This window comes from Lytechinus pictus, chromosome 11, assembly GCF_037042905.1.
Source record: "Lytechinus pictus isolate F3 Inbred chromosome 11, Lp3.0, whole genome shotgun sequence".
NCBI lineage: Eukaryota > Metazoa > Echinodermata > Echinoidea > Temnopleuroida > Toxopneustidae > Lytechinus > Lytechinus pictus.
In genome coordinates this window covers 20,073,613-20,145,701 of record NC_087255.1, presented here as the reverse complement: position 1 = coordinate 20,145,701, position 72,089 = coordinate 20,073,613, and the positions used below count along the sequence as shown (strand labels likewise).

The window sequence follows — 72,089 nt, the reverse complement described above, 5'->3', positions numbered from 1 at the left end:
TGGCACAGTTTGATTGGCAGCTTGAGTAGGCCTGCAAACTTTTCTATTCACCTTAATGGAATTTCTGGTATAAAAAACTAAATAAATTGACCATCACGCTTTTATTACGCAAAAAAGGTTTTTCATTGCCATCAACTGGGGACAAGAAGATATAAAACGCGTCATTTTATGAATCAGATCTAGTTTTTATTGACCATTTGGTTTTATGGACCATGAACAATTAAAGCCAATATATTTTAACCATGCACTTCCATACACTGACAGGTTAAGGGGTGGGGAGCCGAGGAGTGTGTCATGCCATCTCAATTACTTTTCTAGTAAAATTTGAAGGAACAAATCTCGCTGGCATGTTTAAAGGTCAAGTCAACCCCAACAAAATGATTATTTTAATAAATAGAGAAAATCAAACTAGCATAACACCAAAAATTTCATCAAAATCGGATGTGAAATAAGAAAGTTATGGCATTTTAAAGTTTCGCTTATTTTTCACAAAACAGTGATATGCACAACTCAGTGACATGCAAATGAGTTAGTCGATGATATCCATCACTCACTATTTCTTTTGTTTTTTATTGTTTGAATTACACAATATTTCATTTTTTACAGATTTGACCATAGGGACCGACTTGACTGAATCATTTAGTTAAACAATGCTAATTCCACATTGTTATTTATATGAATTGTAAGAGCAATTACATTCATTTTATTTAGTTACTTTCTCTTTAAGGATATTCCTAGCATAGAATGATTAAGAATATTCCAGAATATCTCAGTAAGGCTCTATGGTAAGGCTTTGTTAGGCATGTCTATCTAATAGGCTGAATAATTTTTTGTTATTTCTGGAATGCACAAAGAGCGACAATAATAGACTGCAACACAAAGAGATTCCTAGTGGTAGTGGAAATGAACAACATATAGCTATATTGTTTTCATTGTTAATTTCACTGAGGTCATTCAAGAGTCTTCTAAAATAAGACTGCTCTAGAAAATGGCAGAATGTTCTTTTTGTAGACAATACTAGAAGCTTCCAGCATAGTGAATAATTTGTATATAAGCTGGCAGTTTCTTCAATCATCACATCACATCAGGTCAGAACTCAGAGTTTCACGCCAGCCTGGAATTTATGTCAGAGCATAGTTTATTTCCAACTGGAATATAACATTTATCTTCTGTGGAATTATCTGCACGCCATCAATGAACTGTTTGCAGTTACTTTGAGAGAGGAATTCTCAGTTCTTATCGAGATCGGAATGAACTGTTTGCATTACTTTGAGAGAGGAATCCTCAGTTCTCATCGAGATCATAAACCTGTTTTAATGAACGTACGCTTTCAACCCATGGAGTGCTGAAATTGACTGTTAATCATCGTCTTCACGGAAATTTCAACTCGTTACAGTGACTCTTGTTATTCATTGTGCATCAACTTCTGTTTCATCATCGCCATCATTGTGAACTTAAATTTAAGAAATCTTCGCCAACCGACTTGGATTTTATTGGATTTATATCATAATCTTGGATTGTACATCTGACACTCAAGAGATAGATGTAAGATCATTGTTTGGTTTCATTTTGTTTAAGTACATGATCTATTTCCTGTAATAAAAAAAGGAAATCAAATTTAAAACTTAATTTTTCATTGTTATTTGTTGCAGTATCGTAACATGTTCAGGGAGGAATTTATCACTGTTTCACTTGCACTAGCGTACCTACGGAGGGGGCAGAGGGGGCAGACTACCCCCCCCCCTGACGCGTCCTTTTTTGTGGTTGAAGACCTTTTTTTTTTTTGCTTGTCAAATTTTTTGGCGGACGAATTTGCCCCCCCTGTGGAAAATCCTAGGTACGCCACTGTTCACTTGACAATGAGGAGAAAATTAGAATATTTTATATTTCATAAAATACAAAAGAAATAGTGAGTGGATGACGTCATCAGTCTCCTCATTTGCATATTAACCAGGATGTGCAGATAATTGTTTGTGAAATTAAGCGAAACTTTAAAATGTCATAACTTTTTTATTGTACATCCGATTTTGATGAAATTTTCTGTGTTATGCTTGTTTGATATTTCTCTTTTTATTCAAATTTTTTTTTTTGTTGGAGTGGACTTGTCCTTTAACAAAAATTGGAAAAGGATGGAGGGTGGAGTAAAGGAAAGATAAAAAGAGGTTCTGGAAAAGTGATTCTGGAAAAACACATTCTTAATTGATGAATTTCTCATAAGACACAGCCATTGCCAAAAAAATTGTCGACAGGAATAGCCAGCGTTTGCAATACTTTCGCAAATTCCCTTAATTTAAAGAAACAGCATCATTGGTAAGAAACAAGAAAACAATATTCTCATTTTTATATGTTACTACTTATGAAGGAAAAAAAACTTGTAAGAATAATCCTACTTGGTTTAAGTTTCATGAATCATGTGATAATGCCCTTTTCAAAAGAAAAGGTGTCCTTTCCCCCCTGTAACACCCCCCTTTAAAATTCGCTCCGGCGCCCCTGATGACCCACTCCCTATCTCTGTTATTCACCTTTTTCTCAAATATCCCCATATGGTAGCAGCCAATTCGCCTATACAATTTTTCTAAAGGAACCTCTTGTTGTTGCATGGCTCGCTCGCTTTGCTATAGTTGACACTGCATTCATATTGTATTCAGACTCTTCCGGTTAGGAGTATCGAGTTTTTAACGTCGAAAATTGGATTGCCTTCTTAACATCAGACTTCTTATCATAATCCTATTCGTGGTATATATATTTTCCCTTCCTGTCAATCAAAAAAAATAATTGCTAGCCATTGCAGTTTCTATAACGATTAAATTAAAATGACGCGAAAATATGAAGTACCATGCAAAGTCCGTGATTTTCTACGAATTAGATAGAATATTCCGTTTAGTATTTAATGAACATAAACCCAAATCGAATAAAATTACTCCAGGTCACTCTCGGGGACGGGGGCGTCGCGAGGAGGGGGGGGGGGTAGGACTGGGGAAGATGCATGGGCATCGTCGCATAAAAGTTACTAAATATGGTAACTTTGCCATCCAATGGTATATAACTACAGGGACCTGAGAAGCGGGGGTGCTGGGGGTGCTGAAGCACCCCCAGAAATTATCCTGGGGGTGCTGCGTGTATTATTTTCCATAGGCAGCACCCCCACGAAATTAGGTTCCCCCTGTATTTTTTTAAATATGTTATAATGTACATAATTATCACATCAGACAATCGCAAATCATTATAGTCTTTCACATATTCCAATAACATCCCTCCTATATAACGCGACTCAATCAAGCTCCAGCGGGGCAGCCACTCCGATACAGACGTAGTCGCGCGCAATACGTGATACACACTGGGGTGGTTGAAACTTCCAGGTTTTATGTCGAATCAAGTGAGCGCGCGCCCGACCGCCCGTGTATTGTATACAATAATTACAAGTAATAGAAATCAAATTTCACAGTCTTTTTCGCCCTGCCCCATGGCCCTACGGGCTGGGAAGCGGGGGTGTTCGGGGTGAAGCAACCCCGAAATTTGGGGGTGCTGCGTGTGTTATTGTCCATATATATAGGCAGCGCACCTCCTGGAAATCTAGTGGTAGCTGATAAATGACAGAAATGTACTGAAAATGAACGACGTTTTGTAGATCCCCCCCCCCCCCACTTCAGAATTGTCTGACACATTACTTGAAATAGTGTTTAAATTCACCCTCTTTCAGATCGGAATATCAAATGTTTTCTGCTCGCGCTTCGCGCTCGCATTATTGATTTTTATCATAAAAAATGTATTTAGAATGCCCAGATACTATATAGGTCTAACTCTAAACACGCGCACGCATGTTTTATTCAGATACGCAGCTTCACCAGCTTGATTTGGGGGGGGGGGGTACTCCGGGCTGAAAATATTTATATCAAATACATTTTATCAAAATAAATGAATTTTATCAAAATCTGATAACGATTAGTTAAGTTATTTAATTCTAAAGTTTAGCAATATTTTATGAAAATGGTGATATGCATGTCGTCATGAATATTTAATAGGTAGGCTGATGCTGTCACATCCCCACTATCCTAGCTGTTCCTTGTGGAATCAAAATTGTTTCATTTTTTTCATACCAGAATGAATGATATGTCTCCCTTATAATGAAATAAGTTGCAGCAAAGAATATCTAATGGACTAAATCAGTTGTCAATTCAACTGTTTTTGGTTCTTGAAAGGAAAATATTGAATAAACCAAATTTTATGTAATAAAATACAAAAGAACAAGTGGGGAATAATGCTAATCTTCAAAATGCAATAACTGTGATTCCTTGTCTGATTTTGATCAAATCTTTATTCTTATGTTCGTCTGAGTTTTCTTTATCTGTTCAAACCATTTTATATTCAGTGTGGAGTTTCAGATCAGAATATCAAAAATTTTCTGCTCGCGCTTCGCGCTCACATTATTAATTTAAGAATATATCCAATTACCAATCATTTTCTTGATTAAACATGAATGGAATGTCCCGTTTTCAGGTCTGAAATCTCAATTTTGTTTCCGCTCGCATCAATTGTATAGTTATATACCTATCCTGTTCATGATTAGAAAAGTGCATAAGATGTCTCGTTTTTAGGTTTGAAATCTCATTTTTATTTCCGCTCGCGCTTCGCGCTTGCATCAATTGTATAGTTTTATACCTATACTCATCATGATTAGAAAAGAACTTAGAATCTCTCGTTTTTTTGGTCTGAAATCTCAATTTTGTTTCCGCTCGCGCTTCGCGCTCGCATCAATTGTAAATATACCTATCCTGCTCATAATTAAACAAGTGGAATGCCTCTGGCCGTCTCACCTGCATCACGCGATTCAATATAGCAGCAGTGCTGATTTTGAAAACTACTATAACTCACACAAGATGTTCAGTGATACTTGGTTACTCTTATTTCCACGTTTTATGAACTAGACCAATACACTTATAGAGATATGATGGCAATTCAACAAATACCCCCAACGTGGCCAAAGTTCTTTGACCTTACATGACCTTTGACCTTGATCATGTGACCTGAAACTCGCACAGGATGTTCAGTGATACTTGATTACTATTATGTCCAAGTTTTATGAACTAGACCAACACACTTTCAAATTTATGGCTGTAATTCAACAAATACCCCAATTTGGCCAAAGTTCATTGACCCTAAATGACCTTTGACCTTGATCATGTGACCTGAAACTTGCACAGGATGTTCAGTAATACTTGATTACTATTATGTCCAAGTTTCATGAATCAGATCCATAAACTTTCAAAGTTATGATGGTAATTCAACAGATACCCCCAATTCGGCCAAAGTTCATTGACCCTAAATGACCTTTGACCTTGGTCATGTGACGTGAAACTCATGCAGGATATCCAGTGATACTTGATTAACCTTATGTATAAGTTTCATGAACTAGGTCCATATATTTTCTAAGTTATGATGACATTTCAAAAACTTAACCTTAGGTTAAGATTTTGATGTTGATTCCCCCAACATGGTCTAAGTTCATTGACCCTAAATGACCTTTGACCTTGGTCATGTGACATGAAACTCAGGCAGGATGTTCAGTAATACTTGATTAACCTTATGGCCAAGTTTCATGAACTAGGTCCATATACTTTCTAAGTTATGCTGTCATTTCAAAAACTTAACCTCAGGTTAAGATTTGGTGTTGACGCCGCCGCCGCCGTCGCCGTCGCCGCCGCCGTCGCCGTCGGAAAAGCGGCGCCTATAGTCTCACTCTGCTATGCAGGTGAGACAAAAACGTGCTTAGAATGTCCAGTATTTAGGTCGGAATGTCTAATTTTTCAGCTCGCACTTCGCGCTCGCATTATTTGATTGTTGATATATGTATCGTCTTCATGGGTAACTGCAAAACAGTCCTTATAACACGTCCCTTTCGATCAGGCCAGAGCGTATATAAAAAAATATCTGCTCGCGCTCACAATTATTTGTTACATACGCATCTTGGACCACAAACATTGCTCAAAATGTTCAATTTTCAGGACAAAATACATGAAATTTCCACAAAAATAGCTCGCGCTTCGCACTCGAATTATCTAATCATATATTTATGTTCTTTTATAAGAAGAAAGCCAAGAAGTGACTGTCATATATATGTATATTTATATATATATATATATGTGTGTGTGTGTGTAATTATGTTAAACTCAATAGTGTCTGCCCCCCCCCCCCCACCTCTGAGGAGAGATTTCAGCACCCCCACTGAAAAAATCGTTCCCAGGTCCCTGTATAACTACCATGGTAACGCTGATCAATAGCTAATCAAAATCAATGATTCCACGCAAGTTACCATTGGATGGCACGGTTACCATAATGGTTACCATAATAACGTTTTATGCAGCCGGGCCCTAGATAATACTAAAATCTGTTTGAAAAAGGTTAGCGTGTTTGTGTGGGCGATGGGATAATCAATTATTGACGATGTAAACCGTCATGCAAGTAAGAAGGCCCAAGAAAGTGATCCGGACTAATTACGATGCTGAAAGATAATGCGTTGTTTGACAATACAGCATAACTCGATTTTTTACATGATAACATTTTCTAACTGAATGATTTTAAATGATCTGCTGGACAGTAGGCCCTTCTAGTTTAATAGGGTCTGCAATGATTCGAGTAGGGGTGAGAATCACTCCTCCATCCCATTAGTGCTGGCATGAGCATTCTGTGATAACTGTCAGTTTGTGGAGTGGCAATAATATCAAATTTAATTTCGTATATTTAATTAATGCATCCAGCATCTTATAGTTCGTTTTTCTTAGACCCAGCATTTAAACTTGAATGGGGGACACCAAAATAATGACCCAAAAGCAAGGGGGTTCCATATTGGGGAGTCCGCATTTACCTAAAATAAGGGGTTAAGAAGCGTATTTTGATCTTAACCTTATGGCGCCAAATCGATACTTAACACTGGGGCGCTATATTCATACTCTGTATAGGGGTGCCGGCCTCATTACTCGAAAGGGTTAATTAAACGCCGAATATTAGTTTTCATTATTTTGTCTAGTAAGATTTGCATCTTGTACATACGGATCTTGTTAATGGTTAAAATGATGTTTAAAATGTAAATTCTGCGTATAAAATGTAAAGTCAGCTGGCGCTTCGCGCTAACATTCGCGGGGATCACTTCCTATTCATGTTCTACGTACATGAATTTCTCCATACGATACTTCAAATAATTTTTTCTAGTCAGTATAATTTTGAAAACAATTCAGCTCGTGCTTCGCGCTTGCTTATTCCCGCATCATGCTCATGATTGCAAAAAACGTTCCATTTTACAATTGGCGGGTCACCGTGCTCGAAAGCTTATGAAGTCTGGTACTGATCTTGCTACGGCCCTCTCCATACACTTGTCAAATATAATTACGGAGGAGACCCGTACCACGTACACCACAAAGATTGATCACACTTGCATGATTTTTTTAAAATCATGATATAAATTATACTGAGCACGGGGCCGCGAAACGGTTTTCAAAGAGGGGGGGAGGGGGGCTGAGCCAAAAGTGGGGGGCTGACCATGCAAAAAAATCACAATTGTATGGTCATTTTTACGTTTTTGTGTATGGTTTTGGAAAAAAGTGGGGGCTGAAGCCCCCCCCCCCAGCCCCCCCCCCCCCCCCGCTTCCACGGCCCCTGCTGAGCACATGAGGGGCCCGGGTGGAGTGAGAGCCCGCTGCAGTACGTCGTACACAAAAAAAAAAATCTGATTTTACAGAAAAAAAAGAGAAGATTTTGCAGAAAGCAATAACAGAATAATTCTGTAAATTCATAAAACAGGAATTTTTCTGCAATTTAACAGAACAGGTCTGTTTAAAAAGGGGAAAAGGGTGTTTTATTAAAGGAAATTTGTAAGGTTCCATACACCAAATACCAATTTCGTGTAATTTTACATGATAATGTAAGATAACGCAATCTGGTAAGATTACAGGTGTTCTCGAGACCCTGCTGCAGGAACTTCTTTTATTTTAAGGATAAATTTTCTAACAGTGTACATGCAGGACCCCCCATCCATATGAATAAAATGATAGTAACAAAGGACAAAGATTCAAATTTGAAATTCGGAAATAAACAGAATTATATATAGCGCAGTAATACGGTTGTTTCTTTTATTTCAAAATAATGAAGATAAATTTATATGAGAGGAATAACATGACGTAGGCCTAATATAATTTCACAACGCACAATGTGATATTTAAAGAAAGCTATGGAGATAATTAATAGTAACAATAGTACAGGGGGGATGCAGCTTAATTTCGCCAATAGGGGGGAGGGCGACTAATTTTTATCATCCATACTTCCCCTATCAGCAGTTCAAAATAGATTTTCATTTGTTTCTAAAAGCAGTCCTAACAGTCACTATAGATTTACTAGTATTCTTTAACACAACATACTCTTCTTCTTCTTCCTGTAAAGTACAGACTGCCGTTGGCATATTATCGTACTAGTTGTGCCTGTCAAGTGCCCAGATGAATAGTGCGAATATATATAAATTAATCTCATAAGCCCTATTAAGGTAGTGCGAGCGCGAAGCGCGAGCTAAATTTTTTTGTAAATTTAATGTATTTTGTCCTGAAAATTGAACATTCTGGGCGCATGTTTATATCCTAAAGAAGATGCATACCGTAAAGTTTTAATATACATCATCTTGAATCTTGAATCTTGAATCTTGAAGAAGTACTCTCCCAAAAGCGTACACGCTGTCCTGGAGAGGGTTGTGCTGTGTCAGGTGCTGCCAGTGCTTCAGGTGATGTGGTGATCCTGTGGTGGTATTCTTGGTGCACTATATACAGTGTGCTAGGTGCAGTGTGCGGGTGGTGCGTGTGTGTCCCTCTTACAGCATCTTAAGGGGAGGGGGAGGCAACATTTGCTGAATGATAGGCAATGTTGCTCCCCGGAAGCCAGCTATAGAGGTCGAAGTTACAGCAGCGTTTGGGAGAGTATTCCAAATACGGATGGTTCTTGGGAACATACTGTACATGTAGCAGTTCACTCTACAAAAAGGCTGGGTGTACTTGAGCTGATGTCCAGTGTGTTGTGAACGTTGTGGACGAGAACTGCTGCTTAACTTAATCTGATGTGGCATGTTGATGTAAACATAATTGTGATGAATTTTGTAGAACATCTCACATTGGCTAAGAAGGCGTCTGTGTTGGAGAGTATCCCAGTGAAGAGTTGACAACATCGATGTTACACTGGATTCTCTGCTATAGTCATGAAGGACAAACCGAGCACCCTGACGCTGAATGTTCTCAATAATGTTTACATCTTTCTGTATGTGAGGATTCCATGCACATGAAGCATACTCAAGTTGAGGTCTGACAAGTTGCTTGTACGCAATGTCTCTCACTTTCAGGTCACATTTACCCAATGCTCGACGTATGATTCCAAGAGTACGAGCAGCTTTGGAGGATATCTTCTGTGCATGGGAGTTCCAACTCAGGTTGTCTGTGATGGTCACACCGAGGTATTTACAGGAGGTTGCCGTTGGAACAGGTTGGTCACTGATGGTAAAGTTGCAAGCCAAGGGTTGTCGTTTCAATGAGATACACATGTGGGCACACTTCTTGACATTGAAGGACATATCCCACAGTTTTGCCCAATCTGATAATGTTGAAAGATCTCGCTGGAGAATTGCGTGGTCAGCTCTTGTCTTGACCTTGCGATACAGCACACAGTCATCAGCAAAGAGTCTGATTGGTGATGAGATGCATTCACAGATGTCATTGATGTACAGCAGGAATAACACAGGCCCGAGTACTGAGCCTTGCGGCACGCCTGAGAGTACACTGGCTCGTGGTGAGGATGTTCCATCAACATGAACTGACTGAGATCTGCCTGATAGAAAAGCTTGGATCCATCCATGCATTTGACCAGTAATGCCATAATACTCCAATTTGTAGAGCAGCTTCCTGTGTGATACCTTATCAAAGGCCTTACTAAAGTCGAGAAAGAAGGCGTCTGTCTGACATTGCTGGTCGATGTTGTATGCCCAGTCATTGATGGCCTCAACAAGTTGCGTTTCGCATGACAGTCCCTTCCTAAATCCATGTTGGTTTGGGTTGATGATGTTATTCTTTTCCAAGTATTTTGACATGTGGCTCAATACAATGTGCTCTAGGATCTTGCAGCAGATGCATGTGAGTGACACCGGTCTATAATTGGCTGGGTTACTCTTGTCGCCAGACTTGTAGATGCTGCCCAGGTAACAAGCCAACGTTGGCTCCACGTTGGAAACTTGAAAGTCGTTGGACGTTGGGAAAACTTGATGGATTAACGTTGAATCGACGTTGGAAACTAGTTTGATGGAAAGATGATGGACAATCAACAATGACACGACGTTGGCAACGTTGGAAACTTGTTAGTTGGAGAGTTGTTGGACAGTCGACAATGTCACAACGTTGGAAACACGTTTGATTGGATAGTTGTTGAACAGCCAGCAATGGCACAACGTTGGCAACGTTGGAAACTAGTTCGCTGGAAAGTTGTTGAACAACCGACAATGGCACAACGTTGACAAAGTTGGAAACTAGTTTGTTGGAGATTTGTTGGACGGTCGACAATGGCACAACGTTGGAGACTAGTAAGTTGGAGAGTCGTTGGACAGTCGACAATGTCACAACGTTGGAGACACGTTTGATTGGATAGTTGTTGACAGCCAGCAAAGACACAACGTTGGCAACGTTGGAAATTAGTTCGCTGGAAAGTTGTTGAACAATCAACAATGACACGACGTTGGCAACGTTGGAAACTTGTTAGTTGGAGAGTTGTTGGACAGTCGACAATGGCACAACGATGGAAATTAGTAGGTTGGAGATTAGTTGGATAGTCGACGATGACACAAGGTTGGCAACGTTGGAAACTAGTTCGATGGAAAGTTGTTGAACAACCAACTATGGCACAACGTTGTCAAAGCTAGAAACTAGTTCGATGGAGATTTGTTGGATAGTCGACGATGGCACAACGTTGGAAACTGGTAGATTGGAGATTAGTTAGATAGTATACAATGACACAACGTTGATAAAGCTGGAAACTAGTTAGATGGAAAGTTGTTGAACAACTGACACTGGCACAACGTTGGAAACTGGTAGATTGGAGATCAGTAGGATAGTCGACGATGACACAACGTTGGCAACGTTGGAAAGTTGTTGAACAACAGACAATGGCACAACATTGGAAACTAGTGTGTTGGAGATGTGTTGGACAGCCAACAACGTCACAACGTTGGAAACGCGTGTTTGATTGGATAGGTGTTGAACAGCCAACAAAGGCACAGCGTTGACTACGTCGGAAACTAGTTCGATGGAGAGTTGCTGAACAACCGACAAAGGAACAACGTTGGAAACTATTTTCTTGGAGATTTGTTGGACAGTCGACAATGGCACAACGTTGACAAAGTTGGAAACTAGTTTGATGGAGAGTTGTTGAACAACGGACAATGGCACAACGTGGACAGCGTAATTGGAATAGTTTATTGGAGAGTTGTTGACAGTTAACATTGACACAATGTTGGAAACTATAGTTTGTTGGATATTTGTTTGACAGTCAACATAATTTCCCGGCATAATATACACAGTGTTGAGAACGTTAGAAACTGGTTCATTGGAGAATTGATAATTGATAAAGTTGGCGGAGTACAGCAAGTCTGCATATGCCGACTTAACCCAAGACAAGACAAGACTACTCGCATAATTTCCAATGGGGCCAAGGGGGGGGGGGTCGATCAAGTAAGTTTGCTTGTCTATCCATGTCACCCTTGGTATCCCCCAGCAATAAGGGGAAAAGAAATCGAGAGAGAAGGAAAATAATGGGAAGGGAAAGAGGAACTAAAACTAAGTCTAAGGGGAAAACTAAAATAAAGATGGGGTAGAATAGAGAGGCTGCATGCACCGGGAGATGCAAATGTGTCGATTAATATAGAAAATAAAGGAGAAAAACAAGGAAAAAATGTAGTTCAAGACCAGAATTTCCAGAAACGCCCTCGTCCTTTGCAGCTGGCAAGGCCTTTCACAGTAAGTACGAGATATAGGCCTACCGTCACATAACTAGAAGAAATTGAAGAAGGAAATACAAGCATCAAATGTGCCTATTTAAAAATACCATACTATTCTGATGCGCAGAATTAGTCGCGACGTCGGACTCCTTCTGTCATGTCTGTGAAGTCTGCTTCCTTCAATTTTGAACTTGAAGAATCTGGCAGAATTTGGACTGGATAGTGGATATAGATAATTAAATTCCAGAATATCTAGTGATCTGGAACAGTACTTATAAGCTGCATATTTAGGACCTACAACTTGAATCTACAGTGGAATTTTCTTTGCACTTGCAGATAATCGGTAACTGCAACCATTGATCCCCTCCGAAAGATCCCGGAGTCAGCTTCTGTGCGCGTACAGTCCGACGCTAGTTAGACCAAAAGCTTCGGTCTCTGTTATGTTGGTTGTTCAGCTGAACTCCGTTGGCTTCACTCACCAAATACAGAGACCGAAGTTCTAGCGCGATCTGTACAGGGGACTCAATGGCCATATGTTTATGTACTTAAGATCTGATAAAACGGGGAAGTGAATTTGCGCGACAGCCGAGGTAAGTCACTGTTTTTGTTCCTTTCAACTTGATTTTTCTCAGTTTTTTGGCAATTAATGCCAAGAGGGAATATTAATTTGCATTTTGGTCGCGTTAATTTTCAAAATTTTTATTAATTAAAGACAAAAATTGAAGAGCCCCGACGGGGGGATTTTGCATTGCAAGTCCCCTAATGGTGGCTGCACGCTAGCGAGCCGTCTGTGTACGAGGAGAAATAAAAAAATTAAAAAAGTTTAAAAACTCCTCGAAACAGACGGCTGCCAGCTGTCTAGACGCTAGTATATTCGTGTACTGTAAGTAGTAGTAAAGTAGTACTTAACACCAGTCACTGCACAGTATAACATACTAACTAACCTCGTAATTAGCTTGTGTGAGTGACTAATACTAACCTCGCAATACGTGTGAGTGGGACACTGGCGTAAATCCGTGTTGAGGGGTGGGGGGGATGACTGAAATATTTTGGCTTTTTTTTTTTATCATGTTTTTAGATGTGCAAGGAGTTGTAATTGATATGTCCACAGTGGCATACCGTGGGTCACGGCATTGTGGGGGCACCAGCAAAATTTTCGAATCACTGAGTGAGCGCGCGAAGCGCGCTCGGTTGCTAGTTATTCTGACCTAATAGAGACATTTTAAGGACAATATCATTGAACGGATATGTATCTCACCCGGGGGGGGGGGGGCCACTTCCATTGACGAGTGGATACCATGCGCGACCATGGGGTCTCGAAAAGCACCCTAAACACGTATTTTCCATATTCTGAAACTGATCAAATAATGCGAGCGCGAAGCGCGAGCTGAATTTTTTATATTCACACCTAAGAAGGGACATTATAATCAAATTTGTGTAATCATGATAGGTACCTGTCTCGCTAAACAATGCGAGCGCGAAGCGCGAGCTGAAATTTTCGTATATTTTGACCCCAAACAGCGAGATTTTAAGGAATATATTTTAGGAATCCATTAAGAGTATGCATATCTCACCATAGTCATCTAATGCAAGTGCCAAGCGCTTGCTGATTTTATTAGAATTACATCTGAACACATGAAACACTTTTTGTACTCGTTGCAATCATGATTATCATACGCATCTCACTAATCAAATATTGCGAGCGTGAAGCGCGAGCTGAAAATTTAGATAATTTAGATAATTAAGACCTGAAGTGGGGCATTCTAAGGTTTCTTTGTAGGAATTAACTAGGACCATACGTATTTCATTAACCAAATGATGCGAGCGCGAAGCGCGAGCTGAAAATTTTTGATATTCAGATCAGAAGAAGGGACATTTCAAGGACTGATTTTAGGAATTCATGAAGAGCAGACATATCTCACCAATCCACTAATGCGAACGTAATCACGGAAGGAAATGTTTTTATATATACGAAGACCTTAACATTGGGCAATCACCTTTTTAATCATGTAAAAGAAGCTCATGTCACTACATAAAACAATGATAACTCAAGTGCTAGGAAATATATTTAGTTTATATTGACTTGAAAACGGGATGTTTTAGTACAACAGGATTATATATCTCGTTGAACAGACAATGCGAGCACCAGGAACTATGAAGACGTAGGCCCTGGGCAAATTATGTTTCATGAAGTTATGATAAATATATTTCTTATGTAATGTAACATAACATAATTATAATACAACATTATAATGAATAATATTTTCTTCTTTCCCACTACGTTTCTCTTCCTTTCTCCCTCTTTTCTATTTTTCCCCATTTCCCCGTTTTTGTTTTGGTCAGCCGATGGGGGGGGGGGGGGAGCATGTGCCCCTCATGCCCCCCCCCCCCGTAGTTACGCCACTGTATGTCCATATGGCAAATACCCCTCCAATATTATTATCTTTTTACCCCATGATGGTTTAATTATTTATTAGAGATTACATTGAAAAAAAAATTGACATTCCATCTTAATCCCCTCCCAAAGACCCCAACATTGATGAATTGGAAGAAACAGGGATTTCTCTTCAATGTTATAATAAGGACATAAGTATTTCGTTTGGAAATGGTGAACTGGCTCTTTATTTGCATTTTATGATTCAATAATATTGTTTTATTTGTTAAGCGGTATTTTTGGAAGAATTTTCACCAATAAAACAATTATCTCTTGTGATTTTTTTTTTATTTCTTTCGTAAAAAGTGGGGGGATGTTTGTACAGGCCATCCCCCCTCCTCGAAAAGTGGGGGGGATATATCCCCCCCATCCCCCCCGGGATTTACGCCAGTGATACGTAGGCCCTGGGCAAATTATGTTTCATGAAGTTATGATAAAAATGTTTCTTATGTAATGTAACATAACATAATTATAATATAACATTATAATGAATAATATTTTCTTCTTTCCCACTATACGCTTCTCTTCCTTTCTCCCTCTTTTCTCCTTTTCCCCCTTTCCCCGTTTTTTTTTTGGTCAGCCGATGGGGGGGGGGGGGATGTGCCCCCCATGTCCCCCGTAGTTACGCCACTGTATGTCCATATGGCAAATACCCCTCCAATATTATTATCTTTTTTACCCCATGATGGTTTAATGGTTTTATTAGAGATAACATTCAACAAATTTTTGACATTCCATCTTAATCCCTTCCCAAAGACCCCAACATTGATGAATTGGAAGAAACGGGGGTTTCTCTTCAATGTTATAATAAGGACACAAGTATTTCGTTTGGAAATGGTGAACTGGCTATTTATTTGCATTTTATGATTCAATAATATTATTTTATTTGTTAAGCGGTATTTTTGGAAGAATTTTTACCAATAAAACAATTATTTCTTGTGATTTTTTTTCATTTCTTTCGTAAAAAGTGGGGGGGATGTTTGTACAGGCCATCCCCCCCTCCTCGAAAAGTGGGGGGGATATATCCCCCCCATCCCCCCCGGGATTTACGCCAGTGGAGTGGGATCGAGTATGCGATACCAATGGCAAGGCAACAGTCATTGGATGATTTTCAAATTTCAAGTACAGTGTTGAAATCTGGTGTTGGTGTAACCCAGGCACCCAAGGGTTCATTACATGCCGCCGCGCACAGAAAAATCAAGCCATAGAAGTCGTGTGTTGTGGACCCAAGAAGTGAGATCCCAGCACGTGCGACCCACTAGTAAGAAATCCACTGCCAAACGCGGTTCGTGGTGCTAGGTTAGTATACTAATACTAACCTCGCAATACGTGTGAGTGTAACCCAGGGAGCTCCGGCCCGCGCAGCGGGCCGGAGCCCAGGGGCTTACCGTGTAATTCACCATACCCACGGTAGTAGCGTGAAGTATGGTCTAAATAATTATCCGAATAAATAGTTAAAACAGAAATTAAGCACTTACCACGATTATATGGATGAAGGTCTAACGAGTGGCAGCTTCCTGACATCGAGGCACAGACTGGAACCTAAAAAAACGAAAAGTTCTGTCGCGGTAGCTCTCCTCTTTCAGAATTCAAAACAAAATGGCCGATTGAGACCGAGACTAATAGCACTAGTGCATATAGACTTTGTCAAATTCGCGCATGCGCCCTACACCCTCGGTACCGGTCTCGGAACGGCCATTTTGCTATGAATTCTGAAAGAAGCTTAGGAGAGCTACCGCGACATAACTTTTCGTTTTTTGAGGTTCCAGTCTGTGCCTCGATGTCAGGAAGCTGCCACTCGTTAGACCTTCATCCATGGCCACTTGAGCTCTTAGCCAATCACTTGGAAGAATTCCCTCATCATAGGATTGTTGGAAGAGATGAGTAAGGACTGGGCTAATCTCATCTGCATAGTCTCTTAACATTCTAGCAGGTATTTCATCTGGACCACTGGCTTTGTTGGTGTTAAGTTCTTTCAGTTGTTTATTCACTCCTCGTAAGCTGATGAAGAGATCTTCAATTGGTGTGTACGGTGAGGGACCCTTGTCTGGTAGTGCCGATGAAGTATTATCATGTGTAAAAACTGAAGAGAACTGAGCATTTAGAGCATTAGCTTTCTCCTCATTGGATACATAGGAAACATTTCCCACTTTTAAAGTTGGGATTCCTACCGACTCTCTCCGCTGAGCTTTGACGTACCTCCAGAATTTCTTTGCGTCAGTCATAAGACTTCCTCCAATAACATTTTGAAGGTATTCACTGTGAGCTGATTATTTTGCTCTTTGAACAGAATTTCTCTTTGTTTTGTATGTTTCCCAATCTGAATGTGACCTTGAACGTCTTGCCTTCTTGTATAGCCTGTCCCTCTTATTCATTTCCCGTATGATCTTCGAGGTGATGTACGGGTGGCTTGTCTTGGGCCTCGAGTTCCTGTGGGGAATGTGAGACATGATTGACAAAAGAGAAGTCTTGAAGAATATCCAATTATCTTCTACAGAGATGTCTTCAGGAGATCTTTCAAAGTAGTCATATGACATCTGAGAGCAGCGCTCCTTAATGTCTTGTTTGTCAGCTTTGTCATACTGGTAAATTCTCCGCACTGGTTTTCTTTGGAGTTTGGGTCGCATATTGATGTCAAACAGGGTGATGTCATGGTCACTGATCCCAGGTTTTGTTTGGGTATTATTCACAGCATCAGGTGTAGTTGTGAGTATAAGATCTAAGATATTTCCAGAGGCCGGTCTTGTAGGCTCCCTACCCATCTGGGTTAAACTACATCCATTCACAAAGTTGAGGAAGTGAGAATGAATTGCATGAGTTCTAGGATTCGATGTTACAACTTTACACCAGTCAATATCCGGTAGATTAAAATCTCCCGCTAGGACTAAAGCAGGCAGTTTCCTGTGCTTTCGAAAGATAGTACTGATGCTACCTTGTAATTCGTCAATCACCTCATCCTTAGAACCGGGTGGTCTGTAGAAGCTACCGAGATAGAGCAGCCCTCTTTTGACAAAGTCTATGGAAGCCCAGCATACTTCTGCAGAGCAATCAAACTCAGGACGCCTGATTGAAGCCAAGTCCCTCTACACTGCAACAAACACACCACCTCCAAATGCATTCCGATCCTTTCTGTATACTTCATAGTTTTCTGGAAAGATAGAATATGTCGGCACGTCAGCATTCAGTTTTGATTCGCATCCAAGTATTATGTCTGGATCATGTTGGGCAAGAGCAGCCTGGAAATCCATTTTGCTCTTCTCAGACTTCAGTCCATTGCAGTTAACTTGCATCCCACGAAGCTTTGTTCGACGAGATTTGGACTTCTTCTTCGCTCTTGGGGCGTTTCTCAATGGCGTTGAGGTCAGCCGAGGAGAAAAAGAAGACCTATCTACGCTTGAATTATCAGGACTTGATGGACTAGAGGACTCGTCAGTCATGAGAGGGGTAAAGGAATTCGATGTGTCAACAGAGATGAAGGTTCTGAATAACCCATGCGAAAAATTTGGAAGTCCACAACTGCAGATCCAGGAAATGTTAGAGTCATTACACAGTGCTTCATAATGGCTGTCAGTAATTCCCATACATTGGCAATGAAACCAGACATTACAGTGGTCACAGGCTACACCAGCATCATCATCTTTAACTTCATGCCCACATTGGCCACATGGGAATAGAACCGTGTTGGGTCCGGGATTAAGCTCAAGTCTACCACTCAGGAGTAGAGAGAGGATTATCATTTTTCTACTCCTCAAGCATTTGCCATCAGACTCTAGGAGATGACCTACTTCTGGTACATGTAATCTGTTGAAATTCTTTCTTTGGTAGTTTCTAGCTCCTCGATTCAAATGGAGTTGATGAAAGGATGCTGTTGATATTCTGCTCTGCTGAGTTCGAGCACAATGAATCATAGATATGAAGAGTTAAGAGTATCAGAAATGATAGCCTCAGTAACAGTGGCTCCATCATGGAGAAAACACGGTGTAAGGGCAGAACGTACAAATTCCACAATGATTCTCTCAGTAATTATTCCAAAGAATTGGAAAAAGAAAATACCAAATGACTCCTTAAGCTCCAATAGCCAATAGGTACATGGAATTGTTGATCCTTCTCACTGGTGCATACTAATACTAATACTAACTAATGGCAAATTTTTTAAAGTCCATAAAAGAAATGAAGAACAGTATAAAAATTCATAAAAAGCTCACAAATCCTGTATCTCTCCACTGGCCACAAAGAGTAAGCATAGCTTAACTGAAGTAAGGGTGTACTTTTCAGTTCTCAATGATGATAAAAAGCAAGTTCTCACCTCTGCTCACCTAGATATTTTGCTGTCATAACATGTCACAAAACACAGTTACTGGGACTACACCAAGATGGCTGACCTAAGGATCTCAGTATGTCCAAAAAATTGCTGGATATAACTCCTCATCAACATCAGAATATCCCTAAAAAAGTACTTCCAGGTCCTTAAATGAGAATGAATACTGGCCACAAGTAAAAACTGTGAAGATAAAAACTCCAAAAAGTGAAATTTTAGGAAAGTTTAGGACACATGCACAACCACTGCCCTGCACACACAGTGCTCACACAGCCCACAGCACAGCACAATCATATATAGATTCCAAGGATTTAAACTAAATCCAGATCGGATGTGATAGTGACCAGCCGAATATTAGATTAAGCTTTAATCCATTAGGATCTAAACTTAAAGCTAAAATATTTGAATTTAAAGGAGAATGAAACCCTTGAAACCAGCTGAATCCATATAAAAGAGAAAAATCAAAGAAACATATTGTTGAAAGTTTGAGGAAGATTGAATGAATAATAAGAAAGTTATGAGCATTTGAATATTGAGATCACTAATACCATGTAGATCTTCCCATTGGCAATGCGACCAAGATCTGTGATGTCACACACGTACAACTCCCTCATTACTTTAGTACTTATTTCACTTATATTCTCACTTTTATAGAGTCTATCACAAGGTGAGGTGTTCTCTTTATGAGAGGACAAGTACAGAGGTTTCACAACATTATATAATTGATGAATCGTTTGTCATATGATTAGAATGAGCAAAAAGAGATGTTTTGGGGTATATTTTCAGTGTCCAAAACTGGACAACTCTCCCCTTTTGGACACTGAAAATGTACCCCAAAACATCTCTTTTTGCTCATTCTAATCATATGACAAACTATTCATCATTGATATAATGTTGTGAAACCTCTGTACTTGTCCTCTCATAAAGAGAACACCTCACCTTGTGATAGACTCTATAAAAGTGAGAATATAAGTGAAATAAGTACTAAAGTAATGAGGGAGTTGTACGTGTGTGACATCACAGATCTTGGTTGCATTGCCAATGGGAGGATCTACATGGCATTATATAGTGATCTCAATTTTCAAATGCTCATAACTTTCTTATTATTTATTCAATCTTCCTCAAACTTTCAACAATATGTTTCATTGATTTTTCTCTTTGATATGGATTCAGCTGGTTTCAAGGGTTTCATTTTCCTTTAAATCATTTGAGATTTAAAAGTTAATCCTAACCTTCCAAGATTAAACATAAATCCATTTTTTTTTTCTATTTCAAATTATAGGAAGCTACCATACCATTAAAATTCTCTAGGCCTACGTACTAGTACTACGGTAAGAGATCGAGACCGGTGGAAGAAAAAAAACGGCTGCTTTTCTTTTAATTTGCGTGAGTCTTTTTTTATCGTGTAGACAATAGACATAGATATCGCCAGTATATAGTTCTGGTACCATAATACAACACTAACAATAAATACGTTTCTCTTGTTGTGAAAGCTTCCCCCAGATAGCTTGTTCAGCTCGCTGCCTTGCTGGATTCAGTGAGAACGAGCTAACCGGTGAGCTGCCCCCGTCGCGTCCCGAACGGACCGAAGCGAAGGCGAAGACATCCATGACCCGACCGAACTTCTCAGGGCAGGCTTCACGTAGTGGGATGGGTGGGCCTACGCCCTATACTAGCTATGGCTAGGCCTGACTCTGTGGAGTGTAACAAAACAAAATAGATCTAGATCTATAGCCTAGGCTATGATGACAAAACATAATGTAGATCTTGCCAAGGCCAATGGTGCACTGCATTACAAGCCGTTGTGCAGCCACGCCCAGCCACAGGAAAATAGGAGGAACAACGAATGCCAAAAAAAAAAAAAAACTTCCATGAGATTGTGCGCAATAAATAGATATGACCAATAAAAAAATGAGTTCATTGCTACTTACCGAATGATGTAGAACTTAGCCCTTTTGGTGACCTTTTTAGTATTTTGTTTGAAATAAAACTTTTTTTTCTTGTGCTGTGCACCTCCAAGGCCAAGCACAGCAGTTTTTGGCCTGAAGAGGGCGCGTGATATTATTTAAACTCTTGTTTATTCAAAACAAAAAAAATTTGTTTACATCTGAAGCTTGTACTGCTGGTTGCGTGCATTCTAGGCGCTCAGCCTTCTTCTTCCCCTTCCTCTTTTCAGGGGTGTGAGAGTTCAGATTTTTATCTGATTTCAGATTTTTTTTTTTTCAGCTTAATTTCAGCTTATCTTTGGCCTTCCTCTGTACAAAAAGTATGGGAGCTCTTTCTATTTCAGACTTTTTCAACACTTCAGCTTTTTTCAGATCTTTTTTTATTTGTGACCACTCACACCCCTGTCTTTTTCTTCCTCTTCCTCCTTTTTTTTCCTTCCTCCTTCTCTTCTTCCTCTTCGCCTTCTATTTCTCCTCCGAGATGTGGAGCGTTAAAAATAAAAAATCATTTTTCAAAACTATTTTGAATAGATATGTATTATTAAGCTATTGGATACATTGAAAGTAACGCAGTGGTTGATTGAATAAGTTTTTGGCACATTTTATTCCCCAAAATTCTTGTGATGAAGGAAAATGTCAAAATCCATTATGAAAACACATGCGTTGTTGTGCGAGGTTAGTATTGCTAACCTCGCATTTGTATGTGTGAGTGTAGATCTAAATGATTTCAGAAACGTCAGTAAGGAAATGTAAGAAATATAATTAACAAACAAAAGTAACATGAAAGGAAATAAATCATATCAACAAAGAAAAATGTAAAACAACATAATGTTCGATAGTAAAAGAGAGAGAGATGTAAAAAAATTTATTTGCATGCTGAGATATTTGTTGTCATCATTTTAATGATGCTGGGTAAGAATTTCAAAGGTTTGGATTGGTTATAGTTTGGAGTCTTGAACTGTGTTTAAGAAAATTTTGGTTGAGTCTTGAAAGGGCTATTGAAAAATTGAGTAACGGAGCATGTGGCGATTGAAATTTACAAAAGAAGAGAGAACAGGAGGACTGAGATTGTGCAAAAAATGTAATATGTTGAATGAAGCCTATTTTATCCACTGTTCATTTAGTTTGTCTAGACAAAGGTTTTTATAGAGTTTTTCATTGTGATATCTGCTATTGACACTAAGAACAATTCAAGCATATATTTTCAAGGGTTTGGAGTTAATATTTAAGCGAGCCAAACAGTCGTTTAGCCAAATAGTACTGCAATCAGGCCTAACTTCAATAAGTTATACCTTGGTCACATTTGTTCTACGGCGGCCGTACGGCGAGTCGAAAACAGCCGTTTTAACATTTGTTTATACCAGCTACATATACGTGGTTTTACTAAAATGAATAAAACGGCTGTTTTCGACTCGCCGTACGGCCGCCGTAGAGCAAATGTGACCAAGGTATTAGCTGGAGTTGTTTGTAGTTTGAAGAGTTTTGGTTGGAGACAACAAGGAATCAGAGATGACTCAGAAGTCTCGGCTCGACATAAGCAGTGGCCAGGGGCAACCAAAAATGAGAGTCTGGCCACCGAAATTCTGTAAAAGCCCTCACTTGGTGGCCCAGTTGGGCTACCAAAGTTTTGATAACTTGTCATGTTTTCTATTGTTTTAGGGCCACCAAATTTGCTCTACGTGCTACCAAAAATATGAAATTGATTATTTTGGATTGATTTGGCCACCACGAAAAAAAAAATAGTGTGGAGACTTCCCGAAATTGTATTTTTATTCCTGTCTAGTTTCTATCATGTCTATGTTTCTGTTTCTCTCTGTGTCATCTTGAAAAATAATTTTCCTCCTTTCATGAACAGTCTATGCTATTCATCCTTTGTGTAGCAAAATTTCTCATAGGATTGTACTGAACTCTTTTTTTAAAAATAATTGCTAATCAAATTTAAAGGTCAAGTCCACCCCAGAAAAAAGTTGATTTGAATAAATAGAGAAAAATCAAACAAGAATTACGCTGAAAACTTCATTAAAATTGAATGTAGATTAAGAAAGTTATGACATTTTAAAGTTTCACTTATTTAAAAAAAAAAACAGTTCTATGCTCAACACAGTGATATGCAAATGAGAGAGTCAATGATGTCACTCACTATTTCTTTTGTTTTTTATTGTTTGAATTATACATTATTTCAGATTTTACAAATTTGAAGATTATGACCCTATTGTTTGAAACAGATAATGTTATCATCATCATCATCATCATCATCAGTGTACGGAAGAAGAAGGCAAGCCTGTCGAGACTTCCGGTCGTTCCTTCTGATAGTACTTGTTCCAACTTGACTATTTTAAATGTCTTGTAAATTACATGCATGCATGTTGCGTGGAGGGTGGACGGATTCTTTTTATTATTATTATTTTTTTTTTAGGGAAGTATTTGATGATGGCAAGACCAATGTTTGTCCAGCCTATGTTTGAAAGAGTCAATAGAGGGTGCCGACACAACAGATGGAGGAAGATTATTCCATAGGTCTACAACCCTCTGACTAAAACTGTTCCTCCTTAAAGTGGTATAAGACCTCTGTTTAAACAGTTTTAGATGATGTCCTCTTGTTTTGTCTTGAATGGCAGGGATGAAATATACAGAAGAGTCAACATTAACAAGTCCGTTCAAAATCTTAAATATCTCGATCATGTCTCCTCTTTGTCTTCTGTAGTGTAGTGAGTACATTCCAAGGCTTACAAGTCTATCCTGGTATCAATTGAATTAGACATGTTCAGAGAGGAATGCAACTTTATTTCACATGACAATGAGGAGAAATTGAGAATATTTCAATAATAAAATACAAAAGAAATAGTGAGTGGATGATGTCAACAGTCCCCTCATTTGCATACCCACCAGCATACGTGCATAACAGTTTTGTGAAGTTAAGCGAAACTTTAAAATGTCATAACTTTCTTATTTTAGATCCGATTTTGATGAGATTTTCAGTGTTATGCTTGTTTGATTTTTCTCTTTTTATTCAAATCAGCTTTTTTTTGGGGTGGACTTGTCCTTTAAGAAGTGAAATTCTTCATTTGGTCTTTATTCCAGTGTGAGGACATCAGCATGGATGAGACCGAATTACGCATAGCATCCTTGGAGGATCTTTGTCTTGATCTGGTTGGAAATCTTGTGTCCAGTGTGGATCTCATGAATGAAATAAAAGGTAAACTGATATCAGGAACTAATACTTTTTCTTGTAGTGGAAACCACTCATTGGCTGAAATGCCACTTTTCAGGTCGTGGGGGGGGGGTGTCACAAAAGATCAGTGTGACTTAGAGTTGCACTTAAATGTCAAGTTTTGTGCCGAATAAAAGGCATCACCACATTAATAGATAATGCTAAGAAGACACACGTTACTGCGGGTTAATCAGTAAGCAACCAGTTCACCCCTTGATAATAAAGATGCATGTAAAATTTGTGAATGTAGCGTCAAATGAGTTCGTACAGAATGCAATTAAGTGGCCACCAAAGTGTGATTCTGGAAGAGTTAGTGCTGAGAAATTTGCAAAAAAAGCATGAAATTTGAGCACGATGTTGGGTCTTTTTCCAAGCAATGATATACGGTGTCCCACACGTGCTTATCGGTGACTCAACATTTGCTCTAGCGACAATTGCTCCGGGCTTTATTTTGCCTAAGATATAGGGTAAGGGTTGCAATACGGTGTTATATTACATGTAGGTTTAGGGTAGTGTATAGTGTTAAACCCAGGGTTGAAGTTGGTCATTCCATTGTGTGGAATTTGCACCAGAGCAGGAGCAAATGTCATGGAGCCATGCTTATCTCTGTTGGTGATCTTCATTTTTCAGCATGGATTTCATGATTTCACTAAGTTCAATTACCGGTAATGTAAACTGTACCAGATCTAGATTTCCAAGGATACAGTGACAATTAACCTTGCTTTTGCAGACTTTCTGTTATTCAGTGATTACTTCAATTCATTTATCTTTAAAGGACAAGTCCACCCCAACAAAAAGTTTATTTGAATAAAAAGAGAAAAATCCAAAAAGCATAACACTGAAAATTTCATTGAAATCGGATGTAAAATAAGAAAGTTATGACATTTTAAAGTTTCACTTAATTACGCGAAACAGTTTTATTCACATCCTGGTCAGTATGCAAATGAGACTGATGACATCATCCGCTCACTATTTCTTTTGTATGTTATTATATGAAATATTCAAATTTTCTCCTCATTTTCAAGTGAAACAAAGATTCCTCCCTGAACATGTGTCGCTAGCAGTGTTTAATACTATATGGTTCAGTCAAGTTGGTCCTTATTGTCAAATCTGTGAAAAATTGTAGAATTCAAACAATAAAAAACAAAAGAAACAGTGAGTGAAGGACATCATCGACTGGCTCAATTTGCATGTCACTGAGTTGTGTATATCATTGTTTTGTGAAAAACAAGCGAAACTTTAAAATTCCATAACTTATTTTACATCCGATTTCGATAACATTTTCAGCGTTATGCTAGTTTGATTTTTCTCTATTTATTCAAATCAACATTTTTCTTGGGTGGACTTTACCTTTAATCTAGGTTTTGTTTGTTTTCTCATTCCACAGGTCTCCCTCATACCCTGTTAAAATGCCTTCTTCCTCGATGTGACAACTATAGGCTAGCTCTCCTTCATAATACAGCAATCAATAGAGGTAAAAACATCAGGTAAATTGCCATTTGGTCTCCGCCCACTTTGTCTTCTTCCATTTAGGGCCGAGATACACTTGCGTCGGGTTTGAAGCCGCCTCCAACGCCGGCTTTTGAAACTGAAAACGCTTAGAGATTCATTAACAAGGCCGCCAATTCAAGCGAAACATTTTCTATCGTTCGTCAGCAATAGCTGTTGTTTGCCATTTCTAGTTCAGTGGTTAAGCCGCCTAGGGGGTAATTTCGGGACTCGCATCGCCTTTTAGGTGGACTCTGTCCAGTCCGGCAATCAAAAGTAGTGAGCTGATACACATGTATCTGTTTCTTGGGCCTGGGTCTCATCCCAAATGGTTTAGTCTTCAGTAGTTCGTCTACAATTGGTTTAATTGTCACTTAGATTATTTTCAAACCACTCTGTTCTTGTTGGGCTGCACACATATCTCTTATACCCATGTAGTGTATATGATGAGATGTAGTGTTTATGTTTTCTTTTGACAAAATGCAAAATAATAAGCGGATAAAGTGGAAATTAGTCCATCTGCTCATTAGACAAAATGACAGTTAGACCAAATGGTAATAAGACGAAATTGATAGTTGACCAAGTGGGTGTAGCCATGATGGTGCAAGGGCAGTGAGGGGATATGAAAATTAGACCATCTGCCAGTATCTAGACCAAGTTGATGCCTAATACATACCCAACCCAATGTTTTTAATTTCACTGAGAAGAATAAAACTACAAAATACTAGATACTCTCTGTAAGATGAAATTATATGTATCTTGTGGCAATTCATGAACAGTGCATTTTTTTTTGTAACCATGCATACCTTGTTTGATTTTATTTTCATCTGCAAGGGCTCAAATTGACCCCCACCCCCTGGATTAGGCTGAGAAAGTCTGCATATACAGTTGGTCAATTCGACATGTATGTAAAGGACATTGTAGATTGCTTTGTTTCATGAACCTCACAGGCTCCCTGCCAAGCCCCCCCCCCCCCCAAAAAAAAAAAAAATAATAATCAACTTAATATTTTTGGGGCTACTTTTCTCCACCTACTTCCTACATCTGCAACATTAAATAAGCTTTAACATTGTAGTGAATGGGGATTTTCTAGGGCTCTTTTGAGCATCTCGGGGGCGAAATAGTCCTGAGCCCCCAAGTCATTTTCCCCCTGCTTTCTGCCCAGTGCCTTTCACTGTAGCTTCCTAGAGAAACCCATTGTTTTTGTCTGTGCAGAAACAGGGAGTAGCAAGTAAAAGATGCTGAGTTTGAATACAGCAAAAATGTGTATACAGCTCTGACCTTTGTTAAGGTGCCTCATCGGGATTATTCACAATCATGATATAGCAATTTGAATATGTGACAAACCACCCCCAAACAAACAATTACCCGAAATGAATTTGAGATATTGAGTTTGAAAAAGCACAACTTAAGTTTTATGATAATACATAACTTGTCAAAATTAATAAACAATAACCCACATAAGTACTTGATTGAATGCAGAAGAAACTATGCGTGGTCTTCCAAAAAAAATAGGAGAAAACAATGTGTCAAGTTCAGGGTTCACTCCAGTTGAAATCCGGTCACTGTGAGATCTCGGTGAAACTCCCAAGCATTCCACACTTGTGTCAAAGAAACTATTGTATATTGTTTTTTATATAACTCAAACGAAGATTCTTGCCATCTGATTGGTTGAAAGGTGTTCAATATTTGGTCCATTTTTTACTGCGTGCATTTTGTAATTTTCCATTGCACGGTGACCGTGCATTTTTTATTTTTCCATTGCACGGTACGCGCGCTAGCGCTCGCTCAGTATAATCCTTGTATGTCTACTTATTGTGTATGTGTGTGTGTGTGTTCGCGCGCATGAAGTTAGCGCAGATCAAACTGACTGTGCGCACTCGACTCAGATCCATGAAGCAATGCGCGTCACAAACATGAAAGCAAAGGGCTGATGAGCTGTCGATACATGGTGTTATCCACCGACTAGCAATTATCAGAGAAAAATTAGTTGCTGGAAATAGGCCAACCTAATCTTTATCTTGTTATTCCTTTTTTTACATTTTAAAAAACTTTGTAACTTATATGAGTTATATAAAACAAATAATGAATGCAAATATTTGTGCAATGGAAAGAATATTTACATTCGATGAAAGATTAAAAGTTCCATTCAACTCGGCTAACGCCTCGTTGAATGGAACTTTACATCTTTCATCTCATGAAAATATTCTTCCCATTGCACGCATACACATTCATTATTTGTATACTATTCAATGTTACAACTTGAAATTTGGACAGTATGAAGAAGAATTACTCTTTCAGATAAGTTGTTTTTTGAATTTTTTTGCTTTTTTTACTTTTTACAGAGAACCTTCCCTGATGAGTTATTTTTTTGTATTTGGGTGGCTGGTCACATATGTACCAGGCTCTATCTTACAAAGAGTTAAGATTGATCCAATCAATAGTAACTCTATGGAAATCCATCCATGTCATAATTTTTTTCTACAGGAAATTTGCAAAATGTCCTTTGTACACAGAGGAGAACACACCAAATTGTCAATAAATCAATGAATTTATGGATAGATATTTATATCTAGAATTTTTTTGAACAAACATGAATTTTATATGTTGACTTTGCTGGCTTTCCATAGTTGCTATTGATTGGATCAATCACAACTCTTTGTAAGATGGGGCCCTGATGTTATACTACATTGGATTCCATTATCATCTGCCTTGATATGATAATGCATTACATCAGGGGAGTGTTCCATGAACCAATTTGTGATTGTCACTGAAAACCTTGCTCCGAACCAGTCAGATACAAGGATACCAGTAGCTTATAACAGTTTATTGAAAAATCACAGACTGTTATATTCATGAAATCCGGGGGGGGGGGGGGGGGGGTCACAAACAATTAAGTGTGACTTAGTGTCGCACTTCAAACTTCCCAGTTACATGCGGTATATAACGCACCACTGCATTGGTTAGAACATGCGCACGGGACGCGCTCTTTCACATATCAATCGATCAGATTACGTGTAAAACACCATGTGCAGGTTGGTGTTCAAGTCACACTTGAATCTTTGTGGAAACGCCCCTGATCTCATCTCAAGGTTGTACCATCTGGAATATGGTTTCATTTAAATAATTTGTTGTTCATTTTGATCTGCCAGGTCTTGGCATTCAGACAATATGGCGTGAGAGGTGCAAAGCTAGGTTCCGGTGGTTCTACCGGCACCGATTCAAGTCCAACCTTCATGACCCATTCTGGCAGTGTTTTGTGTGTCTGTCTGCAACCGTACACAATCGGTGTGTACAGGATGATGACTGGTATCAGGTCTACATGGACAAGGTGTGTGAGGAGAATATAGAGAAGATAGGAACAGGAACCACTAGTCAAGGTAGGAGAAACAGTTCTAGGCCAAGTTCAGCCTTGAACTTCAACATTTAAGGTGTATGGGTGGGTGTTTTGCCAAGGCATTCGTAAATTATAAGCAACTTTTCAAACAACTGTTGATCTTTTCTTGTGCTAATTGATAAACTGCAAATGTCTGGTGGTGTTGATTAGCTTCTAAGAAAGAATCACCAGTCCTTCGTAACTTACAAACAACTTTATGGAACACCCACAGGTATAAATATTTCTAGGGTAAGGCCTCTTTACCCTAGAAATATTTAAGGACGTTCCACAGTTATGTTTGTGCGCATTATGATCTGCGCATAGTTTACACTCTGCGCGCTGACGTCACAATGGATGAACAGGTGATTAATTAGCTGCGGGTATGTGCTGATTTTTCTCATCTTCTGCACTTTAACTGCAGATCCGATGCGTTATTTCATGAAGCTAAAAAGTGGAATTATTCCATGGACCATTCAAAAAAAGATTCTCTACAATTTCAAAATACTTTACTCTGCAGTGCTGCCAAGAATCACGAATATTACCCCGAGTTTGAATAAATGGTAGAGTGGTTTTGATTTTTTCTTCACATAGATACAAAGCATTCGGCGCATTTTTGGTGTTTTAAAAAGCACATTTGCTCTAATAAAAATACTGATAGTTTAAAAACAAGCACATGAACCCCTATTTTTTAATGTTTGTTCCTCTTAGGTATACCTTCCTCTACAACTCTACAAATTTTGGTGAAAATGACATGGATTTTGAATAAAGTGCAGCATTTATTGTACTTTTGTAGTTTGTTACTGAAATTTCATATTTTTTTGATTGGGATTTTGTTATCTTTTACGCCATTTTTAAGAACTGACAGTGCTGTTAAACTTAAAATTGCAAACAAATAGCACTATAAATATATTCTCCATTCTAACGATACAATTATTAACTCTCTTGCGAAATTTGATGACTTTTTCATGTATTTTGACTGAGTAATACAGGTTTAAACTCATTGTAGTAATCTTGGGCGCAATTCTTAAGAACATCAATTTGGGTGAACTTTGAAGTTCTATAGCAAAAAATCAAGCACATGGACCTATGTTAATTTTTGCATATTTCGAATATTAAGGTTCTAAAGTATCTATGTGCAAAGTTTGGTGAAAATGACATGGATTTCACTTTAACTGTGGAACGTCCTTAATAAGCCTGTGGGTGTGGGTGTGTTTAAGTTACATGTACAAGCGATGCTAGGGCATGATGATTGCTTAAAGCAGTGGTCTTGCAATCAGAAGCCCATGTTCGAAATTAGGGTAGGTCCTGGTGCTCAATGATAAGGTGGATACTTGAATTTTAACAAATCATGGAAACTTTTCACTCAATACCTGTCCCCTTAGTTGCCTGTTTTGTTTTATTTACTGTTCTTTCTTTTTTGTTGCCATGTGTTAAATCAGGCCTTTTTCTGTCCATTCCGTGACTTACATATCCTCCTTTTTTCTTCTTTTTTTTTCTCTCTGATAATTTTTGCAAAGTTGAAAGGAGTTAAACCTTTATTGTGTATTGATTTATTTATTTTAAGCAGTTCTTATGTGAAGCAATGTAAAAGCATTTGTAATTCAGCCTTTGGCGGCTGCAAGAAATGTTATGAATGATCAATAATAAAGACCATTATTATTATTAAGGTATTTATCCTCATTACAGGATCTATAGGAGAGGACTGTACTCATAATAAAACAGGGGGGGGGGGTGAATCAGCCCCCTCCTTGACAGTTAGACCCTTAGGCCCGTATTCTGAAGTCAGGTTTAACTTAGACCATGGTCTAACTCTGTGCTAAAATGATGGGAAGCCAAAAGTGTCAACATTTTTATTAAGTTGTATGTTTCTTACGTTTACTGTGCTCTTTCCTGATTCATCGATGGTGAAGACAATCATCTATTTATACTTCCTAGACAATTATGAATGATTTGAGAGCCAAATGAGCTGAAATATTACATCTCTACTGTTAGACATTTATGTAACAATTGGCTGTCCATACTTAAACCACAACTTTAAACCTGAGTTTAAGTTAATCCCGACTTCAGAATACGGGCCTTAGAGTTAGTCCTCCCTGCGATCCTGCTATCCTGCAATCCCGTAACCCAGATTTTAAACCACCTAGGCCAGTCCACTTGTGCCCTTTGGTATTTTATTTCTCCCCATTACCAGGTACCTCCGAGAGAACTTAAAAACTTTTTGTTTCTTTAGCAATCATGTAAAGATACCACCGCAAACTTGTGATATTACAACAGGGTACCTTGGTTGTTTTTATATTATACAAATAGCGAATAGGCATGAGTGCGATGGTGCGAGATTTTGCATGAGGTGAAAGAAAGATGCTCTATTCAACGAGGCGTTAGCCGAGTTGAATAGAGCGTCTCTTTCTTTCACCTCATGCAAAATCTCGCACCATTGCACGAATATGAATATTCGCCATTTGTGTTGTACAACGCCTCGGAAGTTAGCAAAAATATGAAAAAACAAGAGTTTTTCCCTGCAGTAATCTATGAAAAGGGAGCAAAAAAATTGAAAGCGAATAGCAAAATCCCACAAGCGCACATGACCTTGGGCAGCAATGCGCATTGAGCCAGCAGGCTTATACGCGTATCGCACCTTCATTTTACTGAGCGCAATGAATTAAATAGTATTGTGACGTCACCTCCTAAAGCCGTGCAACGGTACATTTTGGATGGTACGTCTTTTGTGCAACGGTACGAATGTTTGACATTCAGCCTCCCATTTGCTCGCGTACAACAAGCTAAGTTGGCGTTGTACAATAACTCCTATTAACATGTCTCAACATGAAATGAATTTTTTAAATTTCATTTTGCCTGCAAGGAAAGAAAAGTGTGCCAAATTGCAAAATGGTTGTGTATTTGAATGATTATTGCTCATAAAGTACCTGTCTGCATGATTTTGTTTTCTGTCTGTGATAGATAGTGAATTCATCTTGAGATATCCACTCCAGAGGGCAACAGCTGGCATTGACTACAAGCCGAATCAGCTGTTCCTGAGCCTCAAGACCGTGATAGCTCTAATCAGATCACCAAGTGCTCTTAACTTCCTGGCGCATCATCTACGGACCCTCATGTGTAGAATTCAAATCCCCACCAAGTACAAGGAACCGGTTACATTGGCTTTAGAGCGGTTCCTGAGGGTTCTTCTTGGTGGGGGTAAGCTTGGAACAGTGTACCTCAAGGAACAGCAGGTCATTCGGGGTGAATCCATTGACTATGCTCGCCTGCTGGTTATGCTGCTGCTAGGAAGGATGGACGATGGAGGAGAGACAGAGATGGAACAGACTGAAGAAGGTTCCTCAGACAGAGAGGAGAGAATTCCCGAGAGCCATTCATCGGAAGCTGGTGATTTCAGTGAAGATCTGTATGATTTCTGCTTCCAGGAGCCAGTGAAGCCTGATTTCCAGCGGACATTGGATGCTTCTTCGGACTCTGATGGTGACCTTGCGCCTTTCCAACCAGCAGGGACTGTCTATGATATGTATTGTGAGGAAGGTGCTGTAGGAGATGCTAGAGGGGATGCTGTAGGAGAGGACAACATTGCTTCCTTCATGATACCTGATATCCAATTAAGGGATCCATGCTGTCACCATGTTGATCTCGGTTTGTTTAATTCATTATCTTAACTGAGAAGTCATGGGGGAAAAGCAGGCTAGGGGTAGGGAATTAGAGTGGGGCATCATGGTCTAGTGGCAAGACTCTCGTCTTTCAATTTGGGGATGTAGGTTCGAATCCCAGCCATGGTGTGTTTTCCTTCAGCAAGAAATTTAGTTGTGCTGCACTCAACCCAGATGAGGTGAATGGATACCAGCAGGAAGTAATTCCTTAAAGGTCAAGTCCACCCCAGAAAATTGTTGACATGAATCGATAGAGAAAAATCAAACAAACATAACGCTGCAATTTTCATCGAAATCGGATGTAAAATAAGAAAGTTATGACATTTTTAAGTTTCGCTTATTTTTCACAAAACAGTTAAATGCTCAACTTAACGATGTGCAAATGAGAGAGTCGATGATGTCCATCACTCACTATTTCTTTTGTTTTTTATTGTTTGAATAATACAATATTTCAATTTTTAAAAATTTGACAATAAGAACCAACTTAACTTAACCACAAACTGTTAAAATAATGGTAATTCCACATGTTCAGGGAGAAGGAGGAGAAAATTAGAATATTTCATATTTCATATAATAAAATACAAAAGAAAAAGTGAGTGGGTGACGTCATCAGTCTGCCAATTTGCATACCGACCAGGATGTGCATATAACTGTTTTGTGAAATTAAGCAAAACTTTAAAATGTCATAACTTTCTTATTTTACATCCGATTTTGATGAAATTTTCAGTGTTTGGCTTGTTGGATTTTTCTCCTTTTTTCAAATCAACTTTTCGTTGGGGTGGACTTGTATTTTAAAAAGCTGTGAGCACCGGAATTGGTTGCCGAGCTTAGGCGGGGTAATATAGGAGTGCCTTCACCACCTAACAAGGTTTATATGTGTGCTATTGTTAATCACTTTAGCTTATGTTTTAAAGGATAATCTATTCTAAGTGCCATGATTTGCACCATTGCTGTAAATGTTTCAAATCTCATGCTAGAAATGTTAATTAAACATATGGAAAAATTATTATAAAGAGCGCTCCCTGACTACCTGGAAGGAATTATGTCATTGATGCGGACTTAAGGTCTGCAAGAGGAGGGAAAGTTTAGCAATAGGTAGACTGACCATCGATAAGTAAGCTGCATTTTAAAGCCCCCCCCCCCCCCCCCCCCCCGTTCGTGGTTGCTGCAAGCATTTTATATTGGGATGTCAAAGAAATTGTTTAAAAAGTCATTAACACTATGTCAGTTGATTCTTGTGTTGCTGTCATATTGTGTGAAATGTTGATGGGGGCATGGTTGTTAAATTGGGTGATTTATTGGATACCAAGGATAAGAAGCATGCATTTGTGATGTAGAAATAAGGCCGCTTCAAATCTAACCATTTGTTTCTGAAATCTTTTTACAGAATATAATTATTTCCAGCACTTCTCGAGAGTTCCTGATTCTAGACCAACCCTTGGCTATTCGGTCTCCAATCTAGTCCTGGTCTATGTTGGATTAAATCCCAAAAGCTGTTCTACCCTGGCTGAATGTCTGGTCAGATCTACATCATTAGAGTCATTGGCTCTGATACAGTGTGGTAGGTTTGTACCTATTCTGTATTCTCATGTTATTGTTGAAAATGATGACAAGGATGGTGATGGTGATGATGATGATGATGATGATGATGATAGATGATGATGATGATGGTGATGATGAAAATGATGGTGATGGTGATGAAGATGCCAATGACTTGGGGATGATTCATTTTCTTTCTCAGCAATGACTTGTAATTAGCATTATACCTGTATGATGTTCATTAGGTCGTATAACATTATTGTCCAAATAAAAATGGTATTTTGTAAATTTACAAAAGTTTTTTTAACATATATGTTATGAATAAAAGATTATATATGATTATATAAATGTATATAGAATAGAGATCAATATAACTTAATAAAACTTATTGTACAAAATATGCAACATTTATTTCATGGCATCCAAAACAATTTTTTTAACAACTGAAAATTATTCATCCCAGCTCTAGCATAGCTGCCAATAAGTAGCATTTCATGGTTGCATTCTGTCTGGGCATAATACCTCACCTGGGTCGAGTGTGGCAATTGTAGATCAAAGTGAAGTATTGACCTGTGCACCTCCTTTTCAGTCCTGCCTTCTTGTGGTTGGTGTGAGATCATGTCTGGATTAGCTATAAGGGCTCAGAAGGGATTAGTACTCCAAGAACTTGCTCTTACATTCAGCCCGACCTACAGGACCGTACCGCTGACTTTGTTTGGTCAGTACTGTGCACACAAACTCGACGAGATGCTGGAAGCTTATCATGGGTAAGTAATCACATATAGGGATGGATTCAACTGGAATGGAATGGCAACTAGTAATTTCAAGTGACAGTTCTAGTCACACTTAAACCTTTTTAACCCCTTTCCCTCCTTCGGACTTACATTATCATCAATATATGAAACCAAAAGGCTGGGGGAGCGAATTGAAAGATAAAAGAAAAGAATGGAAATTTATCGACAGTATGGAGAAGATTTTTATATACATGTAGTGCATTAACAAACTGGTGTCACTCTCAGATGAAGTATTAAGAATTTAAATGTGGAATGTTGTGGCCAAGTGGATTAGTCTCTGGACTTTGAAAAAGAGGGTCTAGGTTTCAAATCCCAGCCTGCCATGGCTGATGCTGGTAAAGTGGTAGCTCAGGCCAAAGCTGAGGTAATAATATTTGCGCTTTTCATCCTCTGGCATAGGTCGCATTATAAATCCATCTATTATTATTACTAATTAATGCTGGTCTGATGTCATTGATAGTACCTAAAAATTTCAACCTCATTGTTATATTGTGCGGGCGTCATGGCTAGTGGTTACGACTATCGGACGTGGGTTCGATTCCAAACCATGACGTGTTTTCCTTCAGCAAGAAATTCACCCACATGGTGCTGCACTCAACCTAGGTGAGGTGAATGGGTACCTAGGAATTTATTCCTTGAAACACAGTGCACATATTAACAGCGGCTCTGCTAAAGCCAGGTTAATTATGCTGCATTACTTTAGAAAGCTTAGAGACTTGAAAAAGTAAGAGTTCAGCGCGATATGAACAATATAATTATTATTATTATTACAAAAAAAGATTGCCTTTTCTGTTTTTGTTTACAGCCTAAATCACAAGATGACGAGTCTGAAGCTGGAGCTCCTCCTTACCCGAACATGCCAAGCAGCTAGTAATTGTAAGTAAATAAAGAATGGATATTCGCAGGTCTTTCATTATGAGAGTAACTAATGGAGGTCTGTTGCAAAAAAAATGTTCATCGTAAGAGAATTTTAAGGTTTTGAAAACTCAGATTAGCGTGATTTCTGCATTTAACTTTTCTAACTGCCAGCTAAGTTTGTGGCATTTTTTTTTTTTGGGGGGGGGGGGGGGGTTGATACAAAAAAAGGAAATGCAAATTAATCAAACAAATACACTTATGTGCCTGGAGATTCTGTCCATTTAAACAAATCCTGAACTTTAATATTCACACTTGTCAGAAATCATATTTGGGCTTTATATATTTTTTATTAGTATCTTATAGGTTAAATGTGTACATATTTGTTTCTTCTCGTCTACCATATCTTCTCTTTACATTTCTCTTCCTTCAATTTACAGTAATACTCTACATATTTTATATATCCAGCATTCCTACCCAAGTACCTCCCTAGTATATCCTGCCTTACGCTCAACTGCTGGTGCCGACCCTTGACCTTGGATCATTCTAACACTCATCCACTCCATCAGATAGTCTCACCTGCAGACCTCTGTCGTGCCATCCAAGTCAAGGATTCTATCCTCACCGACCTGCTGCTTGAGAATTCATCACTGGAGACAGAAGAGATGGATAGTCTTTTCGCTGCTGCTGCACGTAAGCTTAAAGTTTGAATCGTTGGTTGTTACTATTAATAAGATTGTTGGTAAACTATGATGTTATCGGTTATTATGCAAATAGACACGAGTGTGATGGTACATGATAAATAGTGTGTCTCTTTCTTTCAGCAGATGCGAATGCAAAGTGTTGTACCATTGCACGAGAATGAATATTTGCTATTTGTGTTGTGCATCGCCTTGAAAGTAAGCAAAATTATGAACAATAATAGATTTTTTCCTATGTGAATGTATGAAAATGATGAAAGAATGATTAGAAAGCAAAGAGCAAAATCCCTCAAGCATGCATCTTATCAGCAGCAGTAGTGCGCATTTAGTCAGGAGGCCCTAAGCATATTGCATTTGTATTTATTTGCTAAGCGCAATGAATTAAATCGTATTGTAATGTCATCTCCCAAGCCGTACATTTTGTGTGGCACATGTCACATTGTTTATTTTTTGTGCATGCACACTAAATTGTTCAATGCGGTCTCATATTGAACAGCAAATTTTGTACAGGAGTCTATGGGATATCCTATGTATGTTGGTCCTTTGTTTAATACACTCTCGTATTAAACATGCAATTGATGCAAACCAAAATATGCGTTTTTGATGCATCGCTTGAACACTCTACATAGTTAATGAAATGTATTGTGTCTGTTCTGTTCTGTTTAGATGCTGTCATGTTAAAGCGGTTGAGTGTGAGAAGAAACAGGTACTCCACATCTCATCCTACCGGCCTCATTGCCTTACTGCACCACACCGGATTACGCTCTCTTGATTTGTGCCAATGCAAGTTCTCAATTAAAGGTAAGTAATGTTATTAAAGATGATCTGCTAATCTAGGTATCTTTAAAGGTATTGAATACAATCTGGTCTGATACGAGGGCAACAGTGTTGTAGTCAATGCTCAAACCTCCAAGGCCAAGGCCAAGGCTTTAATATCCAAGGCCAAGGCTTCAATACCCAAGGCCAAGGCCAAGGCATGCAAACCCAAGGCCAAGGCCAAGGCCTGAAAACCTCAAGGCCAAGGCCAAGGCCAAGGCATTTCGAACTTTCAATACATGTATATGGAACAATGAGACAACAATGCTTAGGCGGCAGACATGACACACAGGGCAAAATGTATTACAGGTGTGAGCAAGCGAAAATTTTGACCCTTGTACATGTAAAACAAAAATAATTTCTTGATAGATTTATACATTATTAAAATAATAATATAGTTACCTTTGTACATTTAATACATTATTTTCTAGGCGATTTACATTGCAATAATTATCATTACCACGGTCATCTGATCCTGGCATTCTCAACGTATGTCTTTCTCCACTCCCTGGGACAGGGAAGGCAGAATGTTTTTTTTTTGGGGGGGGGGGAGGTGTCAAAGCCTAAAAATACACTTATAAGTCAAAATGAAAGCCTTTTTAAAGTGATTTCTAATTGATAAGACAGATATTTTCATTTAGGCTTTACTTTTCTGCCAGAAAGCGTAGCGAGCGAGCGAGCGGTTTTGAAAAAAAAAATCAATTCTGAAGTTGTAAAACTCGATTTTCGGTCAATTATGGCGCTAATCACTGTTAAAAGGGCATCCTTGCGAGATGTTGCCAGCACGAACCACGAGCTCAAACTTCTGGACATTTCGTGTAATGAGAAATGAAAATTAAATATTCCGAGCTGTTTTTGTAATCATGAAAAAGATGTGCATCTTACTAAAGAATTAACGTGAACGCGAAGCGCGAGCTGAAATTTTATTGACCAGAAAAGGAAGCTGTTCTGGACTGCATTTAGTGACTCATAAATAAGATACATTAAACTCACCAATCAAATAATGCGAGCGCAAAGCGCGAGCTCAAAAATTTGTGATATTCTAACCTGAAAACTGGACATTCTACGCATTTTTTTTTGTAAATGGGAACAGAATGAGTACCTTACTTAACAATAATTTATGCGAGCGCGGTCCAAAATTTTGTGATTTTTTAATCTAAAATGTATTATGTTTTACTCTAAAAAGGTATTTCTTTTTTAAAAAGAGCACTTTTGATTTGGAAAAAAGGGCATTTTCGATTTTGGAAAACGGGCATTTTTTCCTACAGGGAATTTTTCAGGGGGGGGGGGGCAAGAGAGCACAAAGCGCAAGTTGAAATTTTTGAAATGCTGACCTGAAAATGCGTCATTTTTAGGACTCTTGTCAGTTTTTATGTTTTTTTCTGCTTACAACCAATATTTAATTTAAATTCTCTTTTCTTGTATCTTCTATTAATTTACCTCAAAAACCGGAATAAAGAATACTAAGAAATAAAGTTTTAATCAAAAGGACATAAAATAAACGGGGCACACCCCACACCATTAGTTGGGGGAGGTTAAATCTTAATAATTTCTTAAAACAATAGAATAGAGTTTTCTATGAAAAAACCACACTGACACAAAAACAAATATTTTGTTTGTTTCCTTGAAACTGTAGTGAAATGAAATTCACTGTCGAACCATATGATTAAAAATAAGTAACCTTTTTTTTTACTCTCTTTTTCTCAATCTGAGACACTATACCCCCCCCCCCAAAAAAAAAAAAAAAATTAGATGTACTGCCTATCAACATATTAACTAATTTAGCAGTATATTCTGCTAAACCAGCCTCCCCCTTCTCCTCTCTATCTCTCTTCCCATTCCTCTGTCTTGCCTGTTGTATTCAAGTTTACCAAATCTTTTCAGAATATCATTATTAAAGACTTAACACATTCTTGTTGGTCAAAGATAATACAAGGAAAATCCTAATGGAATAGAAATCAACCTTGTTATCATTCTTTAGAGTCACATGTAGCTATTCTTAAAGTATGATAATTGTTGTCAAAATTGCAGTCAGATCTGTCAGAATTATTCCTGTCATAAATTATTCCTGTCATAAAATCACTATAATCTTTATCATTATCATTATTATTGATTTTGCCATTATCATCATTTTAAACAACATATTACCAATAAATAATGTTATTTTTCATCACTTCTGTTTTCTTTGTTACTTAATTATGTGATGATAATTCTTGATAATTAAAATTGATGGCACTGCTAAGTACACTTACTACTGCTACTGCTACTGCTGACTGGTAGTATTGACCATTAGTGTCATTAGATATACAGAACAATTTAAACATTTGTAACTACTTATATAAAAACAAATGAAAGTACAAAATATAAAATGCCTTGAAAAAGCCTTGAAAATGCCTTGAAATTTCAAGGCTCAAAATCCTCAAGGCCAAGGCTTGAATGTTCAAGGCCAAGGCTTTGAAAAAGTAGGCCTTAAGGCGCCTTAAGGCCAAGGCCGAGCATCAAGGCACTACAACACTGCTTGAAACTGTAGTGAAATGAAATTCACTGTCGAACGATATGATTAAAAATAAGTAACCTTTTTTTTACTCTCTTTTTCTCAATCTGAGACACTATACCCCCCCCCCCAAAAAAAAAAAAAAATTAGATGTACTGCCTATCAACATATTAACTAATTTAGCAGTATATTCTGCTAAACCAGCCTCCCCCTTCTCCTCTCTATCTCTCTTCCCATTCCTCTGTCTTGCCTGTTGTGTTCAAGTTTACCAAATCTTTTCAGAATATCATTATTAAAGACTTAACACATTCTTGTTGGTCAAAGATAATACAAGGAAAATCCTAATGGAATAGAAATCAACCTTGTTATCATTCTTTAGAGTTACATGTAGCTATTCTTAAAGTATGAAAATTGTTGTCAAAATTGCAGTCAGATCTGTCAGAATTATTCCTGTCATAAATTATTCCTGTCATAAAATCACTATAATCTTTATCATTATCATTATTATTGATTTTGCCATTATCATCATTTTAAACAACATATTACCAATAAATAATGTTATTTTTCATCACTTCTGTTTTCTTTGTTACTTAATTATGTGATGATAATTCTTGATAATTAAAATTGATGGCACTGCTAAGTACACTTACTACTGCTACTGCTACTGCTGACTGGTAGTATTGACCATTAGTGTCATTAGATATACAGAACAATTTAAACATTTGTAACTACTTATATAAAAACAAATGAAAGTACAAAATATAAAATGCCTTGAAAAAGCCTTGAAAATGCCTTGAAATTTCAAGGCTCAAAATCCTCAAGGCCAAGGCTTGAATGTTCAAGGCCAAGGCTTTGAAAAAGTAGGCCTTAAGGCCAAGGCCGAGCATCAAGGCACTACAACACTGGAGGGCAACCACTTTTAATTTATAAAACACAGAATTCCTTTATAGTTTTCAGTTATAAAATTCGTTTAATTTTCATTGAATTATACATGTAGTTTGTTTCCAGTATTTTCCTTTAGTCATGTAGAAATATTTTCTCTTTTTCTCAGAAACACTGAAGAATTCTCATTTACTTGTGGTTTAGTTGGATGAAATAACATCTAAAATTGTCTGATAAGCTTGGAACACTGTTAAATCTCCTTTAATCTTATTTTGATATTTACTTTCAAGCATAGGCAAATGTACATGTATGTAGTTCAAAATTGTTGGTTTATCTCGCCTGCTTAGCAGAGCGGGACTTGAGGCACCGTTGGAAAAAAGGCGGCGGCGGCGTCAACATTGAAATCTTAACCAAGTTTAAGTTTTTGAAATGTCATTAACTAAGGAAGTATATGGAACTGGTTCATGAAACTTGGACAAAAGGCTTTTCAAGTATTACTGATCATCTTTTATGAGTTTAATGTCACATCACCAAGGTCAAAGGTCACGAGACAATAAAACGTATCTCGAGACAATCAACACTGACCTTGGAGTGAAGGGATGCTCAGAGTAACTTGCCAAAATTTTGCTCCTTTTGTGTGCCAATGTGTTTCTCTCACCTTACATTTCGTTTGCCGAGATGAGACACAAGACATGACACAAGATGAGACACCATCAATGTCAACAATGATACCATTTGATTTCTTTTTCTTCCCAGATTGTGATATAGATTCCCAAGACGCTCTTGTAGATGCACTTATCAACAACTGTAACCTTCAGCTGCTTAACCTTTCAGATCGTGTGCTAGGTTAGTAATGGCGCGGTCACATTTCCCTTCTAATGGCCGTATGGCAAGTCGAAAACATCTTTCCTAACATTTTTTGGTACCAGCTACATATAGGTGGTTTGAATAAAAATGAATATAACGGTTGTTTTTGACTAGCCCTACGCAGACCTGCCAACCAGTACGTTTTAGCCGTATTTAGTACGTTTTTGCAACCAAAATACGGCAGTACGTTTTTTCTTTTAAAAATACGTTTTTTATTGAGAAAAATCATCTCTATATGTCTCTATTTCATAAAACGTACACAAATATGGTTATTAGATCAATGTAATTTCAGGTAACTTGTTTTTTTTCAATCATTTTGTAAAAACCAGGGTGAGATATACACAAGTTTCAATGTTGTTTTTTTTTCATCTGTGAGAGCAGTGCGCATTTTAGCTTGCATGCAGCTTGAGCGCCGTGATGGGCGAGTGCGCCAAGCATTTTATTATGAAATACTCTTTTTTGGGAAAAAATACACAATATTTATTTCACACGGTAAAAATACTGATTTTGGGGGATAAGAATACTGAAAATGCAAAATACAACTTGGCAGCTCTGCCTACGGCCGTCATAGGGGAAATGAAACTGTGCCATAAGTGATAGAATTATTTCCTTTCTACTTTATAACCGATTGAGGTATCCAATTCTAAGGCAAGTATTCTCAAAAGCGGTTTCAATTGTACCATACAAATCTGCATAGTCCGTTGTTTTGTCCCATGGCATGGTACAAAACAACGGACTATGTAGACTTTTGTATTTCTTCGCGTTCACTGAGAAAAGTGCAACTATTAATGCACACGATTTGTAATGGGCAGGCATGATAATTAATACAAGGAATCAGTGTAGTTCATGGTTTTGTACCATGGTACAATTGAAACCTCTTTTGAGAACACCTCCCTCCTTATGCTTGTAGCGGTGTTGTTGCTCAGTGGATAAGACTCCGGACTTTGAACCACTAGGTTCGGGGTTCAAATCCCACCGCATTACTCGCGTCCTTTGGCAAGGCGTTTACATTTGCCACTCTCCACCCTAGTGTAGTAAATGGGTAAATTCTTAATCCAATTATGGATTTGAGTACCTGGCAAGCAGAGCATTTTGTGATGTTTCTTGTCTGTGAGAACACAGTACAATTAGTTATCAGCCAATCAAATACAAGTATTTCAGTAGATTATAGATTTCTTTGAAAGTCATGGACAAGTGACTTTATTGGATACTTCCCATGGTTTCCCAATTCATTATGAATTAACACTATATTATCTGAAATATCTAATGCCTTTGATCTCTCTCTTGCACTTTCTAGGTGATGAAGATCTTGCCATTCTGAGCAGAGCGTTTGCCGACACGAAGCGCACAAAACAACATCCTGGATACTGCCTTTCTATCTGGTAAGACTCCGATTATATATCCATTGTAGTAATCTTTTTTTAAAATAGTAATTGCTTTCTGATTCATATGACTTACGGAAAATTCGATAAAAAAAAATTCTTTGCATTTTCGCCAGAGTTTTTTTTTTTTCTTCAGATTTATTTCAATTTCATGACCTATGTCCTGGCATTGTCTTATGAATAGGCATGAGTGTTGTAGGCTTTATTTTTACTTGTAGCTGTGCGTTTTGAATTTGGCCATAACAGATGTGCAAGATTTCTAAGAAAATGCACCTAATATTTCTTACTCTTACCTGAGTAATTTTTTTTAATTTTTTTTTAGAATTACACAAAATGTTGGAGGTTGGTATTGGGTACCATAAGAGCCCTCAGGCCTTTATAGGGTTAACCAATGAGCAGCCCTATAAATACTATATTCTTTCTAGGGTTTAATGATGAACAGCCTTCTACTCTATCTTACTACATAATGCTCATTCTCCCGATAAAACTACCTTTTTTCTCCCCCCCCCCCTCTTTCTTCCAACAGTCTTTCACCCTTTTCATCAAGGGCCTTAGAGGATTTCAGGGAGATGCTCTCCAAGGGAGCATCCGGTTGTCATAGTAACAGGAGACTGCATTCCTTAGATCATTTGAGTCTGGACTGGAAATGTTTTGATATGATAAGAACATTGAAGACCATCATTCCTCAGGTGACGTGTCCACATAGAATATCAAGTTGACAATGTTTTGATATGATAAGAACATTGAAGACCATCATTCCTCAGGTGACGTGTCCACATAGAATATCAAGTTGACAATGTTTTGATTTGATAGGAACATTGAAGACCATCATTGCTCGTGTGACCGGTCATGTGTCCTGACCACACAGACTATCAAGATGACAATGTACTCATACGATGGGTACATTGAAGACCATCATTGCTCGTGTGACCGGTCATGTGTCCTGACCATACAGACTATCGAGATGACAATGTATTCATACGATGGGTACATTGAAGACCATCATCTCTCAGGTGAACAGTCATGTGACCTGTCTATATAGAATATCAAGTTGACAATGTTTTAATATGAAGAGATCATTGAAGATCATCATCGCTCATGTGACCGGTCATGTGTCCTGACCACACAGACTATCAAGATGACAATGTATTCATATGATAAGAACATTGAAGAATATCAGCCATCATGTGACAAAAAGAGCAAAAAGTAAGATTTCATGAATAAATTCTCATAATTCATTCATATTAAGTGTAGAATAAATGAATTTAGTGAAATTTGCCTATGCAATCATGTAGGTTATGTCATTCTCTACCATTATGCAAATATTTGTTGCGGTCTGCTGCTGGGAGGGACATGAATCAAAATACCCCTGCGACTATTAGGCTTAAAATGTGTCGTTCTTTGAGGAGCCTAGTCCATTTATTTCCAGAATAAGCTTATCCACAAAAATATTATTGGAGAAATTTATTCAAAATCAATGTACTGTCATGAAAACAAAACAAGTTCTATATTTTCTTCTTACTTGATATTAATATGGTTTGACTGATCCTTGAAGTATAATATGAACAATGTTAAGATATATAGCTGAAGGGTTATTGGAGAAACGATGGTGATTGTAAATCTATTAAGAATTGGTCCAAGCCTGTTCAAATGAAGTTTTTCATTTAAGTAGGGGAAGGCGGGGTAAGTTGAGCATAGGGGCAAGTTTAGCCACCACACCCAGGCCAATAATGAATGAGTCAGACATTGTGGAGATGTCATGTATTGATGACCCATTACTTAACCCTTAACCCCACCACATTGTTTTCAACTTTGAAACAAAAAGTACTTTTTTAGAGGGAAAAATACAAATTTCAGCCAAAAAAGTAAGAAAGAGTGTGAAATATAATAAAGACATAAGAACTACATTGTTAGTCCAGGTATAGATCTTCATTCCTGTCATAGTTTTTTACATGATGGATGCATAAAAAATGTGTGGATGCGAAATTATCGCATTAAGTTAGGACTGGGGCAAATTGAGCCAACCAACATGTGGCAAGTTGAGCTATGGTAATTCTTCTGGTAATGTATTTAAGAAAACAAACAAACCTTAAAAAGTCATCGATATGCAGGCAGAAAGGAGCAAATTTACATGACTGTAATTTCCCTTTTAGAGGATGTTGGTATTTATAGAAAATTAGCAAGTGAAAAGACTTTGAATAAAAAAATTGACATGGTGGTTCTTCCCCCATACATTTTGTTTATAGTTTTTGTGGCTCTACTCACCCCAGGAGGTAGCTCAACTTACCCCACAGATGGGGCAAGTTGAGCCATTTGACGGCTCTTTTTTCAAAGGTGACAGACAGTGGCTTTCAGTGTGGGGGTAGAAAGTTATATATAGGTGAAAAATATTTCAGAAGAATTAAATTTTAAGGCAAGGTACTTATTTCTACAAGATTATTAATCATATCGATTCTAACATGCAAAATGCAAAAAGTGTCACAACTTACCCCGCCTTCCCCTATATATATATGATGCAGTGACACAACATTTTCCCCTGCGACAATTGCTCCAGGCTTTATTTCATCTAGGGTTGCAATAGGGTTTTATGTTTGTTAGGTTTATGGTAAGGTAATGTATTGTTTAACTTCGTGAGCAGCCGATTTGAAAAATTCTCAAACCAAGATGAAACATGTGTACAAGTGCATGTATTAGAACTAATAAACCCTGAAAACAACCATTATTGAGAATGAAAAGCAAAAACTACAAGGCAAACCCCGATTTTGTAAATGGGTGTCTAATAGACGCCTAAATAGTACACACAAGTGTATGGGATGAAATTAAGATGGTGTTTTTGGTCACTTTATATTTCAATTTTTGAAGCACTAAATAATTATTTTCGAACGCAATTTTTTCTGGGCTTCATTTTTGTAACATATCACAGACACAGGTGACAAGTGTGACCTTCTAGCTCAGATTTTTTAAAAGTCAAAACAATGTTAACCAATCACTTAAGGTAGAGTATAATTTCAAAACCAAGGTTGAAGTTAGTCATTCACTTAGTGTGTTGAATTTATAGAGGAGCAATTGTCGCCGAGCAAATGTCATGGAACCATATGATGTTCCAGAAAAATCATTTAATGATTATTCTAAGAACTTTGCCTTTAGAACATTTCATTTTCTGAACATCATTGGTTAAAACAACTTCTTTGGATAAGAGTGATATCAAAATCATTGATTTTTTGTGTTAAAAAATTATATTCAAATTGGTATGTTTTGGGGTCCAAATTTTATTTACACAATGGCCTTTCTCTGGAACTGTTTTATTATTTTTTTTTTTTGGGGGGGGGGAGAATTACATTTTCTCATCCATTTCTTGATGTCACATGTTGACACACATCATTGGGCTCCCCCAAACAATTTAATCTTTACCAAATTCTTTTTCTCATCTTGGGATATGAGCATACCTGTAGAATGTTAAAAATTACTTCACATAAAAATAAGGATGTACGGTTCTCCTCATTAGAAAACACATTGACTGATGATGTTAACCATGGCAAAATTAAAATTTCAAAGGCAAAGAAGTACTTAAACATCCATGATTCTGCTACTTTAGGACACCATAATACTGTATGGAGACAAAGAAAGGGGTAGGGAGAGAGAGAGAGAGAAGGGGGTAGGGAGGAATAGAGAGAGAGAATTGGAGAGGGTAAAGGAGAGAGGGTTGGGGGTGCTACTTCAAATTTTGGTGTGGATTAACAAAATGCTTTGACAAACTTCTAGGGACATGTGTGTCATGTATAAAGAACTCAAAGTTTATTACTATAACTTTATCAATGATTACATAGTTACCCACATTATCAAATATGACATACAGGGTTATTTCCCAACAAGCACCCATTTTTTTTCAATGATTAACACAACCAATATAGTATATATGTTGAAGCTCCTCTGGCAATTAACAAAACTATTTACAAAAAAAAACTTTACTTAAAGAAAACTTTACAACCCCCCCAAATTTAGGAGTTTTGAAATGAATGATAGTAATAATAAAAAAAAATCCCAACAAACTTTTGGCCTTTTTTCCTTTCTGTAGCCTAGGTAGCTGTTTTGGACTCTTTGAATTAGGCTACAAGGCTTTAGCTTATATTTTGTTCAAAGTCTCACCTCAATTTCTATAAAAAGGAGAAAATTTTACAATTAAGTTCTTGCCCATATTGGGATTCGAACCAGCAGTTATTGTTAGCACAAGGATTATCCCATTGTTAGTTGCTTGAGTCGTTACCAATTACTTTATAGCATTATGATACATGTTCAATGTATAATAATGTAGCATGTGGGAGCATATTTTTCCCCCACTTACGATAAGGGCTAATTAACATTTATGGTACCCAGTAGGGTTTCATTTAGTCAGTCTATGCCTTGTGAATATTCATGGAACAGAATACTAGTATATCGCCATTTCCAACACAATGATCAGCCTGACTGGTTTGGAGCAATCAGTAAAACCATACACTATTGTGAGTTTACTGCAATCAAGATCAATGACGCAGGTTGGAGTCTCACCGCCTTGAACAAATTTTCAAATTTCTCTTTTTTAAAATTAAAGATTGAGGCAAGACTGAAATAATACAAGTCGAAGATTTGAAGTCTGATTCAAAGTCTACAAAAGAGTCGGTTCTTATCGTAAGTGGGGAAAAACATACACGGGCGGGGGTGATCTATATGTAGACGCTTAAGGTTGAAGTGCTCTGAGGCTTTGAATGATAATGCTCTTCTCATCGTTGAATTGCTCATCCGTGCTATATGAGAAGAATTCAGTGAGAAACTCCACAAGGTCATCTTTATTCTTTAGCAGGAGGTCATGGACTGGCGGGGTCTTCTCAGGGTTCGCAACAAACACCTGGGGACAAGAATGACAAAAGGAGGAAAGAGTAACAAAAGGAATAGAAGAAATGAAAGACAGAAAAGAAGAGAAGACAGAGAGAAGATAGAAAGAGGAAAATGGGGAGAAAATTATATTGAAGCACAGTAAAAACTCAATAACCATGAATGTTTTTTCAAGGTAATAAGTGTTCTGAACATACTGTTGAAAATAAAATGCTGAAGAAATTTACATAGTACACAGCATGTCTGATTGATATCATTCCCTGTATGTGGGACCTTCTTGAAATATATTTTTCATCTGCAAGAGTAGTGCGCATTTTAGCTTGCATGCAGCTTGAGCACCGCGATGAGCGAGTGCGCCAAGCATTTTATTATGAAATACACTTTTTTGGGGAAAAATATAGTTTTCTTTATCACAAAATACAGTTTTTCATTCCCAGAGGTTGGCAGGACTGCTATACATATATAGAACCTATAAGGCTTGCTTACACTGTAAGCCAACAACATTACTGCCATAAGCTATATTTAGGCCTTACCTTGAATACGTTGAAAGCCCCTAGCTGGATGCCTCGTATTCTCCTATCAATAAGCATTTGCATAATGAGTTCGAGATTCTCTACGTTGCCAATGTATCTTGTCATGAAATCAAAATTATGTCTGTTTAGCAATAGTTCTCCAAGAAACTACAGGAAAAAAAGAAGATATGATAGATGACAAAATTTGGATAGAATAAGATATATTAAGCTCTATCGTCCCCAATCTGGTGAATTTTCATGTTTAGAGCTGTTCATATATTACGAGTGACTACCTTTCTTTAGCCCTAATAAGATTAGGGGTCTGATTCAGCCCCCCCTCTCAACATCTTTTGTGATATATCCACCGTGAACATTTGTTCACGGACTGTTACAGTATTCAAAGTTTTCTTTTCGTACGTCTGAATAGAGATGAAATAAATTGTTGTGTACATATGATGTCTGCATTTAAGGAAATCAAATAGAGTGAGGGAAAGAGAATACGTACTACTGAGATGCATACTTACATCAATTCCATTTTTCTTCGTCTCATAACGGTCAGATTTGAGAAAATAATTGCTAAAGTCTTCTGTAAACCTATCGTAATTTTTCTCCAAAAACCTAGAAGCCAGTAGCTTGTGTCTTGTTAAAAGAATCTGCAACAATGAAAACCAATTAAACAACGCATCAAGCAAATCCTCTATCTATTTGCAAGAGAAGTGCTAAAAGGGGCTACCGAAACTTAATATAGGCTGACAAGGTTAAGTTTTTTAAATGTCATCATAGACCATGTTGGGGGAATGAATATCGAAATCTTAACAAGGATTAAAGGGATGGTCCGGGCTGAAAGTATTTATAGCTTAATAAATAGAGAAGAATTCACTGAGCAAAATGCCGAAAATTTAATCAAAATCGGATAACAAATAAAGTTATTGAATTTTAAAGTTTAGCAATATTTTGTGAAAATAGTCATCATGAATATTCATTTGGTGGGCTGATGATGTTACATTCCCACTTGTTCTTTTGTATTTTATTATATGAAATTAGGTTTATTCAATTTTTTTCCTCAAAGAACTTTGGGATTGACAACTTATTTAGTGCATTAGATATTTATTGCTGCAACTTATTTAATTATAAGGGAGACATAATATTCACACAAGTGTGAAATAATGAAGAAAAAAATGATTTTATGTAATAACATAAGAAAACGGAAAGTGGGGATGTGACATCATCAGCCCACCTAATGAATATTCATGACGACTGTTTTTCATTTGTTATCCAATTTTGATGAAACTTTCGGCATTTTGCTCAGTGAATTCTACTCTCTGTATTAACATAAATATTTTCAGCCCGGACCATCCGTTTAAGATTTGAAATTGTCATCATAATACTTTAAAAGTTTATGGATCTATAGTTCATGAAACTTGGACGTATAAGAGCAATCAAGTATCCTTGAACATCCTGTGCGAGTTTCAGGTCACATGACCAAGGTCAGTGGTCATTTAGGTTCAACAAACTTTGGTAATGTTGCGGGTATTTGTGGAATTGTCATCATAACTTTAAAAGTTTTTGGATCTAGTTTATGAAACTTGGACATAAGAGCAACCATGTATCCCTGAATATCCTATGTGCGTTTCAGGAGCATGACCAAGATCAAAGGTCATTTAGGTCAATGAACTCTTGCCGTGTTGGGGGTATTTGTTGAATTTGCATCATAACTTAGAAAGTTTATTGATCTAGTTCATGAAACATTGACATAAGGGTAACCAAGTCCAACTGTCCAAAATGTATAATGAAAGAATTCCCTTTTTATAACTATACTTCTGATCAGTGGCGTAACTACGGGGGGGGGGGGCATGGGGGGGCACGTGCCCACCCAATCGGCTGACCAAAAAAAAAAATGGGGAAAAGGAGAAAAAGAGGGAGAAAGGAAGAAGAACGTAGTGGGAAAGAAGAAATTATTATTCATTATAATTGTATATTATATTATAATCATGTTATGTTATTTTACATAGGAAACATTTTTATCATAACTTTATGAAACATAATTTGCTCAGGGTCCATGTTTTCATTGTTCCTGGTGCTCGCATTATCTGTTTAAAGAGATATATAAACCTGTTGTACGAAAACCTCCCGTTTTCAAGTCAATATACACCAAATATATTATTGTTTTATGTAGTGACAGATGGTTCTTTTTCATGACTAAAAGTGATTGCCCCATGTTAAGGTCTTAATATAAAACATTTCCTGTCCGTGATTACGTTTGCTTCAGTGGATTGGTGAGATATGTCTGCTCTCCATGAATTCCTAAAATCAGTCCTTGAAATGTCCCTTTTTCTGATCTAAATATCCAAAACTTTCAGCTCGCGCTTCGCGCTCGCATCATTTGGTTAGTGAAATACGTATGGTCTTAGTGAATTCCTACAAACAAGCCTTAGACTGCCCCGCTTCAGGTCTGAATTATCTAAATTTTCAGCTCGCGCTTCGCGCTCGCAATATTTGATTAGTGAGATGCCTATGTTATTCATGATTACAATGACTACAAGTGTTTCATATGTGTTTAAATGTAATTCTAACAAAATCAGCAAGCGCTTGGCACTCGCATTAGATGACTATGGTGAGATATGTATACTCTTAATCGATTCCTTATAAAAATCCCGTTTTGGGTCAATATATACACAAATTTCAGCTCGTGCTTCGCGCTCGCATCATTTGTTTATTGAAATACGTATGGTTTCGCGAATTCCTACAAACAAGCCTTAAATTGCCCCTCTTCATGTTTGAAATTCCTAATTTTTTAGCTCGCGCTTCGCGCTCACAATATTTGATTAGTGAGATGCCTATGTTATTCATGATTACAATGACTACAAGTGTTTCATATGTGTTTAAATGTAATTCTAACAAAATCAGCAAGCGCTTGGCACTCGCATTAGATGACTATGGTGAGATATGTATACTATTAAGAGATTCCTAAAATATAGTCCTTAAGATCTCCCTGTTTGGGATCAATATATACAAAAAAAATTCGGCTCGCGCTTTGCGCTCGCAATGTTTAGCGAGACAGGTACATATCATGATCACAAAAATTCAATTATAAAGTCCCTTTTTAGGTCTGAATATAAAAATTTTTCAGTTCGCGCTCGCATTATTTGATTGCTGAGATGCGTATGTTATTCATGATTACAATGACTACAAGTGCTTCCTTAAAATGTCTCTATTATTAGGTCAGTATACCTGACAACTGAGCGCGCTCACTAAGTGACTCAAAATTTTTGCTGGTGCCCCCCCCCCCCAATGCCGTGACCCACGGTACGCCACTGCTTCTGATACTTTACACCTACTGATTTATAGCTGTGAAGCATTTGTTGGTCATGACGAAAGAATTGTAAACATCATTAAAGGGATTACGTTTTGCGCAGTTAAATGTTGTAAGCTTATTGAGGAATATTGATGAAATACGTTCAATTCTCATTGACAATCAATTAATGCACATTTGTGCACTTGATTAAATTAGATTAGATGATAGCGTCAAAGATGGTGAGGTACTTATACCAAATTATGAAATAATCCGTAAAGTTCTAAATAGAGTAGGCAGGTGGAGTTGCAATTTACATCCATGAAACTTTGAAATTAACGCTAGAGAATGATTCCATGTCCTCGATAGAAGCAATTATTACTCATTAAAAAAACACTCAACCTATTATATTTGTTTATTGGTATAGACATTCAATTCCCATAGTGCGGTTCTCGATTGCTATGAACAAATGTTATCTTTTGTTAGTGGATTTGACTATTCAATAATAATAATGGGAGATGCAAATTTTGATCTAAAATGCCAGAGTAATTCACAGACTATGAAATACAGTCAAATCAATAAATAGTATTTATTCGTTAAAACAAATTAATACTCTGAATATACACGATTAGTGGGCAGTTCCTTAACACTGATCATATGTTTACAAATTCTATAAATAAAGTGAGGTCTTTTGTTGTAATCGATAATGGGCTTAGTGATCATGCTATGGGTTTTCTCATTTGGAAATCCCATTCTATAAGTATCCATGAAAAATATATAACTTTTAGAAAGTGTAGAAATATTGATATCAATCATTTTAAATCTGATGTTAAAAACCAAAATTGGAATGAAATAGAAAATTATGATGATATAAATGATGCAGTAAAAAGGTGGGAAGAACTTATGCTAGATGTTGTGGATAAACATATGCCATTTAAAACTAAACGTGTAAAGAATAAACACTCTCCCTGGCTAAATGAACACCTCTTCAACTTCATGAGACAGAGAGATCGAATTAAATGTTAAGCTAAACCCAAACAAGAGGAAAGGTTATGTGTAGAGTATAGGCGCTTAAGAAATAAAGTCACCTATGAAATAAAAAAAGAAAAAATTTATAATGAAAAATTATGTCATAGTCAAACTAGAAATGAATCTTGGAATGTATCAAAATCTTTTATATCAAATCTTAATGTATCATCCGCCAACCATTCATACAATTGTGACGCTTTCGATACTGCTAATAATTTAATCTAAATTTTGCAAGTGTTGCTAACAAGGTAGCTAAAGATGAGACAAAAGGTTTAAAGCTATAACTTTAAACAAGTTACAAGGAAGTGATATTTTGGAAGAAATCAATACACTTAAAAACAAAAAGTCAGTTGGAGTCGATGGTATATCTACATTTATTCTAAAGACATGTGCTTATGAATCAGTTCCCTCAATAACCTATTTGATATATAAATCTATTGTAGACGGAAGAGTACCAGGTAAGTGGGAAGTTGCCAAGATAATAATACCTTCACACAAAAAGGGGGATTAATCGAATCCTGATAATTTTAGACCAATTTCATTACTCCCACGTGTTTCTAAGTTACTTGAAAGGATCATTCAAAACAGCTTTTGCATTATCTTAATAAAAACCAAATCCTCATTTCTGAACAATCAAGATTTAGACCTAAACACTCTCAACTACGACAGCCCTATCAAAGGTTACAGATGAATGGCTTCTTGCCATGGATAATGGGTATTATACGGGAGCCGCCTTTTTAGATTTACAAAAAGCCTTTGACTTAGTCAACCACCAAATACTTTTATCTAAACTCTCTCTTCTTGGAGTTACTGGTAAATCACTTGATTGGTTCTTAAGCTATCTTTCCGATCGCAAAATTAATACTTCTTTAAATAATGTCTTTTCTTATGAATATGTAATTTCAAATGGTGTACCCCATGGGTCTATATTGGGCCCGCTTCTTTTCGTTATGTTCATAAATGATTTGTCATGCTCTATTCATAAATGTTCTTTTCGTTTAAGTCCCGATGATTCTGTTTTATATTTCTCGGACAAAAATCGACTTGTGGTTGAAAGAACACTAAAGAACTGAAAACTTTTGCAAATTGGATGAGCAACAATCGATTAAACCTTAATGTAATAAAACCGTAAATATGTTTCAAGGTACTCGGCATATGTTGGCAAGACATAAAACTCTTAACTTATGCATTTGCGAAACAGATATTCAAATGGTTAGAAAGTGTTTAATATCTTGGAGTTTATAAAAACTTGAATGGAATGTTCATTTCGATCACATGTGTTCAAAAATTGGTAGAATGATTGGTTTCCTTGGCAGACTTATGCGATTTGTTAACAAATCTAGTTTAAAATTAATATATTCTTCGGTTATCCTTCCACACTTTGATTAAGCTGATATTGTTTTGCAATCTGCATCTAAAAAATATTTGAATTTATTTCAATCTCTACAAAATCGTGCAGGAAGAATTCTAAAAACTGATCCATATTTGCATACTTCATCATTTATCCATGATATTTTGAAATAGAAGATTTTAAATACTCGTCAAAGGAACATATGTACGTAATGATGTGTAAAGTTTTGAATAATTTTGCACCTGATTATAGGAAAACACAGTTGTTATGTATTTAATTAAGTTTTGTGTATATTTGTATATTTGTTTTGTTTCAATGAGAGTCATGGTTGTTCATTCCGGCCGTTAATTTGAAATAGGGCCTACCCGGTTGTAGAAAAGAAACACTCTCCGGGATTAAAAAAATGATAATAAAAATAATGAATAAATCCATGAAAGGGGCTGTAAAAGGAGTCTGTAGTATCGTACCTTAAATGTTTCGAATGCATCAGCTGCAATGTCGGTTTTAGGCATCTCTATGTATTTGAAAAGTTCGAAGAACTCGGGGGCAAACAGCACTTTCTCCGCAAGGGGTTCATAACGCATGCATTCTCGGAGCAATACGCCATCGTTGAACACAAAGTTAGGACTTTCATACCTGGATTGGTAGGAAAAATGATACGAATCAATTAACAATCATCATTATTATCATCGTCATCACCGTCATCATTAGCATCAACATCATCAACCTTCCAAACCAGCTCCCTCGCATACCACCCCAAAAAAAGCTGGATCCGCCCCTGGGATCTAGATAGGGGCAAACCCGCGGCCCGTGCACCCCCCCCCCCTCCTTGACAGGCACAATTTTTTAGGGGAATATATCATGCATATGCAAGTAATGGCCTTCTTTTTCTTTTCTTTTTTCTTGTCCGTTTTTTCCTGGCCAAAATTACCTCGATTTGGTAGTGAAAGCCATTGTTATATTTGCTTTAAAAAAATTATCCTGTGCAAATGCCCCCATCCTCATTTTGGAAAATCCTGGATCCGCGCCTGGATCAATAAATAAGTCCACCCCAGGAAAATACTGACTTGAATAAATAGAGAAAAATCAAATTGGCATAGTGCTTAAAATTTCATCAAAATCAAAATCGGATGTAAAATAAGTTCTAAAGTTGTGACATTTTAAAGTTTCGCTTATTTTTCACAAAACAGTGATATGCGCAACTAGGTGAGTCAGTCGATGATGGACATCACTCATTATTTCTTTTGTTTTTTATTTGAATTATACAGTATTTCATTTGTTTATAGATTTGACAATAATGACCAACAATGCTAATTCCACATGTTCAGGGAGGAATTAATCTTTGAGTTCACTTGACAATGAGAAAATTAGAATACACCGTATGGATAATGGCATAGTCTCCTCATTTGCATACAAGCCAGGATGTGCATATCGGTTTTGTGAAATTCAGGATAAATTTAAAATGTCATAACTTTCTTATTTTACATCCGATTTTGATAAAATTTTCAGTGTTATGCCTGTTGGATTTTTCTCTTTTTATTCGAATCAACTTTTTGTTGGGGTGGACTTGTCCTTTAATTACTTCTTTAAGAGAATGAAAAGTCCTTGTTTCTTCACTTTGAGAAAATCTACGACGGGAACTCTGGCACCGACTTGTCGGCGGAGTAGGGTACTGATTATGTGGACAGCATCATTCTGGGCCTGTAATTAGTATTAAAAAATATAATTATATTCAAAAATCAAACACAAATATATTTAGTGGAAAAAAGTATCGCAAAGAAAGTTATCACACCTGTTATGGAATGTTAAGGATATCGTAATTCTCTGAATAATCTATCATCATTCGTTTCTTGCTCATTTTGTTTTTTTCTTTGGGATCTAAAGATGGCGTTGGGTTCAGGATGACTTGGTGACTTTTGGAGCTCAGAAGTAAAAATATGGTCTAAAGTTTACAGAAAAAACAAGTAGAACGCCTCTGGCAGTCTCGCCTGTATTACGCGATTTTATTATCAGCAGTGCTGACTTTGAAAACAGCTATTAAATAAATATTCACAAAAGAATACTTTGTCCATTGACCCAACATGACCTTAGACCATGATCCTGCCACCTGAAACTCAGGCAGGATCTTCAGTGATACACTATCACCCTTATATCCAAGTTTCTTGAACTAGGTCCATATACTTTATAAGTAATGATGATATTTCAAAAACTTAACATTGGTTAAGATTTCGATATGATTCCCCTTACATGGTCTAAGTTTATTGAACCTAAATGACATTTAACCTTGATCATGTGACCTGAAATTCAGGCATGATGTTCAGTAATACATGATTACCCCTATGTCCAAGTTTCATGAACTAGATCCATATACTCCCTAAGTTATGAGGCAAATTCAACAAATACCCCCAATACAGCCAAAGTTCATTTACCCTAAATGACCTTTGATTTTGGTCATGTGACCAGAAACAAGCACGGGTATTCAGGATACATGGTTACTATTATGTTATGTTTCATGAATCAGATCCATAAACTTTTGAAGTTATGATGGTAATTCAACAAATACTCCCAACTTGGCCAAAGTTCATTGACCTTAAATGACCTTTGACCTTAGTCATGTGACATGAAACTCAGGCAGGATGTTCAGTAATACTTGATTACCCTTATGTCCAAGTTTCATGAACTATGTCTATACATTTCAAAAACTTAACCTTAGGTAAAGATTTTAATGATGATTCCCCCAACATCAAGTATAAGTTCGTTGACCCTAAATTACCTTTGACCTTGGTCGTGTGACCTGAAACTCAGGCAGGATGTTCAGTAATACATGGTTACCCTTATGTACAAGTTTCATCAACTAGGTCCATATACTTTCTAAGTTATGATGACATTTCAAAACTTTAACCTTGGTTAAGATTTCAATGTTGTAGACGCCGCCGCGCCGTCGCCGCCGCCGTCAGAAAAGCGGCGCCTATAGTCTCGCTCTGCTATGCAGGCGAGACAAAAGCAGACAAGTGGAACGCCTCTGACAATCTCACCTGCACCATGCGAAAGTTTATAGGGTAATCAAGCATCACTAGCTGTTTTGCTCAATAAGGTCACATGACTAAGGTCATTGAAGGTCAATGAACATGTATTTTATTATCGTACGAATAGTGTATTTTGTGAATAATTGTTTTCAAAGTCAGCACTGCTACATTGTTTCAAACAAGAAATGCAAATATTATGTCGTTTGTCCCGAGTATTGAACGAAACTGCTTCTCATTCGATGCGCAGCGGCGTAACAGGGGTCGATGGCCAGGGGGGGGGGGCAAGAGAAAAACAATTCCCGGTCATATCATGGTATGAACAGGCATATAATGGTGTAATGAGGCGACTATTTTGAGAAGGCCAAATATTGCGTATCGGGCAGAATTTATCTTTTAAAAAAAGTTGCGAGCGAGCAAAAATTTTGACCTTTTTTTAAAAAAAAAAAATCAAATTTCGTGATAGATTTTGACATGATATCCAAAGAATAAAATATATCACCCTTCTCTCTTTAGATTCCATTTTTGTGGTCTGTACACCACTGTGAACAGGATTCTTTGCAGTAGTAGCGAGAGGAGTAACCCCCCCCCAAAAAAAAAAACCGAGGGGCGCAGTAGAGGAAATGTACTGTGCTAAAAAGCTGCTTTATATAAGTCCCGGGCGAGCGAAGCGAGCGAGAAAAAAATCACATTTTAATGAGAAGCTATAACTTTGAGCTATTTTTGACATTATATTCAGTAAATAAAATCATATCCTATACTTTTCATTTGCTTTTCTTTCCTCCTTTTTTGTTCTTGTTTGTAGAACTTTTTGGGGTCATGGCCCAGCCTTTCCATACGCAGTGCTGTACGGTTGGGGTTCGGGGCGGAGCCCCCGGAACTTCTTGATAAGCCATTTAAACCTCGCAGATTGCCGCTATTTTAATTAAATCGCGGGCATATACAGAATATAGCTTTTACACAACACATTTATTCAACCCAGTTGCGTAATGAACCAAATATCATCAGGGGGCAAAACATAGCAATGTGGAAAAAAATTGTAAAAAGTCGCCAGCATGCAAAGCGAGCTGGAAAAAAAGCCTATTGAAATTAAATTCTAATTATGTGATAGATTTTTCCATTATATTCAGCAAATAACACATTTCATTGTTTCCATTGATTTCATTATACGTTGTCTCTTATAATTTATTTTATTTCCTCTTGGGTGTGGAACCACGACCACCACCCCGCGCCTGTATGCCAGTGATTGAATGTGATTGAACGGGGGCATTATAAAGTCATTTGAAGGATATAAATGAAGAGCCCCTACTTCGCTTATTTGCATAAAATTTAGCAAGCGTATCGCACAATTTTGTATGCAGTCCATCTTTTTTCCCGCTCTTTAATTTCAATCATCGGCAGCCCGGTCGTGTTATCATGTTTTTCTTGTTCCTTTTCTTTGTTTTCCAATTAAGCTTTTGATGAATTACATTCTACCTTCGTTTCCCGCTATTGTTGCCATTTTGTCATCATTTCCCACCGTACTATTGCATTACATAGGCCTATTTCGGAATGATTTGTTCTTTCTCAAATGTTCTTCTATCGTACATTTTCCCGCTTTCCTTCCTTTTCCATTAAAAAAAAGTTTTTTCTTCGTTTTTTTTTCCCTTTCCTTTTCCTTTTCCTCCTTCCTTTCCCCTTTCCCTTTCTTTCTCCCACCTTTTTTTTCCGTTTTTCTTTTATTTTCCCGGTGAAATCCGCCAGGGGGGCAACTTGCCCCGCTGCCCCCCCCCCCCCCCTGTTACGCCACTGTCGATGCGCTCTCCTTTTTGTCTCACCTGCATAGCAGAGTGAGACTATAGGCGCCGCTTTTCCGACGGCGGCGGCGTCAACACCAAATCTTAACCTGAGGTTAAGTTTTTGAAATGACAGCATAACTTACAAGGTGTATGGACCTAGTTCATGAAACTTAGCCATAAGGTTAATCAAGTATTACTGAACATCCTGCCTGAGTTTCATGTCACATGACCAAGGTCAAAGGTCATTTAGGGTCAATGAACTTAGACCATGTTGGGGGAATCAACATCAAAATCTTAACCTGAGGTTAAGTTTTTGAAATGACAGCATAACTTAGAAAATATATGGACCTAGTTCATTAAAGTTATACATAAGGTTAATCAAGTATCACTAAAAACATTCTGCACGAGTTTCACGTCACATGACCAAAGTCAAATGTCATTTAGGGTCAATGAACTTTGGTCGAATTGGGGGTATCTGTTGAATTACCATCATAACTTTGAAAGTGTGTTAGTCTAGTTCATAAAACTTGGACATAAGAGTAATCAAGTATCACTGAACATCCTATGCACATTTTAGGTCACATGATCAAGGTCAAAGGTCAATGAACTTTTGCCATAATGGGGGTATAGGTTGAATTACCATCATAACTTTGAAAGTTGATGGATCTGACTCTTGAAACTTGGACATTTAGACTAATCAAGTATCACTGAAAATCCTGTGCGAGTTTCAGGTCACATGATCAAGGTCAAAGGTCCTGTAAGGTCAAAGAACTTTTGCCACGTTGGGGGTATTTGTTGAATTGCTATTGGTCTAGTTCATAAAACATGGAAATAAGAGTAACCAAGTATCACTGAACATCTTGTGCGAGTTATAGTAGTTTTCAAAATCAGCACTGCTGCTACCGGTATATTGAATCGCATGATGCAGGTGAGACGGCCAGAGGCATTCCACTTGTTTTCTTTCTGCATTGGTTTTTATCTCACCTGCATAGCAGAGTGAGACTATAGGCGCCGCTTTTCCGACGGCGGCGGCGTCAACACCAAATCTTAACCTGTGGTTAAGTTTTTGAAATGACAGCATAACTTAGAAAGTATATGGACCTAGTTAAACTTGGCCATAAGGTTAATCAAGTATTACTGAACATCCTGCCTGAGTTTCATGTCACATGACCAAGGTCAAAGGTCATTTAGGGTCAATGAACTTAGACCATGTTGGGGAATCAACATCAAAATCTTAACCTAAGGTTAAGTTTTTGAAATGTCATCATAACTTGGAAAATATATGGACCTAGTTCATGAAACTTATACATAAGGTTAATCAAGTATCACTGAACATCTTGCATGAGTTTCACGTCACATGACCAAGGTCAAAGGTCATTTAGGGTCAATGAACTTTGGCCAAATTGGGGGTATTTGTTGAATTACCGCCATAACTTTGAAAGTGTGTTGGTCTAGTTCATAAAACTTGTGCACATTTTAGGTCACATGACCAAGGTCAATGGACTTTGGCCATAATGGGGGTATCTGTTGAATTACCGTCATAACTTTGAAAGTTGATGGATCCGACTCTTGAAACTTGGACATAAGACTAATCAAGTATCACTGAACATCCTGTGCGAGTTTTAGGTCACACGATCAAGGTCAAAGGTCATGTAAGGTCAAAGAACTTTGGCCACGTTGGGGGTATTTGTTGAATTTCCATCATATCTCTATAAGTGTATTGGTCTAGTTCATAAAAAGTGGAAATAAGAGTAACCAAGTATCACTGAACATCTTGTGCGAGTTATAGTAGTTTTCAAAATCAGCACTGCTGCTATATCGAATCGCGTGATGCAGGTGAAACGGCCAGAAGCATTCCACTTGTTTGTTCTCTAATTCTCTGTCTACCATCTTCCCCGTTTTTCTCTCTTCTCTGATGTATTTCATTTAAGGGACGTGATCTTGCATTATGTTGCTACGTACACGACCATTATTGTCCCTATTCAGAATATTGAATGTCTTAACAATAGTTAACAAACTTGCTACTATTTTACAGCATTTACAATTAGAATCTATAGTATCTAAAACATAGTTAGCGAAATACGGCAATTTATTACGGCCTAGCTATAGTATCAATGATTATGCAAATATGTTAATTCATTAAGAATAACTCTCGATAATATGATAAGTTTCGACAAAAATATGAATTCTTTGAATAAAGTACGAGAGCATTTTCTTACCTCTAAGTTTAATTTCCCCAGGACTTTCATGAGTTGTAAGAAGACGTTTATATTACAAAATTCCTGTGAGATCTGTGCCACGAATTCTGTAGTATCCTCGCCTTCGACTTGCTCAAAATTGTATTTTATTTCTGAGAGAGCATTTGAAATATCATCCAGGGTCTGTCAAGGAACAAAGAGGATTTTAAAGTCTTTTAATAAACATGATAAACATACCCCAGAGCATTTTTGCCCTATCCCAAAGGGGGGGGGGGTAGGCCTACAATTCATATCTTTAATATTTATTCAAACATTGTACAAAGTAATATAAATCAGATACAAATTAAATGATTAACAAGGTATATTAAGTTAATGTATACAAAATTATAAGAAATACACTTAGTACTATATACTTATATTATGCTTATTAAATTCCCATTTCTACCACGCAAATTTCTGTTATATATTTATCGATCTCTGTCTGAAACTCAGTAACTTTTTTTCTGGGTGTCTCTCTATACATTGCAATCGACTATGCTATAAATGATAAAATTAATGACGAAGTATCTTGCGTTTTTAATACTCTTTTGGTAACTTCTTTCTAGGATAGGATGATTACGTCTTCTGTACACTTCATTTAAGACCAAATTATGCCACCTATTTATGATTTTCCTTTATGTTATTACATTATTTTCTAGATGAAATAATTGTTTTTCAAAATTTAGTTCTTATATGATTTTCTTATGATATTGATAAGTTTGACTGCAGATATTGTAATTGCATGACTTTGTTTATTTTACTATTACTATAAATATAAATGAATAAATATACATATTTGTAATTCTGTGTCTTTATGCTATACATGGCCCCATGTAAAACAGAATTTAAAAGTGGGGCTACCCTGCAATGTTGAAATAAAACTAAATAAATAAAACATTTTAAGAATAAAGCAGGTCCAGTGCGAGTAAGAAAAAATTTACTTGTTTAATTACACACATTTTCAAGATGAGTCAATACCTTATCACGTGTTTCGTTTGGTATCCCATCATTCTCTAGGATCGTGAGATCGGAGTCCAGGGTAGATACCAATTCTACAGGACTCCTTTTTGAACTTCCAACCAGCGACATGATGTCTCCAACATGAAGAAAATACAAACGAAGAAATAATAAAATGGTATAAAAACAACTAGATCCTCTGAAGACCCACTTACATTAAGGAGCTTTCTATTTGCACGTCGACTAGTGAACTGCGACGATAGTACGTCATATTAGTCTGCTTTGTGTTTACGGTATACAGAACCGCTGGAGTATATCACCACGGGGCTTCAATCAATGGGCAAGGATTTGATTGCTCGTTTACTACGTTTCGAACGAGCGTGATCTGAGCAAAATCCACGTTCGTCATCATGAAGTTGACGTGTCAGGAATGGCTTGCACATGCTCAGTGTCTTCCAATCATGTGCTCGACTGACTTTGTATACCATCAACACAAAGCAGACTATTATGACGTACTTTCGTCGCAGTCCACTAGTCGACATGCAAATAGAAAGCTCCTTAATAACATATCCAACTAAACGAAAACAGACCGGAGATATAATTAACCTACACTGATTGCATCCTCAATAGAATGGAACAAACTCCCTCTCACATTTTAAAACGAATCCCTAACAATTGAATCAATTAAGAAGTCCCTAAAAACTTATTCATTCTAGGCAAATGCTTTCATTTTATTTGTATGCAATTCTGTAGGCCTTATTTGTTTTTATAGGAATTAGGTAAACTGAAATTGTAATAGCGCTCTGGGCCATTTGGGAAAAGCATGTTATTTGGGTATTATTATTATAAATGGAGAAATTAAGGCAATGATATGAGATGTCATTGTTGTATATTCATTCGTTGTTTAGTCCTGAATGAATTACATATTTATTTTCAAACCAGAGTCGGCGGAACCGGGGCATGGGGGCACTTGCTTCCCCAAAAAATCCCAGTAAAGGAAAAAACGCCCCTTTTGAAAATGAATTTTCAAAATGAAATGTTTCCCTTTTCAAAATTAAATACCCTTTTTAATTATTGTGTAGTGAGGTAGGCCTACTCGTCCTGTGCATAGTTACAAAATGCATAGAATGTCCAGTTTTCAGGTGGCTCGTGATTCTTTTTTCAATTCAATTCATTTATTATTTTCCATTAAAAAAACAACAAAATATGTACATTTGAAATACACATGTATATACAAAAATAAATCAAATACATAAGCATAGTAAATTAATATTGTGATAATAAATAAATAAATGGAAAATGGAACACCTGTAGAAAGCTTCTCACTTGCATCAATAATCGTTTATCAAGGTACTTTCTGTTCCTGGTTACAAAAAAAAACACTTAGAATGTCCAGCTTTCAGGTTAAAAATCACAAACATTTTTGCTCGATCGTGCTCGCATCAATTATTGTTTAGTAAGATACTTATTTTGTTCTTGGTTGCAAAAATGCTTAATTAGAACGTCCAGTTTCAGGTGGGAAAATTACACATTTTTGCCTCGTGTTTCGCGCTCGCATCAAATATTGTTGATTAAGGAACTCAATCTATTCCTGGTTACAAAATGTGCTTAAATGCCCAGTTTTCAGGTTAGAATTTTCAACTCGCGCTTATACCTTGGTCACATTTGCTCTACGGCGGCCGTACGGCGAGTCGAAAACAGCCGTTTTATTAATTTTGATTCAAACCACGTATATGTAGTTGGACAAAAAAAGTTAAAACGGCTGTTTTCGACTCACCGTACGGCCGCCGTAGAACAAATGTGACCACGGTATAAGGCACACTAGCATTATTCGATTGGTGAGATATTTCTCTACCTTGGTCACATATGATCTACGGCGGCCGTACGGCGAGTTGGAAACAGTCGTTTCAACATTTTTGGTACCAGCTGCATATAGGTGGTTTGAATTAAAATTAACAAAACGGCTGTTTTGGACTCGCCGTTCGGCCGCCGTAGATCAAATGTGACCAAGGTATTACTCATGAGTAACTAAAAGCAGTCTTTCACAAGTTCCTATTCTGGTCGGTATATTAAAAATTTCAGCTCGCGCGCGTTAATTCTTTAAATAAATACACATCTTTTTCTCATGATTACAAAAAATTGCTCGAAATTAATGTTTACTTCTCATGTCTTATTACATAAAATCTCACAAGGATTCCCTTTTAACTGTAATCAGCGCCACAATTGACCAAAAAGTGAGTTTTACAACGTCTTGAGATTTGATATTTTTTTCCAAAGCGCTCTCTCGCGGAAATATATAAAACCAAAACCCTCTCATCATAAATCACTTTAAAAAAAATTCATTTAATTACTACAAAACATACAGATGGTAATCTCACTCATGGTGAAAATACCCCCCCCCCCTTTGAGAAGCAAAATTGTAATGTAAAATGCCATTAAAAAAAGAGAAAATACTTTTTTTGCTTGTCGATTTTTTTTCTTGTCGATTTTTTTTCGGGTACGAAATATCTTTAATTTGTGGTTGAAAACATTTCTTTTTTGGCTTGTCAAAATTTTTCTCCGAAAAATTTGCCCCCCCCCCCCCATTTGGAATCCGCCCATGCCTTTGGCACCAGCAAACTGCCCATTTTGACATATAAGTGCCCTTTTTGGCTTTGCCCCCCCCCCCAACGAAAGTACGTTCCGCATCCCCTGTTTCAAACCCGTTTACTTCGGAATCAAATATTCATCCCATCAGCTAGCTAAAAGACGAGTGCCGACCTGAGAAGAACACACGATCAGCTTTACACATAAATATACTTACTTCAGACAAGTCCTCTCCAACAGCAAGTTAATCTGAATTACTAAATAAGTGGATATAAATCAAGCAAGCATATCATCAGATTCGGATGCAAGCTAATGATGACAGTTCAAAGATAAGCCAATTTTCAAAAGAGTCACGCAGAGAACGAGCTCCAGTAGCATAAATAAGCTCACAAAGCCTAACCTTATAATGGAATCGTTCCGTCCGAATTGTCATCTACATCTTGGATGGATTGAGTAACTCAACCTTAGTACTTCGGATCAACGACCAGTAACAAAGAATACAATAATTCGAAGGTTGTTGATTGATAGATATATTGAACATTTTGTAGTGGTGCCATCTGAATCAGGGTACTAATGGATAATTCGTTTTTCATTCCTGATTTTCGTAGAGCAAAAACGGAAGTCAACCTCATGGATTGGTCTTTGAAAACACAAAAACGAAATCACAACGAGAAAAACCCCGTTGTGATTTCATTTTTGGAGATCAAAAACAGAAGAATGAAATCAGAAATACTTTTGGTCCTCTCTGATACCTCATTCTATACCTGTGTTTGTTATATATTAAAAACAAAATCAGAACACGCTTTCTACCCCCTGATTCTCTTTGGAAAAACGCAGACAGCGAAAACGAAATCGGGTAGTTCGCCCTCACTTCCTGCTCTCTGATTTCGTCTTTCGCACAACCAACAGCCATATCGAAATACGTTATACACACGGGCACGCAGTACAGTGCATGCATGATACGACCATGAAGCTATTACGTAATAGCTTTATGTTACGACCACGTGCAACAAAAATTCACGTTAACATGGCTTTTAATTTCCAGCGTTTTCGGACCTTCACAGACAGTGGCGTAGCTAGGATTCCCCCCCCCCCCCGGGGGGCAATGGGGGTCCTTGCTTTTTCAGGGGGGGGGGCACCGGCCATTTTTGGCGGTGTGTGTGTAATAAAGTAATTTTTCAAGGGGCGCCCCAGGGATATCCCGACGGCCTAGCCAGGGTAACCACGTACCCTAACTTGTAGAGCTCGACACGGGCAGCCAGATAAACACTGACTTGACCCGGCGCATGCACATTAAGGGGGCTCAAATTAACAAAATTAAAGGGAATAAAGGGCTATTTATCGCATTTTTAAAATTAAAATAAAGTAAATTTTCAAGGGGCCCCAGGGGTATCCCGACAGCCTAGCCAGGGTAACCACGTATCCTAACTTGGAGAACTCGACTCGGGCAACCAGATAAACACTGATTTGACCCGGCGCATGCACATTTAGGGGGCTCAAATTAACAAAATTAAAGGGAATAAAGGGATATTTATCGCATTTTTAGATGATTAAAATAAAGTATTTTTTCAAGGGGCCCCCAGGGATATCCTGACGGCCTAGCCAGGGTAACCACGTATCCTAACTTATAGAACTTGACTCGGGCGATCAGATAAAAACTGATTTGACCCGGCGCATGCACATTTAGGGGGCTAAAATTAACAAAATTAAAGGGAATAAAGGGCTATTTATCGCATTTTTTAATTAAAATAAAGTATTTTTTCAAGGGGCCCCCAGGGATATCCCGACGGCCTAGCCAGGGTAACCACGTATCCTAACTTGTAGAACTTGACTCGGGCGATCAGATAAAAACTGACTTGACCCGGCGCATGCACATTTAGGGGGCTAAAATTAACAAAATTAAAGGGAATAAAGGGCTATTTATCGCATTTTTTAAATTAAAATAAAGTAAATTTTCAAGGGGCCCCTAGGGATATCCCGACGGCCTAGCCAGGGCAACCACGTACCCTAACTTGTAGAACTCGACTCGGGCAACCAGATAAACACTGATTTGATCCGGCGCATGCACATTTAGGGGGCTAAAATTAACAAAATTAAAGGGAATAAAGGGCTATTTATCGCATTTTTAAAATTAAAATAAAGTATTTTTTCAAGGGGCCCCCAGGGATATCCTGACGGCCTAGCCAGGGTAACCACGTATCCTAACTTGTAGAACTTGACTCGGGCGATCCGATAAAAACTTATTTGACCCGGTGCATGCACATTTAGGGGGCTAAAATTAACAAAATTAAAGGGAATAAAGGGCTATTTATCGCATTTTTTAAATTAAAATAAAGTATTTTTTCAAGGGGCCCCCAGGGATATCCCGACGGCCTAGCCAGGGTAACCACGTATCCTAACTTGTAGAACTTGACTCGGGCGATCAGATAAAAACTGACACGACCCGGCGCATGCACATTTAGGGGGCTAAAATTAACAAAATTAAAGGGAATAAAGGGCTATTTATCGCATTTTTTAAATTAAAATAAAGTAAATTTTCAAGGGGCCCCCAGGGATATCCCGACGGCCTAGCCAGGGCAACCACGTATCCTAACTTGTAGAACTTGACTCGGGCAACCAGGTAAACACTGACTTGACCCGGCGCATGCACATTTAGAGGGCTAAATTTAACAAAATTAAAGGGAATAAAGGGCTATTTATCGCATTTTTTAAATTAAAATAAAGTAATTTTTCAAGGGGCCACCAGGGATATCCCGACGGCCTAGCCAGGGTAACCACGTACCCTAAATTGGAGAACTCGACTCGGGCAACCAGATAAACACTGATTTGACCCGGCGTATGCACATTTAGAGGGCTCAAATTAACAAAATTAAAGGGAATAAAGGGATATTTATCGCATTTTTAGAATTAAAATAAAGTATTTTTTCAAGGGGCCCCCAGGGATATCCTGACGGCCTAGCCAGGGTAACCACGTATCCTAACTTGTAGAACTTGACTCGGGCGATCCGATAAAAACTTATTTGACCCGGCGCATGCACATTTAGGGGGCTAAAATTAACAAAATTAAAGGGAATAAAGGGCTATTTATCGCATTTTTTTAATTAAAATAAAGTATTTTTTCAAGGGGCCCCCAGGGATATCCCGACGGCCTAGCCAGGGTAACCACGTATCCTAACTTGTAGAACTTGACTCGGGCGATCAGATAAAAACTGACTTGACCCGGCGCATGCACATTTAGGGGGCTAAAATTAACAAAATTAAAGGGAATAAAGGGCTATTTATCACATTTTTTAAATTAAAATAAAGTATTTTTTCAAGGGGCCCCCAGGGATATTCCAACGGCCTAGCCAGGGTAACCATGTATCCTAACTTGTAGAAATCGACTCGGGCAACCAGGTAAACACTGACTTGACCCGGTGCATGCACATTTAGAGGGCTAAATTTAACAAAATTAAAGGGAATAAAGGGCTATTTATCGCATTTTAAAAATTAAAATAAAGTAATTTTTCAAGGGGCCACCAGGGATATCCCGACGGCCTAGCCAGGGTAACCACGTATAGTACACAGCTCCTCGTCATAATATTTAAGGTTACCAAAAATTTTCTGTAGAATCTGATTTTTTGTGCTATTTCCCCTATTTTGAGGGTGCTGAACATGAATCTGCTTGTTGCCAAATTTATAAATGCCGTCTTCGACCGTTTCCATGGCAACGGATTAATTTATCAAAAATAGCATGTATATCCCTGTAAATGGTAAATAAACATGATATAAATTAGCCAATATATTGAATTCAAGGTTCCAATTAAATACAAATGAAATTCGAAAATATTTAAGATCATCAAAATGGTTCCAATTGGCCCGTTGCCATGGTAACGGCTAATTTTTCCTCCAGAAAAGTAAAAATTTTGATTTACAGTTGTAGAATCTGTTTTTTGTTTCATTTTCCCTGCGTTTAGGGTGTTAAACATAGGAGTGGTTTTTGCTAAATGTATAAATACACTCTCATTCCATTGCCATGGCAACCAGATAATACCTTATTTGGTAAAAATAGAAATAACATGGTAAAAAAAGACAATGGCGAGAAATACAATACAAGCGACCTACATGTACATGTAATCTACATGCGTTGGGTTTTTCCCACTCATTTACTAAAAAAACTACATAAGTGTAATGCATGAGTTTATTGGAATTATAGGAATTGATGTTGCCTTGACAATGCTTGAATTTAAAGATAGATATCAATATTGCAAATTGGCCGTTGCCATGGTAACAGCTTATTTTTTCTCAGAAAAGTATACATTTGATAAAATATATTGTAGAATCTGAATTTTCTTTCATTTCCCCTAATTATATGATGCTAGATCTATATGTGCTTGTTGCTAAATGTATAAATACAATCTTAGGCCATTGCCATGGCAACCAAATAACTTGGGGGAGATAATGGTGGAAAATACCATGAAAATCACAATCTACATGCGTAAGGTTTGAACCATTAAATATTAAACAAAAAATACAGTAAGTGGTCTGCATGAGTTCATTAGAAAGAAAATAATTGCTGTTGCCTTGGTAACACTTGCATTTAATATAAATATGAATGTTGCAAACCTCCCATTGCCATGGTAACATCTTATTTTTCTCAGAAAATTACAAAGGTGAAAAAAACTTCAAATTTTCCTTTCATTTCCCCTAATTTTAGGGCGCTCAACATACAGTTGAGGCCGAAAGTTTACTTACACCCATGTGTTACGTTTGCTGGTCCTGACAAGCTCTTATTGTTACCTGTCCTGGACAAACTCCAACGTAAACATCCTGAATCTCCATTCAGACATGCACTCATGAATAAGCAACAAGCCACACCATGTCAAATCGTTTTAAAACAGTTTATATACAAACATATATACATGACGATTCAGATTCACAAGTCCGTTGTTCACATAGCGATATCCTTTTTTTCTAGTCTGTCCTCCAGACTTAAACGTGTATTATTATCTCGTCACACATGGAATTCAATGAAATTTGTTTGTTTGCCAAACATCCTAGAATTTACTATATCTTCAGAAATATAAATACTACCATGACGAATTTGGTGTCACATGAAAGAGCATATCAAGCTCTTTCACATGATTAGGATGCCGATGGGATTAAAGTAGATTTCAGGTGACATTTTTTTAAAGAAAAAATAGTAATATTCGTATAAAATGTATTCTATTGTTTGTTATTATATTTTCAAACGTCGTTTCAGAGAAATATATAAATGTCAAATCTATGATTTATATTACTTTTTCTATCATGATATGTCACCACTGAACAAAAAGTGTGATCTGAAATGTTTGTGTTGACAAATACCGTAACTAGCACAAATATGAAATGTTTTTGTCAAGTTTTTCGTCTAAAATATGAAGATTTTTTTGGAAAAATGACACCTAAATATTTTTCAGCTCCTGATGACAAAGCAATGTGATGAACCGGTACTCATTTGTTTTATATCAAATGTGTCATGATAGCACAAATATTTTATAAGATACAGTAAGTTTAATGATGTTTGGCAATTGTCAACTTTTTAAAAAATTCCTGGGTGTATGTAAACTTCTGTCCTCAACTGTACATATGCTTGTTATTTGTTAATGTAAAAATACTCTCTCGGGCCATTTTAAATTTAGAATTAAATCCAATCCACATAACATGTACTGAAATAAATTATCCAATTACACACATTTTAATGCTGGACAATTTTTGAAGAAAAATGGTACTTATTCTGCATGAAATCCAGTATTGTAACTCCAAAATGACCGCAGATAGTCATTTTGAGTATAGTGATTTTGGGTGATTTGTGCTTAAAAGTGTTCAATATAAAAATAGGGGGGGGGGGCATACACTTGATGAATGAAAATTTTAAATCTGTCAGGAGGCGATGTGGTCTTGACCTCCTAATCTGAGATTATTGCCATAACCAAATTGGCAGGTGGTGTCCATTTTGAAAAAGTAAATTTAGAAATGTTTTCATAATTTTGGAAATATATGGATCTATATCATGATATTTCAACAAAACATTGGGTAATCATTAAATATAATTAATCATATTGCACAAGTTTCAGGTCATATGATCAAGGTCAGAGGTATTTTACGATCATCAAAATTTGACCATGTTGTATTATCATCATTGAATCTCATAAAGTTTCTGAAAAAACAAACCTTTGAGAGTGCGTATATAAATCTATTTCAAGAAAGTTGGACATAAAGGTATTCAACTATCACATCATTGTGCATGAGTTTCAGATTAAAGTTATGGTCACTTAACTTTGACTGTATTGTGGTATCAACATAAAAAACTTTACTTAGATTTAATAATTTTCAAGATAATTAGATATCATGTCACTAGGTGAAGGTCAAGGGTCTTTTGAGGTTAAAAAAAACCCTTAGGATTCTGTTATTAAATGAATGGGTTTTTCATTGAAAGTCCCACATTGAGCCTACATTAAAAATGGAAGAATTTTACCTCTGTTTCCTCAAAAGGTCAGTTATATCTAATAGGAGGAGGCCAGGATTATGTCAATTTGCCAAATAAACTTTGGAGTTAAATTATCTTGAACAGCTTTCTATTAAAATAAATACATACATTTTAACATTTATAGCACTTCTTCATGTAAACATGCTCAAAGCACTTTCCAATATAATCGTGGGGGCATCGTGGTCTAGTGGTTAAGACTCTTTCTTTCAATCTGAGTGATATTGGTTCGATTCCCAGCCAGGGTGTGTTTTCCTTCAGTAAGAAATTTATCCATATTGTGCTGCATTCAACCCAGGTGAGGTAAATGGGTACCTGCAGGATGTAAGTCCTTAAAAAGATGTGAGCACCGGATGCGGTAGTCTATCTTAGCCGGGGTAATATAGGAGCACTATACAAATCCTATATTATTTTATTTATTATTATAAAAATGAATAATTCTACTTTCAAGTGCTTTGAATACATAAAGTGGGTGTTACAAATAAAATTCATAGGTTTGCAAGCTTTAAAAAAACAATTGTACAGAAGGACATTAACGGATTTTGAATATTGGGACCAGTGAAACTTATGCACTGTTGACCTAAGTAGGGGGATAGAAAAGGGTCTGTAAACAAAAACCCAGCATGAAATGTATTGTGGTGTCAGGTTATCAATGGACAAGTAAACAAAGCAAATTTTTCTATAATTCTGTTTTTGACCAGTAGCAAGTGAATCTCTTTGAACAAAGGAAACACATGATCATACTTTCTGGCCATTGAAATGGTACCGACTGCTCGATTCTGAATGTGCTGTAGTGACTATTATCTAGTCGGCAGAACACCAGTTCAAAGTGTCCCCAAGTGGTTATAAATACGAAGTAAAAATTAAAGGTCCCAGTACAAAACCCTGAGGAACGCCATATTGCAACCCATGACCTTTTTTTTCTTAATGGCTACCGACTGCGATTCGTTTTAAAGGCAAGGTCAGTATGTCAAAGGTAGTTCAGATTTTGATTTCTTGACTCTAAAACCCCCCAAAAAATATTTTGAACAACTCTATCAAAATGGAATCACCCCCTAAAGTTGTCATTTTTGAAAATGACAGGCAGCTGTCAGTTTGATTTTTCATGGCGGTAATCTCTGATAAGGCGGTCAAGTTTAGGTCAGTTAACTGTGTGGACTTAAGATTTTAATTTCCTAACCTCA

At 37.4% G+C, this 72,089-nt stretch overlaps 2 protein-coding genes across 10 annotated transcripts; one reads left to right on the top strand and one right to left on the bottom strand.

Annotated features, from left to right (window-relative positions):
* Positions 1-20,068: 20,068 nt before the first annotated feature.
* On the top strand, positions 20,069-46,329 carry LOC129270953 (uncharacterized). Of its 3 annotated transcripts, none has more exons than XM_064106947.1 (13): positions 20,069-20,145; positions 23,787-23,901; positions 25,304-25,390; positions 28,557-28,784; positions 31,739-32,422; positions 33,824-33,997; positions 34,565-34,742; positions 35,575-35,645; positions 36,093-36,317; positions 36,992-37,126; positions 41,274-41,363; positions 42,682-42,766; positions 43,293-46,329. In XM_064106947.1, the coding sequence occupies exons 2-13, from the start codon at positions 23,802-23,804 to the stop codon at positions 43,483-43,485; spliced, it is 2,250 nt and encodes a 749-aa protein (XP_063963017.1). In that variant the 5' UTR covers positions 20,069-20,145; positions 23,787-23,801; the 3' UTR covers positions 43,486-46,329. The 3 variants fall into 3 exon arrangements, with proteins under 3 accessions (XP_063963017.1, XP_063963020.1, XP_063963019.1); XM_064106950.1 differs by having other exon boundaries at positions 20,077-20,145; positions 25,304-25,403; XM_064106949.1 differs by having other exon boundaries at positions 20,106-20,145; positions 23,725-23,901.
* A 210-nt stretch (positions 46,330-46,539) lies between these two features.
* On the bottom strand, positions 46,540-65,321 carry LOC129270954 (calcium-binding protein 39-like). 7 transcript variants are annotated; one of them, XM_064106952.1, is made up of 9 exons: positions 65,211-65,321; positions 64,614-64,870; positions 61,836-61,951; positions 60,840-61,001; positions 55,402-55,520; positions 54,287-54,455; positions 48,672-48,800; positions 48,169-48,315; positions 46,540-47,648 (listed from the first exon to the last, which is right to left on the bottom strand). In XM_064106952.1, exons 3-9 carry the CDS (start codon positions 61,944-61,946, stop codon positions 47,481-47,483), a joined length of 1,005 nt encoding a protein of 334 aa, XP_063963022.1. In that variant the 5' UTR covers positions 61,947-61,951; positions 64,614-64,870; positions 65,211-65,321; the 3' UTR covers positions 46,540-47,480. The 7 variants fall into 7 exon arrangements, with proteins under 7 accessions (XP_063963022.1, XP_063963025.1, XP_063963021.1 ...); XM_064106955.1 differs by having other exon boundaries at positions 64,801-64,995; positions 65,211-65,266; XM_064106951.1 differs by lacking the exon at positions 65,211-65,321 and having other exon boundaries at positions 64,614-64,960.
* Positions 65,322-72,089: the final 6,768 nt, after the last annotated feature.

Coding starts and splice junctions, on each gene's coding strand:
- LOC129270953 (XM_064106947.1), top strand. CDS start 23,802: ATGGATGAGACCGAATTACGCATAGCATCCTTGGAGGATCTTTGTCTT. Junction 36,318..36,991: donor TCTTTTCGCTGCTGCTGCAC/GTAAGCTTAAAG, acceptor TGTTCTGTTTAG/ATGCTGTCATGTTAAAGCGG. Junction 41,364..42,681: donor CCTTTCAGATCGTGTGCTAG/GTTAGTAATGGC, acceptor TGCACTTTCTAG/GTGATGAAGATCTTGCCATT.
- LOC129270954 (XM_064106952.1), bottom strand. CDS start 61,946: ATGTCGCTGGTTGGAAGTTCAAAAAGGAGTCCTGTAGAATTGGTATCT. Junction 55,521..60,839: donor TGGGGAAATTAAACTTAGAG/GTAAGAAAATGC, acceptor TACTAATTACAG/GCCCAGAATGATGCTGTCCA. Junction 48,316..48,671: donor CGAAGAAAAATGGAATTGAT/GTAAGTATGCAT, acceptor TTTTTCCTGTAG/TTTCTTGGAGAACTATTGCT.